Raw genomic sequence first — 72,089 nt, 5'->3', positions numbered from 1 at the left:
CCTCCCCGCTCAAAGTGTTAATAGCACCGCACAGGGAAAAAAAGTGTTATCCCTGCTGCGGTCTGCTTGTGAAGACTGTTAGATTAAAAGTGATGTGTGTGGGCGGAGCTTTGGGAATGCCGATTCCCACTTTTGATAATCAATCACAATTGCCAGATTAGACTAGACACACAACCAACCGGTATAAGCTTTCACAGTAGTGTTGTAAAAAAAAGAACATGAAGGCTGCGCTCACATTCACAAAAAAATGTTTACAGCCTGGGTGCGGGCTTCAGTAGAGAGTGGGGACCGCCTCAGTTTTAAGCAGTGCTAGCTTCAGCCTTCATGTTCTTTTTTTTACAACACTACTGTGAAAGCTTATACCCGTTGGTTGTGTGTCTTGTCTAATTTGGCAATTGTGATTGATTATCAAAAGTGGGAATCGGCATTCCCAAAACTCCGCCCACACACATCACTTTTAATCTAACAGTCTTCACAAGCAGACCGCAGCAGGGATAACACTTTTTTTCCCTGTGCGGTGCTATTAACACTTTGAGCCGGGGAGGAGAAGGGTTACATTACAAGGGTTTTTCTGCTATTATTAACGCGCATCCCTGGCTGCACACTTACCTCAGTCGCAGAAGCAGTTCTGGCGGCTAAAGTAACAAATTTAAGTTATAAGCAAAGCATCTAATAAAATGTATCGATTTCATGAGCAGCAGCCAATAATGTGAAAGTAAAAATGTGCCGGTTGCTATGCGCAATAATAATAATTAAAAAAAAAAAAAACTGTTGAAGAAAATGATGTGCTTAACAGAACTGGCCATTCTTTCTGCAGGCAGGCTCCACTTTCTGCGATATTATTGCAGATCGCACTATGTTCTGCCTTGGGGCATACATACAGAACATAGTTTATCTGAAGGCACAGACACGTTAAACAGGCTTAAACTTGTCAATAAAATACAAAAACCGTTTTAAAACAAAACCGTTACTGTCTCTTTAAATTTTAAACAGGGCACACTTTTTTACTGAATATGTGAAAAACTATGAAGGAATTGTTCAAATTTAACCAAATTTTCACCACAGTGTCTTAAAGCATTCAAAGCATTGCACCCCAAACTTCAAACCTTTAACCCTTAAAATGACGAAACCTGAGCCGTTTACAGTTTTAACCCCTCTACAGTCCCAGCTACAGCCTTTGCTGCGACTTTACCAAACCCAGGGGGGTATACGATACCAAATGAAGCCTTCTAGGAACCTTTTCAACTACTTCCAGATCCACACACATGCAGCTGCATGTCCTGCTCTCAAAAGTAACTGCGCAGTAATGGCGCGAAAATGAGGCTCTGCCTACTACATAGAAGGCCCTTCCTGACTGGGAAGGTGTCTAAACCAGTGCCTGACGTAAAAAAACGTTCCCCAAAGATATAAAGTGTGAATTTCAACATCAAGCTGTATAAAATGCCCAAATAAAGCAATCGATCTAGCCCATAAAAGCGTCTACCAGTTTTATAGCCCATATTAAGCCATTTATTCTGTTTGAGACTAAGAAAATGGCTTACCGGTCCCCATGAGGGGAAAATGACAGCCTTCCAGCATTACACAGTCTTGTTAGAAATATGGCTAGTCATACCTTAAGCAGAAAAGTCTGCCAACTGTTTCCCCCAACTGAAGTTATCTCATCTCAACAGTCCTATGTGGAAACAGCAAACGATTTTAGTTACTGCTGCTAAAATCATATTCCTCTCACAAACAGAACTTCATCTTTTTCTGTTTCAGAGTAAATAGTACATACCAGCACTATTTTAAAATAACAAACTCTTGATAGTAGAATAAAAAACTACAACTAAACACCACATACTCTTCACCATCTCCGTGGAGATGCTGCTTGTTCAGCGGCAAAGAGAATGACTGGGGTGGGCGGAGCCTAGGAGGGACTATATGGACAGCTTTTGCTGTGCTCTTTGCCATTTCCTGTTGGGGAAGAGAATATTCCCACAAGTAATGGATGACGCCGTGGACCGGACACACCAATGTTGGAAAAATCTTATATCTTGGCTAGTAAATTTAGGTTATACTTATCTAAGGCGGCCATGTCTTGTTTAAATGTAACAATTTCATTTTCGGCTATATTTAAATTCTCTTCGCATCTGCATGATGACCGAATATTATCGTTTAACTCCTGTAATTGCAATTTCTTCTCTATAGAGGTATAGCGACATTTCATCAATAATGCATATTACGAGGGGCCTCGTAATATTACGAGGGGCCTTAATTGCAAGCATATCCATATAATCATTTAAATCACCCGCAATATTACACCTCTTTTTAATGTGGCCTATAATGTCCATCTTAAGGACCTCCCCCTGAGTAAGGGGTAATCTTGGGGAACATATTTCAACACTATGTACATATTCAAATGATTCACTTCAAGCAACAGACATTATTATATTGGCTTAGTATTTAGTTAAATTAAAACGCTAATACAATTTTGACCAACAAGAGAAAAATTATATTATCAAAAATATTAATATTAATTTTGAAATATGAAAAATCAATTTATAAGAAAAAAAAATTATATTTCAAGATATTAATATTAATTTTCAAATATTTAATCAGAATTTTTTTTATTTATTTTTTTAAATAATTTCTAATTACTACAAATATATCATATCAATGTGATAAATATTAATAATATCTCATGCAGTGTGCCTCAAAATAATATGTCAGTATATTATCAGGTTATAATACAATATATTTAATAATTATTCTTTAAAACAAACCCCCAATAAAATGCATTTACGAAACAATTAAAATTAATATAACTTCCTAAATTCTTTATATTAGTTAAATGTATAAACACATTGAATTATAGTTATAGAAAACCATATATGAATCAAACTATACAAGTTTAAACTGTTACAATATTCTTTGCAAAGCAAACCAGATATACCTTTAGAATTCACAATTGAATTGCATTACATCACCACAATGAAATACCACAGTATGGGTCACTAACTTTCAGACCAGTATAACTAAACTACTTAGCCTACAATTGATCATATATAACACTAATTTAAAACATCAGAAATTATATATATATTACTTGTGCAAACAACCAATTCCTATGCCAATTTATCTGAGCTGAAATAAATTCTTAATTAACTACAATCAAGACCAATTCTAAAATATATGTATATACCTTTATATATATATATATATATATATATATATATATCAAATGCATTTATTCTTAATAATAATAAGCCTGCTTTAGAAATATGCTGCAGAAAGGGCCTTTATCTAGCAAACAATTAATTACTTAGCATACAAAAAAACTATCTTAAAACTACACAGGATTATGAATGCAAGCTAAAATACAAAGTGCCCTTTTAAAATTACTAACTGCAATTTAGTTATAGTTACCAAATACCTTTGATTTTAATATTATATATATATTTATCAATCGCGTATCCTTCACCAAAAATAACCAAATCGATATTTCAGCTTCCAGAACTTCCTGTTTCACCTCATATGAATAAGGGTATTGCAATATGGATAAGAAAAGGTAGCCCAATTTTGCTTATAGTGACTGGATCCCAATGCAGCAGTTTGTCAGTCAAAAGTTCAGCAAATAGTCAGCCAGCAGCCACAAGAGAAAAAAAGGTGAGTCGGGGCCACAGGTAAAAAGATAATACTTAGTTTTTATTGCCATACAAAATATAAAAACACTCTCAGTGCATAAAAACAAAAGAGCTAGGACAGCAGCGGTCTGACATGTTTCAGCTTCTCTGCCTTACTCATAGACCGTGCTGTGTACTGGCTCACAGCCTTCTTAAATCATGTAATTACACTGACATAAATCTGTTGCCACAGTTAACTCTTGCATTGCTGGAAACAAACAGTGCTTAATCTATTAGTTCAAACAAGTACATCACATGAATCATTCAATATAGAAATGTAAACAGTAATTCAGCAGTTCAACACATATTATACAGATCATATTAATGGGAAAAATGTAATACTGAGATTCTGTAGGGAAAAAAAGCGTATATTAAGTGTCAACTTTACATTAAGGACTACTATTTAAATACACTGTATTAGACTATACAAGAAATCTCTCACTAAGTCTATACCATACAACTATATGGAGCTCAAAATACAATCCCCAGATCATTTGGCAAAAAAAAAAAAAAAAAAAGTTTAACCTTGCTACATATCTGTATATACATGTATGCGAATATTCCTCTACTATTCAATACACCTTCTTAGACTATACAAGAAATCTCTCACTAAGCCTATACCATACTGCTATATGTGTTCAAAATACCACCCCAGATCAATTGGCCATAAACAAAGAAAGTTTAACCTTGCTACATATCTGTATATACATGTATGTATGTATTTCTCTAACCAGACAAAAGTTCTAGGAAAGAATAACCCAGCTACATATCTATATACTGTGACTTAGTGACTTCTGTTGCCACAGTTAACTCTTGTATTGCTGGAAACAAACAGTGCTTAATCTATTAGTTCAAACAAGTACATCACATGAATCATTCAATATGGAAGTGTAAACAGTAATTCAGCAGTTCAACACATATTATACAGATTATACAGTAATCAAGGAGCATATGTAAATATATCCAATGCACATAATCATCTCGTTGAGTCTAACTATGTACCTGTTGTAGCTCGTAGTGAGCAACAAGTTGCTGGGGCTGTAGGAGGAATTTTGAGGTCTAATGATCTTCCTTCTACAGGGAGTGCAGAATTATTAGGCAAATTAGTATTTTGACCACATCATCCTCTTTATGCATGTTGTCTTACTCCAAGCTGTATAGGCTCGAAAGCCTACTACCAATTAAGCATATTAGGTGATGTGCATCTCTGTAATGAGAAGGGGTGTGGTCTAATGACATCAACACCCTATATCAGGTGTGCATAATTATTAGGCAACTTCCTTTCCTTTGGCAAAATGGGTCAAAAGGAGGACTTGACGGGCTCAGAAAAGTAAAAAATAGTGAGATATCTTGCAGAGGGATGCAGCACTCTTAAAATTGCAAAGCTTCTGAAGCGTGATCATCGAACAATCAAGCGTTTCATTCAAAATAGTCAACAGGGTCGCAAGAAGCGTGTGGAAAAACCAAGGCGCAAAATAACTGCCCATGAACTGAGAAAAGTCAAGCGTGCAGCTGCCAAGATGCCACTTGCCACCAGTTTGGCCATATTTCAGAGCTGCAACATCACTGGAGTGCCCAAAAGCACAAGATGTGCAATACTCAGAGACATGGCCAAGGTAAGAAAGGCTGAAAGACGACCACCACTGAACAAGACACACAAGCTGAAACGTCAAGACTGGGCCAAGAAATATCTCAAGACTGATTTTTCTAAGGTTTTATGGACTGATGAAATGAGAGTGAGTCTTGATGGGCCAGATGGATGGGCCCGTGGCTGGATTGGTAAAGGGCAGAGAGCTCCAGTCCGACTCAGACGCCAGCAAGGTGGAGGTGGAGTACTGGTTTGGGCTGGTATCATCAAAGATGAGCTTGTGGGGCCTTTTCGGGTTGAGGATGGAGTCAAGCTCAACTCCCAGTCCTACTGCCAGTTTCTGGAAGACACCTTCTTCAAGCAGTGGTACAGGAAGAAGTCTGCATCCTTCAAGAAAAACATGATTTTCATGCAGGACAATGCTCCATCACACGCGTCCAAGTACTCCACAGCGTGGCTGGCAAGAAAGGGTATAAAAGAAGAAAATCTAATGACATGGCCTCCTTGTTCACCTGATCTGAACCCCATTGAGAACCTGTGGTCCATCATCAAATGTGAGATTTACAAGGAGGGAAAACAGTACACCTCTCTGAACAGTGTCTGGGAGGCTGTGGTTGCTGCTGCATGCAATGTTGATGGTGAACAGATCAAAACACTGACAGAATCCATGGATGGCAGGCTTTTGAGTGTCCTTGCAAAGAAAGGTGGCTATATTGGTCACTGATTTGTTTTTGTTTTGTTTTTGAATGTCAGAAATGTATATTTGTGAATGTTGAGATGTTATATTGGTTTCACTGGTAAAAATAAATAATTGAAATGGGTATATATTTGTTTTTTGTCAAGTTGCCTAATAATTATGCACAGTAATAGTCACCTGCACACACAGATATCCCCCTAAAATAGCTATAACTAAAAACTACTTCCAAAACTATTAAGCTTTGATATTAATGAGTTTTTTGGGTTCATTGAGAACATGGTTGTTGTTCAATAATAAAATTAATCCTCAAAAATACAACTTGCCTAATAATTCTGCACTCCCTGTATATCCAGGGTTAGTGAGAATAAGTATCTAGAATCGAATGTTAATACTTTGTATGCAGCTAGTACATCTACATATCAACAACAACCTTCTAATATTTTACATGCTAATAATACTGTTTTGGGAAAGCAGGTTTTTCAGAAAGATCAACAGAACCCAAAAGGGGGAGGCGGCCCCACAAAAGGGGAGGTAAACGTAGGAACCAGCAGATACACGTTGAGGCCCCAGACACAGCAACAGAAATACAAGAACAAGTACAAGATTTAACAATTTTAAATCTGTCTAGCATGGTATTGGATGAAGAGGAAGAGAGGGTTTTGAAATATGGATTAAGTTTTGTGCCCTCTACAAACTTTAATCTTTTTGAAACATTGCTTGATCTCAATAAATTTGTGAGGAATTTGACTCTCAGGAAATTTTTCAAAAATGATAAAATAATAATGTTTGTGTAACATCAGAGAGGGTTTTAGAGACAACTGATAAAAACTATGTTAGATTCGATGAGGCACTTGATTATTTAAGTTTATTAAATTTAGAAATGGAATCCCTCAAGGATGAGCAGGTAGATGTTAAATTTAAGCCTACCTCTGAATTTTATCCAACTAGAAAAAGGGGAGTGTATCTGGAATCCTTCCATAGAAGAGTGGAGGCTGAATTGCTTAAATTACAAGAAACACTTACAGTACAGCCTATTGGATACAATAATCTCACCAAGACAGAGTTAGAGGCTATTGAAAGACTTAAGGCAAGACAAGATATTGTCATACGCAAAAGTGATAAAGGTGGGAATATAGTTGTCCTAAATAAATGTGATTATATGCTTGAAGCAGAGAGGCAACTGAGTCAAACAGAAGTTTATACTAAACTGAGTTTTGATCCCACCAATGCATTTAAGCTTAGTCTTGAGCAGATATTGGATGATGGCCATGAACTGGGCATCATAGATGATGATACAAAAGCTTTCCTGTGGGTCAAAAATCCAAGGACACCCATCTTCCACCATCTACCCAAGACACACAAGGGCCTTGACAATGTTCAGGGACGTCCAATCGTCTCGGGCATTGGATCCTTGTTGGAACCCTTGGGGAGATGGATGGAAGATATTTTACAACCACTTGTTAGAATCCTTCCTTCATTTTTGAAGGATACTAAACATTTGTTGGTTCTGTTGGAAAACATCTCTTGGGAGAAAGGATTTTCCTGGCTGACCATTGATGTGGTCAGCCTATATTCGAGCATACCTTTGGATAAAGGCATGATTGCGATTGCTTTTTTCCTTGATAACTATACAGGCTACAGCAGTATTAATAAGGAGTTCATTCTGAGGGTTCTTTACTTCCTGTTAACACAGAATTACTTCTCCTTTGGTGGCAACTTCTATCTCCAGAAGAGAGGTACAGCCATGGGGGCCACTTTCGCCCCATCTTTTGCTAACTTATACATGGGTTGGTGGGAGCTAACCCATGTATATGGAGAGGAGTGCCACCAGAGGGGAAGTATTGTGATGTACAGGAGGCTCATTGACGACCTCCTACTTATTTGGCGAGGGTCAATACAGGAGAGTATTGATTTTGTGGATTATATTAACAACAATGATGTGGGTCTTAGCTTCACTAGTACTATCAATGAAGACAGTATTGAATACCTTGATCTTACCCTTTACAGTGAGGGGAGTCAAATTGCTACCAAGTTACATCGTAAGCCTATTGCAGGTAATAGTATTTTACATGCAAAGAGCATGCATCCAAAACATACGAGTCTTGGTATACTCAAAGGCGAATTCATTCGCTTAAGAAGGAATTGTTCTTCATTGTCAGAGTACCACGAAATAGCTAAAGATTTCAAAGAGAGATTTCTCAAAAGAGGTTTTCCTAGAAAACAGATCACTAAGGCCTATCATGTGGTATCAGCTATGAACAGAAGTGATATGTTACAAACTCACAGGGATACTAACAAAACAGATATGAAAAACAGTCCTATTTTTGTAACCAACTACAGTAAACAGTTTGATAAAATTGCAAATATCATTAAGGAATGTTTACCCATCTTAAAGGGGGATGAGGATCTCTTTGATGTGGTACAGAAAGGATGCAAATGCATCCCTAGGAAGGCTAAAACCTTAGGGAACATCTTAGCTCCCAGTGAGATAAAATCAGACACAGAAAAAGTCAGCAGTTGGCTGGAGTGCAAGGGCCACTACAGGTGTGGTGCAACCCGATGTAAGGCATGTACGTACACCATGACAGGTAAAACCTTTCAGTCATCAAACATGCAAAGGGTTTTTACCATTGATGCCTGTACTAACTGTCGCAGCACATATGTAGTGTACCTTGTTACATGTAATGATTGCCGTAAGCAGTACGTTGGCCTCACCACTAGGGAGGCCCGCAAGAGAATTAAAGAGCACATTTATGATATTAAATCGGATGATCCAGATTCACAGGTAGCACGACATCTCAAGTTCTGCCATGACGGGAACATTGATAACCTGAAGTGGCAGATCATTGAATGGGTGTGAGTACCAAAGAGAGGAGGAGATAGAGACAAAGTGCTACGCATGCGCGAGGCATTTTGGATCTTTAAACTTAAGACCAGAATACCTGAAGGTTTAAACATACAAACAGATTTAATTAACTGTTGGCGTTAAGCAGATATAGGACGCACATATAGTTTTGGTATACCTTTACCTCCAACCTAGGTATAAGTTCTTGCTTAATCAATATAACATCCATAATTTTGAAGTTACTAAGTCACAGTATATAGATATGTAATTGGGTTATTCTTTCCTTGAACTTTTGTCTGGTTAGAGAAATATTCACATACATGTATATACAGATATGTAGCAAGGTTAAACTTTCTTTGTTTATGGCCAATCGATCTGGGGAGGTATTTTGAACCCATATAGCAGTATGGTATAGGCTTAGTGAGAGATTTCTTGTATAGTCTAACAAGGTGTATTTAATAGTAGAGGAATATTTGCATACATGTATATACAGATATGTAGCAAGGTTAAACTTTTTTTTTTTTATATAGCCAAATGATCTGGGGATTGTATTCTGAGCTCCATATAGTTGTATGGTATAGGCTTAGTGAGAGATTTCTTGTATAATCTTATACAGTGTATTTAAATAGTAGTCCTTAATGTAAAGTTGACACTTAATATACGCTTTTTCCTTACAGAATCTCAGTATTATATTTTTCCCATTAATATGATCTGTATAATATGTGTTGAACTGCTGAATTACTGTTTACACTTCCATATTGAATGATTCATGTGATGTACTTGTTTGAACTAATAGATTAAGCACTGTTTGTTTCCAGCAATACAAGAGTTAACTGTGGCAACAGAAGTCACTAAGTCACAGTATATAGATATGTAGCTGGGTTATTCTTTCCTAGAACTTTTGTCTGGTTAGAGAAATATATACATACATGTATATACAGATATGTAGCAAGGTTAAACTTTCTTTGTTTATGGCCAATTGATCTGGGGTGGTATTTTGAACACATATAGCAGTATGGTATAGGCTTAGTGAGAGATTTCTTGTATAGTCTAACAAGGTGTATTGAATAGTAGAGGAATATTCGCATACATGTATATACAGATATGTAGCAAGGTTAAACTTTTTTTTTTTTTTTTTGCCAAATGATCTGGGGATTGTATTTTGAGCTCCATATAGTTGTATGGTATAGACTTAGTGAGAGATTTCTTGTAGAGTCTAATACAGTGTATTTAAATAGTAGTCCTTAATGTAAAGTTGACACTTAATATACGCTTTTTTCCCTACAGAATCTCAGTATTACATTTTTCCCATTAATATGATCTGTATAATATGTGTTGAACTTCTGAATTACTGTTTACATTTCCATATTGAATGATTCATGTGATGTACTTGTTTGAACTAATAGATTAAGCACTGTTTGTTTCCAGCAATGCAAGAGTTAACTGTGGCAACAGATTTATGTCAGTGTAATTACATGATTTAAGAAGGCTGTGAGCCAGTACACAGCACAGTCTATGAGTAAGGCAGAGAAGCTGAAACATGTCAGACCGCTGCTGTCCTAGCTCTTTTGTTTTTATGCACTGAGAGTGTTTTTATATTTTGTATGGCAATAAAAGCTAAGTATTATCTTTTTACCTGTGGCCCCGACTCGCCTTTTTTTCTCTTGTGGCTGCTGGTGATTTTGCAGACTTGCGGAGGTCTGCAGGCGGTTTGCGGGGAGCACCTCTGTGGTTGCTGTGTTTGGAGCCGTTACATTGGTCACTTTGGTAGTGACAAAGAAGCCAAGGGGAGGAGATTGTCACACTCACTTGGGAACTGATTGAGACCAGGAGGGTACAGAGAGAAGTTGCGGTTGGCGACTGGAGCCCCCAAGGTACTGTGTTACATCAGCATTCAGGATGTTTATACTGTGATACCCCCATTGTAGGCTTTTGACATTTTACGTTTGTGTCTGGCTAAATGAGCGCTGTCTCAGGACTTATCTGTATATAGAAATAGTCAGCCAGCCTCTTTTTTTTCTCTTGCCTGGGGTTATATCACGCAATATAGTCCCACCCCTTTTTATTCTAATCATTAGTGAAATAGGATAGGCCCTTCGTAAGCTTGTCTCTGATTCACCCTTGCGGAGCTTGTCTCTGATTTGCCTCTGGATCTGAACATCTCATAGGTTATTTTGGGAAACGCCTCCCTGAGCAGCCAAATGCCTCTTGGCTGCAATACCGCTTCTGATCTATAGGTGGCAGCAGATATCCAGGAATGCAGCCCATCATCAAATATTGCTTACAATCTAGTTATTTTTATAAAGTGATTATTTAACATACTATGACTTTTTGTATTAATAAACCTCTCTTGGCAGCATCTATATTTCATTTACCATAACAGAAAATGTACAATTTGACACCAAACACCAGTGTTTTATCAATTTCTATGTTAAAATAGAAAATATCCACATATATCCATGTTTATGGCTAATATTCATAGGACATCTTGCTGTCTGTAAAATAATGAAACAAATGTTTTTATTCTGAAATCTTTGGAGCATATTTTAAATTTACTGTATTTACTGAAATTCAGCATATATATCCCAATTTGTCCCTTAGATATCTGGCATTGTATTGTATCTCAATAGGCATGTAGTATATTTCATATTTCTAATACATTTTGAATGCATGAAACACCAGGTGCAGGTCTGAAATGAAAGAAATAATGTTGTTAAAAATGTCAAACATTTATACATCTATTTGCAGTTATAAATTTAATTTATTACAAAACTGGAATGCACCTCTCAGATCCATGGAGTTGTACATTTTTATGCAGTATTGAAAATTATCCCAGATGTATTTTAAAATGAATTTAACAGCCACAATTAGGGATGCACCGAAATTTCGGCCACCGAAATTTTCGGCCGAAAATGGGCCTATCCCATTTCGGCCGAAAGAGGGGAAAATCGGCCGAAAATTGCATCTTCTATGTAAAAGTAAATTAACCCTTATGCCCCACGAAATCATCCCCTGGCAGACAGATATTTATCCCCCAAAGTGTCCTCCCCCGTGCCTCACCGACCGCTATAACCAGTTGCAAGCTGATCCTAAATTTAGCCCCGTGTGGCTGGGTTATTTCCAGGCCATATTCAAATGAACTACATGCCCCAGAATGCCTCGCGGTTAGAGGGGGTGCGGCACTGTGGGCTGGGCTGTTCACTCCCTGTCTTGAAGCAGAGCAGAGCGGCATGAGAAGGAACTTGCCGTGTCAGGTGACTTTTATGATACTTGCCTGTAGAGCCGTATAGTTACTTGTGGATCCTCCGGTCAGTGAGTGTGTGAAAGGCTAATACGTATATTTACCCGTATCTGGCTCCCTGTCTAACTGTGATTTTATTTGAAAAAGCAGCTCATTGAGTCCTGCAGGATGAGCTGCTTTTTCAAATAAAGTCACGATTAGACAGGGAGCCAGATAAGGGTAAATATATGTATGAGCCTTTCACACATTCACTGACAGGACGATCCGTTACAAGTAACTATATGGCTCTGCAGGCAAGTGTCATAAATTTCACCTGACACGGCAAGATTAGGAGACTTCTGTGTAAACAGAGCGGGCTGCAGCGTGGAGTCATTACAAGCAGCTGTCCCCTCCTCCTCCTTAGAACTGCATAACGAGCTGTTTGCCAGATAAGAGTGAATATAAACATGTAGGAGCCGTTTGCACACTGACAGAACTGTAATTGTTTGGGCTACAATCCACAAGCAGTACACTTGTAATACCATCTCCTGCATTCCTCTGTGTGCCTCAGTCCCATGTCTTAATTCTTAACCCCATGCTGCCTGCTGATTTAGGATTGTGTCAAAATGTTCAAAAGTATGTGTATAATATATATATATATATATATATATATATACTGTGTGTGTGTGTATATATATATATATATATATATATATTATATATATATATATATATATATATATATATATATATATATATATATTATATATATATATATATTATATATATAATAAAAAGTCTTATATTAATAATAACATTATAGAAAAAAAACTTTTAAAATAATTTGGTGGAAAAAGTCATTTTCGGTTTCGGTTTTCGGCCAAGGGCATCCTGCATTTTCGGTTTCGGTTTCGGTCTAGAATTTTCATTTCGGTGCATCCCTAGCCACAATGCAATATATGTTTCTGCTTGGCAAAATTTTCATCTAGACGTAACGTCTAGAATTTGTGGATTCAACACAACAGGGACAATTTAACATGTAGATGGCAAAAGCTACATATCCTTGAACATGTTTGTAGATTCAACCATTCCCACAGATGGATCGTCTATTCCCCACAGGGGGGCCTGTGAGTTCATTACCCATCAAAGACAGGAAACTCCATATATAGACCTACACATCTGAGGGTTTCAAAATGCTAATATTTACTTTGAAGTGGCCCACTGGCCTTATCTTCTACAAAGCTCTAAACCTTTGTTATCTCCTGTGTAATTTTGAATATTGAGTGGTGAAGGATTGAATTGTGGTCAGCCAGGCATCTAAAGTCTCATGACCTCAGAATTTCAATACATAGAATGTGTCCAGTAATAAAATAAGTATTTTCAAATGTAATATTTGATAGATTGTATACTTATTTTATCATATATATATATATATATATATATATATATATATATATATATATATTTATATTATCTACTGACATGCACAGATACCCTGACAAAAGAGACCGAAAAATAAATATGGATGGTCATAAAAACTTTGCAAAAACAACAAATCTAATGGTGGTCTATGACTTTTGCACAGTACTGTATGTGTGTGTATATACAGTATATATATATATATATATATATATATACACACACACACGGTTTTAAATTTCCACTAGTTCACTAGTCATGCGACTAGCACTGCAGATTGGATCAACTGCAGTTTCTGCTTGGGACCAGCAGTGCTCTGCAAGTCCAGAGACGTATTTTTACTGTGTGTTTATCCCTTTTGCTGGAATTAAACACACAGTAGTTAAAATAAAAAGGCTCTAACGAATTAGAGCATGTAATTTTTGGATTATTATGGCCCTTTAAATATTGTGGGTGTAGGGCAGTTTAAAAGGAAAGAAAACACTGTAATTACAATTTTCTACAGTGAACTTTTTTTTTTATTATTATTGATGTGTATATATAATTGAATATATTGTTTATGTATCACAATTATATTAACAGTACCATGTATCTTGTTTAACAAATTTTTTTTTTAACATATTCATAAAAAAGATATGAAACCATTCGCTAGTCAGATTGGGATACCTACAGCACCAAGCCATAGTTCAAATGTGGAACAAGCACTGCTGATTGCTAGTCCCGAGTGGTACTTTTACTGTGTGTTTGACCCGTTGCAGGGGTTAAAAACTCAGTAGTGCCGAGGTTAAAAACACAGTAGTGCACGGTCGATATTAAAATTACATAATCTAATGAATAATTTTCAATTATTATAGCACTTTAATAATATAATATATTCTTTGGTGGAAGAGGTTAATTTCTCTGAATTTTTGTGTGTTTTAAAGAACTAATAAGTGTACTTATGCAATAGTCCTTTTAATTAATAGTGCAGCTATCCCACAGTGTCCATTTTAAAATGCTTCTGAATATTTCTATCCTAGAATACATTACTCCCTCTACCCACGTTTAAAAAAAAAAAAAGGAATTTATACTACTCCTTTCTTCCCATACACACATTGATGCTATGAAAAAAATGACATATTATAACGGTGATGTGAGTAATGCACATCAAATCTATACTGAATACCCTTCCCAACCATTTAGAGGTGAAGGCTTATGCAGAAACACGAATGTGATATAAATTCCTGACTACAAATTCCTGGACAGTAGTTTTTGGCGGGTCAGGAAAGTGAGAACTCCATAAGCAGCTTCATTGGATGTTATGAGAGGCCAAGGAAAATAGGTTCACTTTCACAGGTGTATAATATCTATAATATGACATAACTACTACATTGTAACCATCTAGTCTGTCTGTTTGTGTCGTTTCAAAGTTATATTACATCGGACACATGTACCGTCACGAACCTTGACTCGTATGTTTTAATAACTTCGATACACCAGTATATGATTAAGTCATTGACTCTTGTCAGAACATTGACATATGCTAATATTTTGGATTTACATCCCCTACAAACTCACTTGCCTGTGTGTTATTGTATGAACTGTCTGCCTTCTTACGGTTCATGGCCTGTTAAGTTATATGAGCATCGCCTCTATCTTAACATCCCCGCACCTCAAACCAACAACGATCATTGGTTCTTGGCAAGTGAGGAGAGATCGCGCGTTCCCTTCTTCTACTTACCTAGCGGCTTGTTACTATGGTAACTACATGACGAGTCACCTGTCCCAGTCAGCCATTGGATGATTTATCAGACCACTAGCATCCTAGTCCCATCTGGTTCCTCCCCCTGCTGAGCCTGTCAGTTTGCTAGTCGGATGACGTACGCTTTCACTCGCTCTGCGGCAATAGAGGAGAACAGAGCTCTCCTTACAACTGAGAGTTTCCCTCTGCCGCCGCCGGGCCTGTCACCGGATAGCTGCCTTTCTGAAGGTTAGTGTGTTTACCCTCACAAACAGGCCCACGCGAGGTGGTGGTGTTTTTTTCTGTCAGGCAATCTGTAAGACAGCTACGGGTGAGGGGTGTTAACTGGGTCCTTGGATCAGATCAGGCAGTTGATTCCTGTTTCTAAGTGTACCGAGTAGAAGTAAAAGTACCTGATCTCTTGGTTATTTTGCTTTTTTATCTGCTAATGCTGCATTATCGTGATTCGTAGGCAACAACATTTCTTGAATAGGCGAGTACGACCCATGTATACCACAAGCAGAGATAGAGGTGAACAAAAAAACCTAAAGCCAATAAACCTACGCTCCTAAAAATTCACTTCTAATGACCTTTGTGTTTTAATTGTAAATATGTAATGTATTGTAATGTACTACTGTATAACGTCACCTATATCTGAAATGTTTTTCATATATTTTGCCCATCTCTGTGTGTATATAATGTATCAAATCTTAGAATGTAGGGCACAGTAGGAAGGTATATGGTGGAGTATGCTGTCCAAAGCATAATATAGAATTAATTATAATTGATGTATTCATTAAAATATTTTAAATAAACTCAATAGTCAATTAGTTTGTTGGTACATTTATAAATAAATATTTTTAATTATAGAGTTTTTATAATCATTGTGATTCAAGTAGATGACAGCATTTCTTAGACATGTAGCTGATGAAACCAGTGCTGCTTTAGATGCGAACAATGACTATGCCTGAATCATGGCACATATTTATTGGCTTTCTTATTTATTTCTGACAACTTTTTTTTTTACAGTGTTTTAGTTTTATCATTTTTTTTTTTTTTTAAATTTGCAGTAATCACCCATATTTATAATTTCCTATACATTTTTATACGTTTTGCCATCTTACTGTTTAGCTTATTCCGTCTTTTATTAGTGGGTGGATTTAGACATCAGTCATAGATGTTTAACATGCATGTATTTTATTTATGAACTTTTAAAACCAATGAGGAAAAATTAGATAGACATTAATTTATAAAACTTAGGAGACACCTACTAAGTAGTTTTGGTTTATCACAAATTTATTTTTGTTCTTTTTAGTTATGGTTCCAGTATACAGTATTTGGAATACAGCGTATACTGTACAATATTCTATATCATGGTGTTTGATAAACTTGTATAACACTTTAGAGCTATCCAAATGTATCTTATGCATGACTAAGGGCCTGATGAACTAAAGCTCTCTAGTCTGGCGTGATTATCTACAAGGTCCTTCAAACAATTTTAGAAAGGCAAATGATACATTGAGAGCTGTTTATATCACTATACAGAGTTCTGAATGTGAAGAAACACCTGCATTACAATATGATTCTCAAAAAAGAACCCCAAAGTATTTGCATAATTTCCATGCTGGCCAGTTTTTGATCATCAGTTCCAAAGAGAGGATTTTATATGTAGACCCCAATAACAAATTCGGAAACCGTTTTACTAGCTTAAGAAGTTTGACAAACTTTGTCATAGACGATGTTGAAGTGAACTGTTTAATTTACAGCTTAATACAATTTTTTTTTCTCTCTAAACATATCAGTCTCTTCCTCATAAACTTCTATATATGTTGGGGTTATCCAATTTCGGTCCATGATGGCCACAAACAGCCCAAGATTTAAGGAACTTTCCACTTAAATAGACATTAAACCCAGGGCTTGACACATTTCTTCAAAATCTAGGAGCCAAAAACTTTTGAACTGATATATATATATATATATATATATATATATATATATATATATATATATATATATATATATATATATATATATATATATATATAATCTGGAAATATAACTTTTTCTATCACTCATATATGGGTGAGTAGCAGTTAAAATCTGAACTCAAAATAAAGTAATTTAAAATTCTGTTGAAACTACCAAGAAGTTCATGTTTATCTACAGCTAACACTGAAGGTTTAATTGCTCACTAGTTCACAAGGATGGCTCCAACAGTTGTATTGTATTGGTGGACAGTGACATGCATCCAAATTTAAGAGTATGCAAATCTATTGCAGCTAACCTCATTCAAAAAGTGAAATATTTCTTTCCTTTTGAAAACACCAAAGACACTGCTGCCCCTGGTACTTCCCAATGGCCAAATTTGTTCTTTCATTATTCAAATAGAGCATGCAATTTTAGGCAACTTTCTAATTTACTCCTATTGTCAATTTTTCTTCATTCTCTTGGTATCTCTATTTATTTGAAAAACGAATGTAAGCTTAGGAGCCAGCCCATTTTTGGTTCAGAACCCTGTGTAGCGCTTGCTGATTAGTGTCTACTTCTTCAAATTAAGATTCCAAAAGAACAAAGAAAAAATAATTGGAGTAAATTAGAAAGTTGCTTAAAACTGAATGCTCAATTTGAATCGTGAAAGAAAAAAATTGGGTTTCATATCCCTTTAAGTACCCTCAAATCTGTGCTGTGTTTGCTTCAGACACACCTAATGGAGTCCACATTTGAAGTAGTAGAAAGTGCCAGATGCTTTCAAAAGGATAAAAAATTGTATCTGCAGAAGGGTCATTTATGTTCTTTAAAGTATGAAGGCTCACTATCCTGACCCCTTTGCAACCTTATGGTCTGATGTTGGTTTGTGGGACATCTTCCTTTTGTGAGCATCTCCTGGTCTAATTATATTTTATCTGATTCACAATAAGTACAATTTTAATTCTTTACTGTGAGAGATTCAACAAAGTAGTGCTTATGTATGAGAGTGTAATGGGCATAACGGATTGCATCACCCTTCTAGTATTCTATGGTGCTCCTTTTTATACATATGATTTTTTAAGCAGTATCCTATCTCCAATACATACACTAAATTCCAAATCTTGAGGATTTTATTTTTTCCTACTTTAAACTGGTAGTTTTCTAAGTATTTGAAATATGTTCCTACCATATTATACTGTTTAAACTAATTTCATTTGCGTAGCAAAGTTACAGTGGTGTTTTACTATTTAGGATCAGATTTGAGTTAATATGTTTGAGTAATTAGTAGTGCAGAACATCGCTACCAAAGAAAATCTTTATAGAAAAAGGTATACGATTATTATGTGCTTTACATATTATTAAACTGGGAATTGTTAATATGCAGAGTTAGAGACAGTCTACTTCAGATGTTTTATTGTTTAAAAAGATAGATAATCCCTGTATTGCATAACCAACACAGTTATATTGATACACTTTTTACCTTTTGTGATCACCTTGTGTATAAGCCTCTGCAGACTGCCCCCTTATTTCCGCTTTTTTGACAGACTTGCATTTTAGCCGATCATTGCTGACTCCTAGGTAAATCCACGGGAGTAAGCACAACATTACCTATATGACATACATGAGCTAGTGCTGCCTAGCTGTGAAAAACTGTCCAAATTCACTGAGATAAGAGGCGGCCTTCAAGGGCTTAGAAATTAGCATATAACCCTACATAGATTTAGCTTTCAACAAAGAATACAGATAGAACAAAGCAAATTTGATGATAAAAGTAAATTGGAAGGTTGTTTAAAATTGCATGGCCTATTTAAATCATGATCCCAGAAGCAGAACTTTTTTTTCACTTTCTGCGATGAGATTTTTTTTAGTTAAAAATTTTCTGCAGGTCATTTTGAAATAGAAATCACTTCACTATGGTCTCTTCATGCATTACCCCCCTGCATATCAATATCACCCTGGTCTCTTCATGCATACCCCCCTGCACATCAATATCACCCTGGTCTCTTCATGCATACCCCCTTCATATCAATATCACCCTGGTCTCTTCATGCATACCCCCCTGCATATCAATATCACCCTGGTCTCTTCATGCATACCCCCCTGCACATCAATATCACCATGGTCTCTTCATGCATACCCCCTTCATATCAATATCACCATGGTCTCTTCATGCATACTCCCCTTCATATCAATATCACCATGGTCTCTTCATGCATACTCCCCTTCATATCAATATCACCCTGGTCTCTTCATGCATACCCCCTTCATATCAATATCACCCTGGTCTCTTCATGCATACTCCCCTTCATATCAATATCACCCTGGTCTCTTCATGCATACTCCCCTTCATATCAATATCACCATGGTCTCTTCATGCATACTCCCCTTCATATCAATATCACCATGGTCTCTTCATGCATACTCCCCTTCATATCAATATCACCATGGTCTCTTCATGCATACTCCCCTTCATATCAATATCACCATGGTCTCTTCATGCATACCCCCCTGCATATCAATATCACCATGGTCTCTTCATGCATACCCCCCTGCATATCAATATCACCATGGTCTCTTCATGCATACCCCCCTGCATATCAATATCACCATGGTCTCGTCATGCATACCCCCCTGCATATCAATATCACCCTGGTCTCTTCACGCATACCCCCCTGCATATCAATATCACCCTGGTCTCTTCATGCATACCCCCTTCATATCAATATCACCCTGGTCTCTTCATGCATACCCCCCTGCATATCAATATCACCCTGGTCTCTTCATGCATACTCCCCTTCATATCAATATCACCCTGGTCTCTTCATGCATACCCCCCTGCATATCAATATCACCCTGGTCTCTTCATGCATACCCCCCTGCATATCAATATCACCATGGTCTCTTCATGCATACCCCCCTGCATATCAATATCACCATGGTCTCTTCATGCATACCCCCCTGCATATCAATATCACCATGGTCTCGTCATGCATACCCCCCTGCATATCAATATCACCATGGTCTCTTCATGCATACCCCCCTGCATATCAATATCACCATGGTCTCGTCATGCATACCCCCCTGCATATCAATATCACCCTGGTCTCTTCATGCATACCCCCCTGCATATCAATATCACCCTGGTCTCTTCATGCATACCCCCTTCATATCAATATCACCCTGGTCTCTTCATGCATACCCCCCTGCATATCAATATCACCCTGGTCTCTTCATGCATACTCCCCTTCATATCAATATCACCCTGGTCTCTTCATGCATACCCCCCTGCATATCAATATCACCCTGGTCTCTTCATGCATACCCCCCTGCATATCAATATCACCATGGTCTCTTCATGCATACCCCCCTGCATATCAATATCACCATGGTCTCTTCATGCATACCCCCCTGCATATCAATATCACCATGGTCTCGTCATGCATACCCCCCTGCATATCAATATCACCCTGGTCTCTTCATGCATACCCCCCTGCATATCAATATCACCCTGGTCTCTTCATGCATACCCCCTTCATATCAATATCACCCTGGTCTCTTCATGCATACCCCCCTGCATATCAATATCAACCTGGTCTCTTCATGCATACCCCCCTGCATATCAATATCACCCTGGTCTCTTCATGCATACTCCCCTTCATATCAATATCACCCTGGTCTCTTCATGCATACCCCCCCCCCTGCATATCAATATCACCCTGGTCTCTTCATGCGTACCCCCCTGCATATCAATATCACCCTGGTCTCTTCATGCATACCCCCTGCATATCAATATCACCCTGGTCTACTCTCTTCATGCATACCCCCCTGCATATCAATATCACCCTGGTCTACTCTCTTCATGCATACCCCCCTAATATACCAGTGTTATACTTAACAATAATATAACTAAACTGCAATTTAAATATAGTCTGTTTCCGTTGATGCTTTGCTCTGACTTTGGCATCATTTCATTATAGTTGTATCATGTATGTTTTAACCTTTACAAACAGCCCCAGGGGGTATATAATACATCTGCTGCCTGTGACTTTATATGGTTTATGATATCACACAGAAAACATAGCACTCCAGTGTCGCGCTATGGAGGGAGGGGCGAGTGTCAGTGTGCAGGAGCAGAACACCAGTACGTGAGAGACATTTACAGATCCCCCCCCCCCCCCCCCCAGCTGCCTTTTCTGCAAACACTTGTAACCCTTCTCCTCCCCGGCTCAAAGTGTTAATAGCACCGCACAGGGAAAAAAAGTGTTATCCCTGCTGCGGTCTGCTTGTGAAGACTGTTAGATTAAAAGTGATGTGTGTGGACGGAGTTTTGGGAATGCCGATTCCCACTTTTGATAATCAATCACAATTGCCAAATTAGACAAGACACACAACCAACCGGTATAAGCTTTCACAGTAGTGTTGTAAAAAAAAGAACATGAAGGCTGAAGCTAGCACTGCTTAAAACTGAGGCGGTCCCCACCTCTCTACTGAAGCCCGCACCCAGGCTGTAAACATTTTTTTGTGAATGTGAGCGCAGCCTTCATGTTCTTTTTTTTTTACAACACTACTGTGAAAGCTTATACCGGTTGGTTGTGTGTCTTGTCTAATTTGGCAATTGTGATTGATTATCAAAAGTGGGAATCGGCAATTCCCAAAACTCCGCCCACACACATCACTTTTAATCTAACAGTCTTCACAAGCAGACCGCAGCAGGGATAACACTTTTTTTCCCTTTGCGGTGCTATTAACACTTTGAGCCGGGGAGGAGAAGGGTTACAAGTGTTTGCAGAAAAGGCAGCTGGGGGGGATCTGTAAATGTCTCTCACGTACTGGTGTTCTGCTCCTGCACACTGACACTCGCCCCTCCCTCCATAGCGCGACACTGGAGTGCTATGTTTTATGTGTGATATCATAAACCATATAAAGTCACAGGCAGCAGATGTATTATATACCCCCTGGGGCTGTTTGTAAAGGTTAAAACATACAAACAGCCCCAGGGGGTATATAATACATCTGCTGCCTGTGACTTTATATGCTTTATGATACCACACAGAAAACATAGCACTCCAGTGTCGCGCTATGGACAACCGCTGTAGTGTAACCCTTCTCCCCGCTCAAAGTGTTAATAGCACCGCACAGGGAAAAAAAGTGTTATCCCTGCTGCGGTCTGCTTGTGAAGACTGTTAGATTAAAAGTGATGTGTGTGGGCGGAGCTTTGGGAATGCCGATTCCCACTTTTGATAATCAATCACAATTGCCAGATTAGACTAGACACACAACCAACCGGTATAAGCTTTCACAGTAGTGTTGTAAAAAAAAGAACATGAAGGCTGCGCTCACATTCACAAAAAAATGTTTACAGCCTGGGTGCGGGCTTCAGTAGAGAGTGGGGACCGCCTCAGTTTTAAGCAGTGCTAGCTTCAGCCTTCATGTTCTTTTTTTTTTTTACAACACTACTGTGAAAGCTTATACCGGTTGGTTGTGTGTCTTGTCTAATTTGGCAATTGTGATTGATTATCAAAAGTGGGAATCGGCAATTCCCAAAACTCCGCCCACACACATCACTTTTAATCTAACAGTCTTCACAAGCAGACCGCAGCAGGGATAACACTTTTTTTTCACTGTGCGGTGCTATTAACACTTTGAGCCGGGGAGGAGAAGGGTTACACTACAAGGGTTTTTCTGCTATTATTAACGCGCATCCCTGGCTGCACACTTACCTCAGTCGCAGAAGCAGTTCTGGCGGCTAAAGTAATAAATTTAAGTTATAAGCAAAGCATCTAATAAAATGTATCAATTTCATGAGCAGCAGCCAATAATGTGAAAGTAAAAATGTGCCGGTTGCTATGCGCAATAATAATAATTAAAAAAAAAAAAAAAAAACTGTTGAAGAAAATGATGTGCTTAACAGAACTGGCCATTCTTTCTGCAGGCAGGCTCCACTTTCTGCGATATTATCGCAGATCGCACTATGTTCTGCCTTGGGGATCATGATAGTTACATTTTGACTTGACTGTCCCTTTTTAATTTCCTTGTAACTATTTATTTTAACATTTATTCAGCTACTCAAACATTATATATCTTTTAGACGGTTCATAAATTTATTTTAATACACAGCTTTATGCAAGTTTGGACTTGCTACATTTGTTTTTATTCTAATGGTATGATGAGCCCCCTGGTGATTACTTACTTATTCTCCCAGTGAGGACCTAAATTTGTCTCTAAATATAGCTAGCTTTCTTTACACACTTTTTTTTTTATATATTTTTTTTTTTCTTTCTTGTAATCGAACTAACAGCACACAAGTGGTCTTTGGAATATAGTCGTTCACAGGCTCTTAAAGGGACATTAAGAAAAGCTACAACAGTTCTAATAGTACAATGACAAGGTCCCATAAGAACAGAACTTTTTTTTTCCAGTGTCAGGAACATAACCATTTTAGGGGCGGAAAAACATATAGAATGTAATTCTTACTAGCAGTCCCTTATTTTAATTGCAACAAAAAATGTTACTTTAGTGTTCCTTTTAAAGGGACACTAAACCCATTTTTTTTCTTTCATGATTCAGACAGAGCATACAGTTTTAAGCAACTTTCTAATTTACTCATATTATCACATTTTCTTCGTTCTATTGCTATCTTTATTTAAAAAGCAGGGATATGATGCATAGGAGCCGGCCCATGTTTGTTTGAGAACCTGGGTTATGCTTGCTTATTGGTGGCAAAATGTCGGCCACTAATAAGCAAGCACTATCCATGGTGCTGAACCTAAAATGTTCTGGCTGCTAAGATTTACATTCCTGCTTTTTAAATAAAGATAGCACGAGAACAAAGAAATTGATAAGAGTAAATTAGAAAGTTGATTAAAATGTCATGCTCTATCTGAATCATGAAAGAAAAAATGTGGGTTTAGTATTCCTTTAAGCTCCACTTTAAAAAAAAAAACAAAAGAACACACTTAGATCCTTTTTTTTGCCTTCAGCCCTTATTCTATTTGACACCATCATCTGAGAGCCATGATACTCAGTGTCCAGTCAATTTACAGTCTAAACTATATATTTCTTAATAAGACTCTGCACACCATTTCTGAATGCTAATGTGTATATATTTATCATTTTCGATATATTATATCAATACTACCAAGAAAACACGCTATAAACCGTTTAGACCTTAGATTGATTAGGTCTATTCAAGAAACCTATTTAAACATGTGGTCAGGATGTCTGAATGGGTGTGAACTTAGATACGGTTCTTTGGGAAAGTCAATTCTGTGCATCTATAACAACTGAATGTTTTCCTACTACTGTTCATAAAAGCAATATGTTGTAGTAATTTATTTATGTATGATTTTTCAAAAACTAACATATTGAGAGATGCAAAATGTTAATGTTGTGAAGTAATCCTTTTTTTTATATAGATATATTATTGAACTACTTGATTGTAGTCACCCTTAAAGGACCAGTATGTATAGTAGTAGATTTGCATAATCAACAAATACAAGATAAACAAACAATGCATTAGCACTTAAATGGAGTAGTAGATTTCTTTTTCTGACAAATTTCAGTTGTCTATTTCCACTCCTCCTGTATAATGTGACAGCCATCAGTCAATCACTAATACATATACTTATATTCTCTGAATTCTTGCACATGATCAGTTGGAGCTGGTGATTCAAAAAGTGTAAATATAAATAGACTGCATTTTGTTAATGGAAGTAAATTGGAAAGTTGTCTAAAATTGCATACTCTATCTGAATCATGAAAGTTTAATTTTGACTTGAGTGTCCCTTTAACAAAATCTAGTCCACTAAAAATACAGTGAATTGTCTAAGGGTGTCACATATATCTAAAACTGTAGATGAAATGAGAATTTGTGATTATATAGTTTAAAAAATAAAATAAGCAAAATATTAAATAATGTGCATATAAACACTTTTCTTTTTTAAGACACGATGAGTCCACGGATCATCTTAATTACTAATGGGATATTCACCTCCTGGTCAGCAGGAGGAGGCAAAGAGCACCACAGCAGAGCTGTTAAATAGCTCCTCCCTACCCTCCCACTCCATTCATTCTCTTTGCCTACGTTAGTGATAGGAAGAGGTAAAGTGAGGTGTTAGATTAGATTCTTCAATCAAGAGTTTATTATTTTTAAAGTAGTGCCAGAGTGTGCTGCTTTGTTCTAGGGTGTAGCCGTAGTCCATTCCAGTCTCTACAGTAGAACTTTTGGTGGCTTTAGAGCAATGGGAACTGATGGGACATAATTCTCACTGCGCCTCCCATACTGATGCTGCCCTGACTAAGAAAACCTGAAGCATTTTACTCAGGACTTTCGTTTTCTTTCCAGGTCCATGGGAGGGAGAGGACCTCATAAACCTGGGAACTGCCTTACTGCCGGGCAGAACATGAGTTAAGTGCTAACCTTTTTTCTGGGGGTAGAGATCTCAGAGAAAGTTTGGGCACTTTCTTAAACTTGCATTTGAAAAAAAACCTAATTTAACTTGGATTCAGAGTCCCCTAGTTTTAGCAGGGGATATTTAGGCAGTTAGGACGCAGGCACTGGCTTGTCTTTCTTTCCCCTGGCTAATAATAAAGGCTGCTAGGGTGAAAGAGACAGTATATCTGCTTACATTTATATTTGGGCTTGCATTGCTTTTTACATGGACCCCTACACTGCTGGGCACAGATAAATAAACCGGACACTAAAGGACTGAGCAACTTAGTCACATGTTGCTGGTCAATTTGCTTGATCCCGGGGGTGACAATGGCGACCGGGAGATTACGTTTGCCTTTTATTCATATAGGCTACCAGTGTAGGTTCAGTGTGTGCGGTGTTGCCGCGTTAGAAGGGGTGTCGCATCTTTTCACTTAAGACTTAAGTTTTAGCCTTTTACTCCCGGCGCCTTTACTCAGAACAATGGTGACCGGGAGGTAAATTGGATGACGCCCACCAGGGGCGGAGTTGTTAAACTGCGCCAAGGCATTCTCTCCTCCCTCCTGACAGTTAGATATGTGCTAGGAGTGGAGGATGGCGCCGTACAGAGCGACACTTCCTTCTTGTCACTTCCGGTTATCTGAAGATGCAGAGAGAATTTTTGTCTAAATGATTGCTTTTCAGTCAGCGCTACAATAAGTTCAGCTTTGGTGTAGGCAGGTTGTCTGACTCTTCAGCTGGGTCAAACTGAGGGAATAGATGGAAAGTTCCTCATACATCTTCAATGTTTGACATAATAATGTTTCTTTTTAACATTTAAAGCGACAGTGCCACTTGCCATATGTTGATTTTATTTGCAATTGTGCATTGATTTTTCTCTCACATGCAGTGCCCTGCGGTTCCTTGCTATTTCCATCTGGAATTGCGGCACAAGACATTGTTTCCTTAATGTCATGGCGATGTCTATGGACAGCAATGTTGACATGCTAATTTGCTTGTTTCTGCACACAGAAATAAGAAATTACTTTTAAAATTTAAAGAGACGGTAATGTTTTTTTTATCTGTTAATTTTTATTAAAGGAATTTCAACTGTTAATTTGTTTAATTCATCCTTTGTGATAGGATGGAACAAGAGCACACACAATATAGTTACTTTTTCAATTTAAAGAGACAGTAACGTTTTTTTATGTGTCAATTTTTATTAAAAAAATGTCACACTTTTTCTGAACCTACTCCTTCTCTGGCGTTTGCTGTTTAGGTGTCTGTTGACAATGGTCAATCTATGCCACAAATTTCTCCTATAGTGTTTCACAAAATTTTTATGGCCCACATGCAGTGTCCTGCGTTTCCTCTCACACTCCACCCGGAGTTACTCTGCATTTCATGCATTATATGTTTTTCCCACATGGTAGAAAACATTACTAAAGGAATTATTTTCAATCATTTAGGGTTTCAGTAATTGCTATTCCGAATGGTTCTTCCCTGTTAACTGAAAGAGGAAGATACTTCGGGATTATCTGAGAGAGAATTCTCAGACTCAGATGAATAATATATCTATTTGATCCTGAGGTTGTTTTTCTTTCAGTATTTTAGCTTGGACTCCTCCATTTGTTACTTTAGGAGGTTTTAGCTACCCTGGGCGACTGACACTACTGTCGTAATCTATCCTAGTGTGTCCAGTAAGCATTCCTTATATTTAAAAACATGTTCCCCATAACCGACTCAGCTAAGGAGCCTGGGCAAATATTCCCTAGGGTGGAAGAAGTAGTTTCCAGCTTAGCTAAGATAACTACTATACCCTTAGAGGATAGTTGGGTTTTCAAAGGTCCTATGGACAAAAATTAAAAAAGGGATGTACACCAGGGCTTACAATGGCAACCAGCTGTGCACTTTGCTACCGTCACTAGTGCAACGGCATATTGGCCTGATTCTACCAAGTCAGAAACTTCCCTGAATAAAGTCCTGGATTGGTTAAAAGCAAATTGACTAATTCCTTTATTTCAAATTCTTCCCTTCAAGTTATCAAACTGGGAGCATAGGTTTCAGGTTTCTCTGTCCCAGCTCACAGAGCGTTCTGATTAGAGCCTTGTTCTATGGATGTATGCTCTAAGTCTAAGCTTTTAGCGAATTCCTTACAAGGGGAAGACCTTGTTGGGACCTGGCTTGACGTAAATAATCTCTTTTGAAATTTAAAGAACCATAATAGATTCCATATCAATGAAGATTTTTCTGACAGAAGTCAGGAATTCAAAGATTATCGATACTTGTCTTGTCCTTCAGTCCACTCCTCGGCCTTCATTGGCTCAGTGCAAGACCTCTGCAGTTAAGCATGCTCAGGCAATGGAACAGAGATTATACAGATTTGTCTCCTTGAATACTACTGGAGCAGGAGACAAGGGATTCTCTTAAATGGTAGTTGTCTCTGGATTATCTCTCCCAGGGAACCTGCTTTCTCAGACCATCTTGGGTGATTGTGACAACAGACACCAGCCTTCTAGGGGAGCAGTCTGGAGCTCCCTAAGGGTTCAGGGGGTTTGGACTCAGCCAGAGTCTGTTCTTCCTATACACATTCTGGAACTGAGAGCGATCTACAATGTTCTTCGGGCCTGGCCTCAGTTAGCCTCGCTCCAGTTTATCAGGTTCCAGTCTGACAAAATAACGTCAGTGGCTTACATCAATTATCAGGGAGGAACGAGGAGTTCCTTAGCGATGACAGAGCTATCCAAAATAATTCAGCGGGCGGAGGCCCATTCTTGCTGCTTGTCAGCGATCCACATCGCAGGGGTGGACAACTGGGAGGTGGATTTCCTGAGCAGGCAGACCTTTCATCTGGGGGAGTGGGAACTCCATCCGGAAGTGTTCTCCAGCTACTTCCTTCATTTGCTTTTCTTCCTCGGGTCATTGCTCGAATCAAGCAGGAGAGGGCATCGGTGATCCTCATAGCACCGGGTTAGCCTCGTAGGATTTGGTATGCAGATCTGGTGGACTTGTCATCACTGCCACCTTGGAGACTTCCGTTGAGGAAGGACCTTCTAGTTCAAGGGCTCCTCCTTCACCCAAATCTGGTTTCTCTGAAGCTGACTGCTTGGAGATTGAACGTTTCATATTATCCAAGCTGGGTTTTTCTGACTCGGTCATTGAGACCATGATTCAGGCTTGTAAGCCTGTCACTAGAAAAATTTATAAGATATGGATGGTGTGAATCCATGGACCACTCATGGAGTAGAGTTAGGATTCCTAGAATTTTGTCCTTTTATCCAAGAGGGTTTGGAGACAGGTTTATCGACAAGTTTCCTAAAGGGTCATATCTCTGCCTTTATCTATTTTGTTACACAAACGTCTGGCAGATGTCCCAGATGTACAATAATTTTGTCAGGCCTTGGTCAGGATCAGGCCTGTGTTACTCCTCCATGGAGTCTGAATTTAGTCCTCTGAGTTCTTCAAGGGGCTCTGTTTGAGCCTATGCGTTCCCTCAACATTAAGTTGTTATCTTGGAAAGTTTTATTTCTTGTTGCTATTTCTCTTGTAAGGTGTATCCAGTCCACGGATCATCCATTACTTGTGGGATATTCTCATTCCCAACAGGAAGTTGCAAGAGGACACCCACAGCAGAGCTGTAATATAGCTCCTCCCCTAACTGTCATAGCCAGTCATTCTCTTGCAACTCTCAACAAGCTAGGACGTTGTAGGAGAGAGTGGTTAAATATAGCTCGTTTATTTTCTTCAATCAAAAGTTTGTTATTTTTAAATGGTACCGGAGTTGTGCTATTTTATCTCAGGCAGTAAATAGAAGAATCTGCCTGAGGTTTCTATGATCTTAGCAGGTTGTAACTAAGATCCATTGCTATTCTCACATATGTCTGAGGGGATTACACAGATGAGGTAACTTCAGCGAGAGAATGGCGTGCAGTTTATTCTGCTATCAGGTATGTGCAGTTATAATTTTTTCTAGAGATGGAAAACACTAGAAAATGCTGCTGATACCGGATTAATGTAAGTTAAGCCTGAATACAGTGATTTAATAACGACTGGTATCATGCTTACTCCCAGGGGTAATACCCTTATGATATTTACAATATAAAACGTTTGCTGGCATGTTTAATCGTTTTTATATATGCTTTGGTGATAAAACTTTATTGGGGCCTAGTTTTTTCCACATGGCTGGCTTAAATTTTGACTAGAAACAATTTTCACTGTTGTAGTATAAAAGTTACAGTTGGTGCAGTTAAAATTACAAACTGTGACATCCAGCTTCCCTCAAAGGCCCTCTGAATGCTATAGGACATCTCTAAAGGGCCCAAAGGCTTTCCAAAGTCGTTTATTGGGGAAGGTAGGGCCACAGCTTGCTGTGGCAGTTGGTTGTGACTGTTAAAAAAACGTCTATTTCGTGGTTTTTTTAGCTGTTTTTTGAACTAAGGGGTTAATCATCCATTTGCAAGTGGGTGCAATGCTCTGTTAGCCTATTATACACACTGTAAAAATTTTGTTTGATTTACTGCATTTTTTCACTGTTTTTCAAATTCTGACAAAATTTGTTTCTCTTAAAGGCACAGTACCGTTTTTTTTTATATTTGCTTGTTAACTTGATTTAAAGTGTTTTCCAAGCTTGCTAGTCTCATTGCTATTCTGTATAAACATGTCTGACATAGAAGAAACTCCTTGTTTATTATGTTTAAAAGCCATGGTGGAACCCCCTCTTAGAATGTGTACCAAATGTACTGATTTCATTTTATGCAATAAAGATCATTTTCTGTCTTTAAAAAATGTATCACCAGAGGAATCTGACGAGGGGGAAGTTATGCCGACTAACTTTCCCCACGTGTCAGACCCTTTGACCCCCGCTTAAGGGACTCACGCTCAAATGGCGCCAAGTACATCTAGGGCGCCCATAGCGTTTACTTTACAAGACATGGCGGCAGTCATGGATAATACACTGTCAGCGGTATTAGCCAGACTACCTGAACTTAGAGGTAAGCGAGATAGCTCTGGGGTGAGACAAAATGCAGAGCATACTGACGCTTTAAGAACCATGTCTGATACTGCCTCACAATATGCAGAAGCTGAGGAAAGAGAGCTTCAGTCAGTGGGTGATGTTAATGACTCAGGAAAGATACCTGATTCTAATATTTCTACATTTAAATTTAAGCTTGAACACCTCCGCGTGTTGCTTAGGGAGGTTTTAGCTGCTCTGAATGACTGTGATACCATTGCAGTGCCAGAGAAATTGTGTAGACTGGATAAATACTTTGCAGTGCCGGTGTGTACTGATGTTTTTCCAAATACCTAAAAAGTTTACAGAAATTATTAATAAGGAATGGGATAGACCAGGTGTGCCGTTCTCTTCCCCTCCTATTTTTAGAAAAATGTTTCCAATAGATGCCACCACATGGGACTTATGGCAGACAGTCCCTAAGGTGGAGGGAGCAGTTTCTACTCTAGTAAAGCGTACTACTATCCCTGTCGAGGACAGTTGTGCTTTTTTTTTTTAGATCCAATGGATAAAAAAATAGAGGTTACCTTAAGAAAATATTTATTCAACAAGGTTTTATCCTACAGCCCCTTGCATGCATTGCCCCTGTCACTGCTGCTGCGGCGTACTGGTTTGAGTCTCTGGAAGAGGCTTTACAGGTAGCGACTCCATTGGATGACATACTTGGCAAACTTAGAGCACTTAAGCTAGCCAATTCTTTTATTATGATGCCATTGTTCATTTGACTAAACTAACGGCTAAGAATTCTGGTTTTGCTATACAGGCGCGCAGAGCGCTATGGCTTAGATCATCGTCAGCTGACGTGACTTCAAAATCTAAGCTATTTAACATTCCCTTCAAGGGGCAGACCCTATTCGGGCCTGGTTGAAGGAGATTATTGCTGATATCACTGGAGGAAAAGGTCATGCCCTTCCTCAGGACAGGTCCAAATCTAGGGCCAAACAGTCTAATTTTCGTGCCTTTCAAAACTTCAAGGTAGGTGCGGTATCAACTTTCTCTAATAATAAACAAGAGGGAACTTTTGCTCAATCCAAGACGGTCTGGAGACAAACCTGACATGGAAAAAAGGTAAGCAGGTAAAAAAAGCCTGCTGCTGCCTCTAAGACAGCATGAAGGAACGGCCCCCTATCCGGGAACGGATCTAGTAGGGGGCAGACTTTCACTCTTTGCCCAGGCGTGGGCAAGAGATGTTCAGGATCCCTGGGCGTTGGAAATTATATCCCAGGGATATCTTCTGGACTTCAAAGCTTCCCCCCAAAAGGGAAATTTCACCTTTCACAATCATCTGCACACCAGATAAAGAGAGAGGCATTCTTACACTGTGTACGAGTCCTCCTAGTTATGGAAGTGATCCATCCAGTTCCAAAGGAGGAACAGGGACAGGGTTTTTACTCAAATCTGTTTGTGGTTCCCAAAAAAGAGGGAACCTTCAGACCAATTTTGGATCTAAAGATCTTAAACAAATTCCTCAAAGTTCCGTCGTTCAAGATGGAAACTATTCGTACCATCCTACCACTGATCCAGGAGGGTCAATATATGACTACAGTGGATCTAAAGGATGCTTATCTTCACATTCTGATACACAAAGATCATCATCATCGGTTTCTCAGGTTTGCCTTTTAAGACCGGCATTACCAGTTGTAGCTCTTCCCTTGGGATTAGCTACAACCCCAAGAATCTTTACAAAGGTTCTAGGGTCACTTATGGCGGTCCTAAGGCCGCGGGGCATAGCAGTAGCCCCTTATTTGGACGACATCCTGATACAGGCGTCAAACTTCCAAATTGCCAAGTCTCATACGGACGTAGTGCTGGCATTTCTGTGGTCGCATGGGTGGAAAGTGAACGAGGAAAAGAGTTCTCTATCCCCACTCACAAGAGTTTCCTTTCTAGGGACTCTGATAGATTCTGTAGAAATGAAAATTCACCTGACGGAGTCCAGGTTATCAAAGCTTCTAAATTCCTGCCGGGTTCTTCATTCCATTCCGCGCCCTTCGGTGGTTCAGTGTATGGAAGTAATCGGCTTAATGGTAGCGGCAATGGACATAGTGCCGTTTGCACGCTTACATCTCAGACCGCTGCAACTATGCATGCTCAGTCAGTGGAGCGGGGATTACACAGATTTGTCCCCTCAACTGAATCTGGACCAAGAGACCAGGGATTCTCTTCTCTGGTGGCTATCTCGGGTCCATCTGTCCAAAGGTATGACCTTTCGCAGGCCAGATTGGACAATTGTTACGACAGATGCCCGCCTTCTAGGTTGGGGTGCAGTCTGGAACTCCCTGAAGGCTCAGGGATCGTGGACTCAGGAGGAGTCTCTACTTCCATTAAATATTCTGGAACTAAGAGCGATATTCAAGGCTCTTCAGGCTTGGCCTCAGTTAGCAACTCCTGAGGTACATCAGATTTCAGTCGGACAACATCACGACTGTAGCTTACATCAACCATCAAGGGGGAACGAGAAGTTCCCTAGAGATGTTAGAAGTTTCAAAAATAATTCGCTGGGCAGAGATTCACTCTTGCCACCTATCAGCTATCCATATCCCAGGTGTAGAGCACTGGGAGGCGGATTTTCTAAGTCATCAGACTTTTCATCCGGGAGAGTGGGAACTCCATCCGGAGGCATTTGCACAACTGATTCATTGTTGGGGCAAACCAGAACTGGATCTCATGGCGTCTCGCCAGAACGCCAAGCTTCCGTGTTACGGATCCAGGTCCAGGAATCCCAAGGCGACACTGATAGATGCTCTAGCAGCGCCCTGGTCTTTCAACCTGGCTTATGTGTTTCCACCGTTTCCTCTGCTCCCTCGACTGATTGCCAAGATCAAGCAGGAGAGAGCATCGGTGATTCTGATAGCACCTGCGTGGCCACGCAGGACCTGGTATGCAGATCTAGTGGACATGTCATCCTTTCCACCATGGTCTCTGCCTCTGAAACAGGACCTTCTACTTCAGGGTCCTTTCAACCATCCAAATCTAATTTCTCTGAGGCTGACTGCCTGGAGATTGAACGCTTGATTTTATCAAGCGTGGCAACTCTGAGTCAGTTATTGATACCTTAAGACAGGCACGAAAGCCTGTCACCAGGAAAATTTACCATAAGGTATGGCGTAGATATCTTTATTGGTGTGAATCCAAGGGTTACTCATGGAGTAAGGTCAGGATTGCTAGGATATTATCTTTTCTCCAAGAAGGTTTGGAAAAAGGATTGTCAGCTAGTTAAGCGTCTGGCAGATGTTCCAGACGTTCAGGCATTTTGTCAGGCTTTAGTTAGAATCAAGCCTGTGTTTAAACCTGTTGCTCCACCATGGAGCTTAAACTTGGTTCTTAAGGTTCTTCAAGGAGTTCCGTTTGAACCTCTTCTTTCCATAGATATCAAGCTTTTATCTTGGAAAGTTCTTTTCTTTTTTTGGTAGCTATTTCCTCGGCTCGTAGAGTCTCTGAGCTATCTGCCTTACAATGTGATTCTCCTTATCTGATTTTTCATACGGATAAGGTAGTCCTGCGTACCAAACCTGGGTTCTTACCTAAGGTGGTATCTAACAAGAATATCAATCAAGAGATTGTTGTTCCATCCTTGTGTTACACAATTTGGACGTGGTCCGTGCTTTAAAGTTTTACTTACAAGCTACTAAAGATTTTCGTCAAACATCTGCTTTGTTTGTTGTCTACTCTGGACAGAGGAGAGGTCAAAAGGCTTTGGCAACCTCTTTTTCTTTTGACTAAGAAGCTTAATCCACTTAGCCTATGAGACTGCTGGACAGCAACCTCCTGAAAGGATTACAGCTCATTCCACTAGAGCTGTGGCTTCCACTTGGGCCTTTAAAAATGAGGCTTCTTTTGATCAGATTTGCAAGGCGTCGACTTGGTCTTCGCTTCATATTTTTTCAAAATTTTACAAATTTGATACTTTTGCTTCTTCGGAGGCTATATTTGGGAGAAAGGTTTTACGGGCAGTGGTTCCTGCCTTGTCCCTCCCTTCATCCGTGTACTTTAGCTTTGGTATTGGTATCCCACAAGTAATGGATGATCCGTGGACTGGATACACCTTACAAGAGAAAACACAATTTATGCTTACCTGATAAATTTATTTCTCTTGTGGTGTATCCAGTCCACGGCCCGCCCTGTCATTTTAAGGCAGGTAATTTTTAAATTTAAACTACAGTAACCACTGCACCCTATGGTTCCTCCTTTCTCGGCTTGTTTTCGGTCGAATGACTGGCTATGACAGTTAGGGGAGGAGCTATATTACAGCTCTGCTGTGGGTGTCCTCTTGCAACTTCCTGTTGGGAATGAGAATATCCCACAAGTAATGGATGATCCGTGGACTGGATACACCACAAGAGAAATAAATTTATCAGGTAAGCATAAATTGTGTTTTCTTCTGTTCGGAGAGTGTCAGAGCTCTTGACAGTATGAGTTTCCTTATCTTTTTTTTCCATTCGGATAAGGTATTTTTACGTACTAAATTAGGATTTCTTCCTAAAGTAGTTTCTGATCGGAACATTATTCAGGATTGTTGTTCCTTCTTTGTGTCCTAATCCTTCTTCTCAGAAAGAAAGACTTCTGCACAATTTGGACGTGGTCCGTGCTTTAAGGTTTTATCAACAGGCGACTAAGGACTTTCGTCAGTCTTCTTCTTTGTTTGTCGTTTTCTCAGGAGACCGTAAGGGACAGAAAGCTATGGCTACTTCTTTCTTTTTGGCTGAAGAGTATCATACGTTTTACATATGAGACTGCTGGACAGCAGCCTCCCGAGAGAGTTACAGCTGATTCCAGGGCTGTTGCTTTCTCATGGGCGTTCAAAAATGAAGCTTCTGTGGAAGTTCTACAAATTTGACACTTAGGTTCTTCAAGCAGTGGTGCCTTCCGTTTAGGTTCCCTGTCTTGTCCCTACTGTATCTTTCTGTGTACTCTAGCTTGGGTATTGAATCCCATTAGTAATTAAGATGATCCGTGGACTCATCGTGTCTTAAAAAAAAAAAAATTATGCTTACCTGATAAATGTATTTCTTTTTTGACACAATGAGTCCACGGCCCGCCGTGTTCTTTTAGACAGCTTGTGGGTTATTGTAAACTTCAGACACCTCTGCACCTTGGCTTTTCCTTTCTCTTCCTAACTTCGGTCGAATGACTGGAGTGGGAGGGAAGGGAGTAGCTATTTAACAGCTCTGCTGTGATGCTCTTTGCCTCCTTCTGCTGACCAGGAGGTTAATATCTTATTAGTAATTAAGATGATCCGTGGACTCATCGTGTCAAAAATAAATACATTTATCAGGTAAGCATACATTTTCTTTTTTTTTTCTATATTAAGTGACCTAACTCTGGCATTACTTCTCATTTAATGTACAGTAGAAAACAATCTAGGGTCTCAGCTTAGTAGTAAAATTGAAGGTGTCATAATTGGTTCTAAGACCCTTATGGGTGCCCCCAATTTCCCCACCAGCCACACAAAAAATGTAGCTTGTTAAGACTGGATCCCTTCTAGGCTTGCAGCTGTGAAATTCAAATCCTGCTGTTATACTTTATATAATAATAGTATAATACAATATGTGTGCATACACACATACTCACACGTTCTGTGTGTGTATATACATGTTGTTGTTGTTGTTGTTTTATCATCTCATAAAGATGAACAAGAGATTCAGGCCTCTTGATTTTGAACAAATTAGTTTAGATATTCTTAATTTATAATGGGTGTCAAACAAAAAAAAAAGTGCTGTACAATGTAAGTGTTAATAATATTAGAAGCCATAAATCAAGAAAGTAATAAAAAAAAATATATATATATATAACACTGTTCACCATCCCCAAAAATTTCCATTAATTCAAAGATCCTGTATAATAAATAGAGATCTTTGTATATCACAGAAGGTAAACCTCCAAGCCAAAAGCTTGCTTAAAAGGACACTAAACACTATGAGATGGCAGTATAAAATGATACATTTTATGTGTGTATGTATATATAAATTTTTACTTTTGGCCCTTAACTCCCATAAAGGCTTATGCAAACTCATAATATTTGCTCCTCTATATTGCTGTTAGTTTCTAAATGTCTAATGCATCTGTCAAACATCTCCTAGAACCATTTCAAGAATGTTAATATTCCTGAAAATCATAAAGAAATCTCATTTGTTATTTTTTTTTCTTGGTAAAATTCCAAAAAAAAAGTATTTATTTTTTTAAAGACTTCCCATAGTCATCTGAATTTTATGAAAATTCAGTACGTTTTCTTATCCTTGAGAAAACCAGATTTGAGGCTATGCTTTGGCACTGCAATACTTTGTTTTAGTAGTTGCTTTTTAATAGAACCGTTAAACACTATAACTAGAATAAGTGATTTTATTTGTTGTTTCATGTTTTTTATCGTCAAGCCCTCTATATGTAATAAAACAAATTTTAGATTTAGTTTTCCTACTTAGAAATAGTGATTTCTGTTAGCTGGTATCTTTTTATGAACCAAACATGCTGGGGGGTTTTGCCTTTTTCCTAAAATATTTCAAGATCTGCCTGTAATAGAAATAAAGATCAGTAAAAAAAAAAAAAAAAAAACCTGTCAGGAAGTGGTTACATTGACTGAGATGACGTAGTCCTTTTGCACTAGGAATCATGCGGAATGTGTTGCTTTAACAGTTTTAAATTCAAGCTGCAACTTCTTAATTACTGAAAGGAGGCCAACAGAATTTCATGAGCTCATTTTAAAAAGTCTTTTATTGCAAAGAGCATGATTGTTTGAAAAGAGAAAGTGATACTAAACTTTAGTTGGGAAAACCCACTGATGATCTGGGATTGCTTGCAGTTTTAGCAAGGATACAGGCAAGGAAGGTTATACATTTGCTACAGATCATATTATCTGTATTAAAGAAAACCTCCCACTTCAGGTAATATCTGGATGTATTGTTCGTTTATCTCTCTTTCTAAATTACTTTCCTAGAGTTTGTAGTAATAAAGCATTGAAAATATCACTAGTAGATGTGTTGCTAATGATTAGACTTATACATACTTTTGTCTGTGTGCTTTTACAGGTTACCACCAAAAGTGTGAAGATGCTTTCCAGGTTATTCCGCATGCATGGGCAGTTTGTGGCCTCTCACCCATGGGAGGTCATTGTGGGGACTGTGACTGTCACCCTCTGTATGATGTCAATGAATATGTTTACAGGGAATGACAAGATATGTGGCTGGAACTATGAATGCCCAAAGTTTGAAGACGTAAGTTGATGCATAGTATAGGTCTGGAGTGATCAACCTTGGCTCTCCAGAGGAACTACATTTCCCATGATGCTCATACACTTGAAGCTGGCTAAGCATCATGGGGAATATAGTTTCAAAACCTCTGGAGAGCCAAGGTTGATAAGCCCTGGTTTATGTGATTTATCCTCTGAAACTTTGTTTGTTTTTTTTTTCATCCAAAAATTGATATTTGTATTTTTTTACAGGATGTTTTAAGTAGTGACATCATCATTTTAACCATTACAAGATGCATTGCGATTCTCTACATATACTTCCAGTTTCAGAACCTCAGGCAACTGGGCTCCAAGTACATCTTAGGTAAATGTGCTCTACTCTCTTGTTTAATTTCTTTTGTGTTGTGTGTTTCAAAAGTCCATGACACAAGGTATTGTTATACTGTAATCCAGTATTTTCTAGTTTTTCTTCTTTTACACTTTAGTTATTGTTTGTCTCTCCTTTTTTTTTTTTTTTTTTTTTTTTTTTTTTATTGTGCTTTTCTTAGGTATTGCTGGTCTTTTTACAATCTTCTCAAGCTTTGTGTTCAGTACAGTCGTCATACATTTTTTGGACAAAGAACTAACAGGCTTAAAGTAAGTAATAAATGTTCACTGTTACAATAATTTTATTTATTTTAGGCACATGTTAAGTTACTATGTTTTTGTATATTTTTCTCTTTTACAGTGAAGCTCTTCCATTTTTTCTTCTTCTGATTGATCTTTCAAAGGCTAGTGCATTAGCCAAATTTGCTCTAAGTTCAAATTCTCAGGTGAGCTAAGCTAGATTTGCAGTCCTTAAATTTTACAATAGTTGGGGAGGTCTAAATACTGACTCTAATAATGTTGGTTAACTTTTTATTGTAGGTGTCTTTCTGAATAACATTGTGCTCACTTCCTTACTATTCTGAATATTTAGTATAAAATGTAAAGCAGACTATCCACCATAGTGTCTGATTCCTATAAGTCAGTACCCACAATAGTTAACATCTAGTGATTCATAAAATTATTAAAAGTAGAGTGATTTAGACTTTATAAATTTAAATTGAAAAAAAAACTAAAGCTAGCAGAGGGATTATTAAAGGGACACTGAACCCAAATTTTTTCTTTCGTGATTCAGATAGAGCATGCAATTTTAAGCAACTTTCTAATTTACTCCTATTATCAAATTTTCTTCATTCTCTTGGTATCTTTATTTGAAATGCAAGAATGTAAGTTTAGATGCCGGTCCGTTTTTTGTGAACAACCTGGTTTGTCCTTGCTGATTGGTGGATATATTCATCCACCAATAAAAAAAGTGCTGTCCAGAGTATGAATCCCAAAAAAACTTAGATGCCTTCTTTTTCAAATAAAAATAGCAAGAGAATGAAGAAAAATTGATAATAGGAGTAAATTAGAAAGTTGCTTAAAATTGCATGCTCTATCTGAATCACAAAGAAAAAAATTGGGTTCAGTGTCCCTTTAAGTATAATATCTCAATATCTCTGCTATTTTGAGATTGTTGTAATATACTTCTGTTTCAGGATGAAGTAAGAGATAACATTGCCCGTGGTATGGCAATACTTGGACCTACATTTACTCTTGACGCTCTTGTAGAATGCCTTGTGATTGGAGTGGGGACCATGTCAGGTAAGTTATTATTGCACATAGGAGTGTGTGTGTGTGTAGGTCTATGTATATGTACACTTTTATACTCCAGAGAGTCCAAAAATGTATTAGTTTGTTATGATGAGAGGTGTTGCTTTTTTTTTTTTTTTTTTTTAAATAAATTTAGTCTATTGGAAGAACATTTCATAAGTAGCTATTCCCCCATGTTTGTAACCCTTTCACATTATCTTTGTGTACATAAAAAAAAATTGGACAAATCAGTTGGCACATGTATTTTAAACATAATTACTGAGGAGCAATTAAAATTATTTGGAGATGTTGAATTTATGTAGTTTAAAATAGAATCACAATGAAGCTGATTATAGATATGATTCTTGTTGCTGTGTTTTTTTTTTTTTGTTTTTTTTTAAATTTATATATATATATATATATATATATATATATATATATATATAATTTATTTTTTTTTAACTGCAGGTGTGCGGCAGCTGGAAATAATGTGCTGTTTCGGATGCATGTCTGTTCTGGCAAACTATTTTGTCTTTATGACCTTCTTCCCAGCTTGTGTCTCCTTAGTATTAGAGGTAAAAATTAAAATCATACTAAATTGTTTAGTATTTAATTCTGTTTATAGTAAGGTGAAAAAAAATAATCAAACAGTACATGTAATAGCTTTGAGGGGCATTAGTAATAAAAAAAAAAAAATACACTGCAATATATTAGCAGTTTGCTTATTTTTACAAATTCTTTTTTGTCTTTGTGCATAACCATTTATGAAAGGTTAAACACATAGTTAAAATATGTAAGTGGCCTATTCCTAAGCCACTTACACACTTTATCTGTATCTTCATCTGCGGTGGCATGGGAGTGCATAGTTTTGACTTGAAGACACTTATGAAATAGAGCAGTTTGTTTCACCAGAATGTGCCTTCCATACTTATTATTTTGAAATTAAACGTTAGCACATTTTCTGAGTGTACTGTGGCCTACAAGAGCATTGTTGCCTCCGACTTAAAACTCTCTTCACTCACCTTTTGCAAGTTTCATTTGCTGTGGTACAAGAGAGACAGCACCAGCTATTTTATAGCTCCTGTGAAGTTGTCCCTATCGGCCAGTAAATAATAGATACCTAGGTTGTATACATATAGGCATTACCTGTTAGTTTCACATTAAAAATGAAACCGCTTTTACTTAACCTTTATTTATACTAATATATATTCAGCATGTTTAATTGCTGCTCTTTCATATACACAGCAGAAAAAATGATTTGAGTAGCAGGTTTCTTTAAAAGTGTAGCAATTTTTTGGTGGTTTCTGTTGATGTATACATAAAACAAACATTGTAATAGCATTAATGACTGTATTTGTAAGTGAAAGCTGAAAAAACAATAAAATCCCATTTAGAGTAACACAGTGGTATGTCTTTTGTGGGACATTATGGATTGTAATCTTCCTGTCCTCTTTGATATTTGCATGGATTAAGAGATTTTTGGTTATTCAGCTTTCCAGGGAGAGCCGTGAGGGACGTCCCATATGGCAGCTCAGCCAGTTCGCTAGTGCATTAGAAGAAGAGGAAGATAATAAGCCAAATCCTGTCACCCAGAGGGTGAAGATGATTATGGTAAGGACCATTTCTTTACTTTTCTCCAGTCACTGAGCAGCAATATTTTTTTTCTCATTGTGCTTATTATAAAACAAGATGAGATTTGGAAACCATGTCGTCCACCCCTCTCTTGCAGCCATTGGGTAAATATGTGCACTAAAGTTTTTAATATTGTCATTGTAAAAAATATGTACCTGCTTTGTGCTCTTATCCTATATACTAAAAGGCCAGGTATGTTTGTCCGACGCAGTCATGCTCAGTAGAGACTGCGCAAGACAAACATACCTGGCCTTAATTGGTACGTGTACACAGGCTTTAACAATAGTTTGTAATATGTTATTATTTTATAATTTTCTGTAAAGAAATTGCATTGAATTTTTAAGAAACCTTTTTATGTATTTGTTTAAAACTATGAATGACTTTGAATATTATATATTATAACATTCTAGATTCATTGGGTTGTGTAAATAATTACTGTTTTATAGTTTGTAAATTGTACTACATTAATTAAAAAAAAATCAGATTTAGATCTGCCAGAACCACTGCACAGATGTCTTGTAAATGAACCCAAATAATTTTTTGTCTTGTTCTCTTCAGTCCCTAGGTCTGGTCCTTGTCCATGCTCACAGTCGTTGGATAAGTGAACCATCATCTCAAAATAATACTTCAATTGAAAGCAATAAGGTTTCCATTGTACTTGGCGATAATATACCAAAGAGAATTGAACCTAACATGCCTCTTTGGCAGTTCTATCTTTCAAGGTAGGTGTGACAGCTGGTTTTGTTGAAAGCAGAAGTCACAAAGAGAAATATAACAAAACCATGCACAAATGAGAGGCCCACAGATAACATCAATAGCTTACACATAGTACAAAACTTCCCCAAAGTCTGCTTATAAGCAAACAATGATAACATTAAAATATGTTATTTGGAAAAAAAAAAAACTCATCATCATCACAGGAATTTAATAGCAAACCATAAAAACTGGTTATGGAAAGAGTTCCGTTTTAAAAGAAAGGAAGAAAAAAAAAAAAGGAATGAGGTATTGGTTAATGCTTTAGGTTTTTCTCTGCATCATAATACTGCCAAACAGAATACAAAACTTTTTTGTCTCAACCAAGGAATTCTGCAGATTTTTTTTTTTAAATAAAATGTAAATTATTGGTAAATGACCTTGTGCACATATCTGGTTGTAAGATGTTCCCCTTGATCTAAATTCTTTCTTTTCTCTTGTTAAGTGTAGTCAGTCCACGGGTCATCCATTACTTATGGAATATATCTCTTCCTAACAGGAAGTTGCAAGAGGATCACCCAAGTAGAGCTGCTATATAGCTCCTCCCCTCACATGTCATATTCAGTCATTCTCTTGCAGCCTAACTAAAGATAGGTTGTTGTGAGAGGTCTGTGGTGTTTTTTTAACTTAGTTTATTTCTTCAATCAAAAGTTTGTTATTTTAAATGGCACCGGAGTGTGCTGTTTGTTCTCAGGCAGCATTAGAAGAAGAATCTGCCTGCGTTTTCTATGATCTTAGCAGACGTAACTAAGATCCACTGGCTGTTCTCATCTGAGGAGTGAGGTAACTTCAGAAAAGGGGAATAGCATACAGGGCCCCCCTGCAAACGAGGTATGTGCAGTAAATTATTTTTCTGAGGAATGGAATTGACTGAGAAAATACTGCTGATACCAATGTAACGTAAGTTCAGCCTTAAATGCAGTGATAGCGACTGGTATTAGGCTGATGAGTGTGTGTACACTGAATGTATTTTTCTAAGGAATGGAATTGACTCTGAAAATACTGTTAATACTGAAATAATGTATGAGCCTTAACTGCAGTAAAAGCGACTGGTAGCAGGCTTATTAATAACACTTCATAACTTTTAAAATGTATGTTCAAAACGTTTACTGGCATGTTAATCGTTTTTTGTGAGGTACTTGGTGATAAAACTTATTGGGGCATGATTTTTACCACATGGCCATCTTTGTTTTCTGCATAGAAACAGTTTCTGAGCTTCCCCACTGTTGTAATATGAGTGGGAGGGGCCTATTTTAGCGCTTTTTTTGCGCAGTAAAAATTCAGTCACAATCTGTCTACTTCATCCTCCATGATCCAGATCGTCTCTAGAGAGCTCAGGGGTCTTCAAAATTCATTTTGAGGGAGGTAATCAGTCACAGCAGACCTGTGACAGTGTGTTTTGACTGTGTTAAAAACGTTAATTATTAAATTGTTATCCGTTTTTGGGTATTAAGGGGTTAATCATCCATTTGCTGGTGGGTGCAATCGTTTGCTAACTTAATACATTTACTGTGAAAAATTGGTTGCTATAACTATTTTGGTTCATTGTTATTTCAACTGTGACAGCTTTTTGTGCTTCTTAAAGGCACAGTAGCGTTTTTTATATTGCTTGTAAATTTATTTAGAAAAGTATTTCCAAGCTTGCTAGTCTCATTGCTAGTCTTTTTAAACATGTCTGACTCAGATGAATCTCTTTGTTCACTATGTTTAAAGGCCAATGTGGAGCCCAATAGAAATTTGTGTACTTATTGCATTGATGCTACTTTAAATAAAAGTCAATCTTTACATGTAAAGAAATTATCACCAGACAACGAGGGGGAAGTTATGCCGACTAACTCTCCTCACGTGTCAGTACCTTCGCCTCCCGCTCAGGAGGTGCGTGATTTTGTGGCGCCAAGTACATCAGGGAGGCCCTTACAAATCACTTTGCAAGACATGGCTACTGTTATGACAGAAGTATTATCTAAATTGCCAGAATTAAGAGGCAAGCGCGATAGCTCTGGGTTAAGGACAGAGCGCGCGGATGAGGTGAGAGCCATGTCAGATACTGCGTCACAGTTTGCAGAACATGAAGACGGAGAGCTTCATTCTGTGGGTGACGGATCTGATCCAGGGAGACTGGATTCAGTGATTTCTAATTTTAAATTTAAGCTTGAGAACCTCTGCATATTGCTAGGGGAGGTATTAGCGGCTCTGAATGATTGTAACACGGTTGCAATTCCAGAAAAATTATGTAGGTTGGATAGATACTATGTGGTACCGGTGTGTACTGACGTGTTTCCTATACCTAAAAGGCTTACAGAGATTATTAGCAAGGAGTGGGATAGACCTGGTGTGCCTTTTTCCCCTCCTCCCATATTTAGGAAAATGTTTCCTATAGACGCCACCACACGAGACTTATGGCAGACGGTCCCTAAGGTGGAGGGAGCAGTTTCTACTTTAGCTAAGCGTACCACTATCCCGGTGGAGGATAGTTGTGCCTTTTCAGATCCAATGGATAAGAAATTAGAGGGTTACCTTAAGAAAATGTTTGTTAAACAAGGTTTTATCTTACAGCCCCTTGCATGCATTGCGCCTGTCACTGCTGCGGCGGCATTCTGGTTTGAGTCTCTGGAAGAGGCCATTCGCACAGCTCCATTGGATGAAATTATGAACAAGCTTAAAGCACTTAAGCTAGCTAACGCATTTGTTTCTGATGCCGTCGTACATTTAACCAAACTTACGGCTAAGAACTCCGGATTCGCCATCCAAGCGCGCAGAGCGCTATGGCTTAAATCCTGGTCAGCTGACGTGACTTCTAAATCTAAATTGCTTAATATTCCTTTCAAAGGGCAGACCTTATTCGGGCCCGGCTTGAAAGAAATTATAGCTGACATTACGGGAGGTAAGGGCCATGCTCTACCTCAGGACAGGGCCAAATCAAAGGCCAAACAGTCTAATTTTCGTGCCTTTCGTAACTTCAAGGCAGGAGCAGCATCAACTTCCTCCGCTCCAAAACAGGAAGGAGCTGTTGCTCGTTACAGACAGGGCTGGAAAGTTAACCAGTCCTGGAACAAGGGCAAGCAGGCCAAGAAACCTGCTGCTGCCCCTAAGACAGCATGAAGAGAGGGCCCCTATCCGGAAACGGATCTAGTGGGGGGGCAGACTTTCTCTCTTCGCCCAGGCTTGGGCAAGAGATGTCCAGGATCCCTGGGCATTGGAGATCATATCTCAGGGATATCTCCTGGACTTCAAAACTTCTCCTCCACGAGGGAGATTTCATCTTTCAAGGTTATCAGCAAACCAAATAAAGAAAGAGGCGTTTCTACGCTGTGTACAAGACCTCTTACTAATGGGGGTGATCCACCCAGTTTCGCGGACGGAAAACGGGCAAGGATTCTATTCAAATCTATTTGTGGTTCCCAAGAAAGAGGGAACCTTCAGACCAATCTTGGACTTAAAAATCCTAAACAAATTCCTAAGAGTTCCATCATTCAAAATGGAAACTATTCGAACCATCCTTCCCATGATCCAAGAGGGTCAGTACATGACCACAGTGGACTTAAAGGATGCCTACCTTCACATACCGATTCACAAGGATCATTATCGGTACCTAAGATTTGCCTTCCTAGACAGGCATTACCAGTTTGTAGCTCTTCCCTTCGGATTAGCTACGGCTCCAAGAATCTTTACAAAAGTTCTGGGCTCACTTCTGGCGGTACTAAGACCGCGAGGCATAGCGGTGACTCCGTACCTAGACGACATTCTGATACAAGCGTCAAGTTTTCAAACTGCCAAGTCTCATACAGAGATAGTTCTGGCATTTCTGAGGTCGCATGGGTGGAAGGTGAACGTGGAAAAGAGTTCTCTATTACCACTTACAAGGGTTCCCTTTCTAGGGACTCTTATAGATTCTGTAGAGATGAAAATTTACCTGACGGAGGCCAGGTTATCAAAACTTCTAAATGCTTGCCGTGTCCTTCATTCCATTCCACACCCGTCAGTAGCTCAGTGCATGGAAGTAATCGGCTTAATGGTAGCGGCAATGGACATAGTACCATTTGCGCGCCTGCATCTCAGACCGCTGCAATTGTGCATGCTAAGTCAGTGGAATGGGGATTACTCAGATTTGTCCCCCCTGCTAAATCTGGATCAAGAGACCAGAGATTCTCTTCTATGGTGGCTTTCTCGGCCACATCTGTCCAAGGGGATGACCTTTCGCAGGCCAGATTGGACGATTGTAACAACAGACGCCAGCCTTCTAGGTTGGGGCGCAGTCTGGAACTCCCTGAAGGCTCAGGGACTATGGACTCAGGAGGAGAAACTCCTCCCAATAAATATTCTGGAATTAAGAGCAATATTCAATGCTCTCCTAGCTTGGCCTCAGTTAGCAACTCTGAGGTTCATCAGATTTCAGTCGGACAACATCACGACTGTGGCTTACATCAACCATCAAGGGGGAACCAGAAGTTCCCTAGCGATGTTGGAAGTCTCAAAGATAATTCGCTGGGCAGAGTCTCACTCTTGCCACCTGTCAGCGATTTACATCCCAGGCGTGGAGAACTGGGAGGCGGATTTTCTAAGTCGCCAGACTTTTCATCCGGGGGAGTGGGAACTTCATCCGGAGGTCTTCGCTCAACTGATTCATCGTTGGGGCAAACCAGATCTGGATCTCATGGCGTCTCGCCAGAACGCCAAGCTTCCTTGTTACGGATCCAGGGACCCGGGAGCGGTGCTGATAGATGCTCTGACAGCCCCTTGGGTCTTCAACATGGCTTATGTGTTTCCACCATTTCCGATGCTTCCTCGTTTGATTGCCAAGATCAAACAGGAGAGAGCTTCGGTGATTCTGATAGCGCCTGCGTGGCCACGCAGGACCTGGTATGCAGACCTAGTGGACATGTCGTCCTGTCCACCGTGGTCTCTGCCTCTGAGACAGGACCTTCTAATTCATGGTCCTTTCAACCATCCAAATCTAATTTCTCTGAGGCTGACTGCATGGAGATTGAACGCTTGATTCTATCAAAGCGTGGCTTCTCGGAGTCGGTTATTGATACCTTAATACAGGCTAGGAAGCCTGTTACCAGAAGAATTTACCATAAGATATGGCGTAAATATTTATATTGGTGCGAATCCAAGAGTTACTCATGGAGTAAGGTTAGGATTCCTAGGATATTGTCTTTTCTACAAGAGGGTTTAGAAAAGGGCTTTCTGCTAGTTCGTTAAAGGGACAGATTTCTGCTCTGTCTATTCTTCTACACAAACGTCTGGCAGAAGTTCCAGACGTTCAGGCTTTTTGTCAGGCTTTAGCCAGGATTAAGCCTGTGTTTAAGACTGTTGCTCCGCCGTGGAGCTTAAACTTAGTTCTTAACGTTCTTCAAGGCGTTCCATTTGAACCCCTTCATTCCATTGATATCAAGCTGTTATCCTGGAAGGTTCTGTTTTTGATGGCTATTTCCTTGGCTCAAAGAGTCTGAGTTATCTGCCTTACATTGTGATTCTCCTTATCTGATTTTTCATTCAGACAAGGTAGTTCTGCGTACTTAACCTGGGTTCTTACCTAAGGTAGTTACTAACAGGAATATCAATCAAGAGATTGTTGTTCCATCACTGTGTCCTAACCCTTCTTCAAAGAAGGAACGACTTTTGCATAATCTGGACGTAGTCCGTGCCCTGAAGTTCTATTTGCAGGCAACTAAAGATTTTCGTCAAACTTCTTCCCTGTTTGTCGTTTACTCTGGACAGAGAAGAGGTCAAAAGGCTTCGGCTACCTCTCTCTCTTTTTGGCTTCGTAGCATAATACGTTTAGCCTATGAGACTGCTGGACAGCAGCCTCCTGAAAGGATTACAGCTCATTCTACTAGAGCTGTGGCTTCCACCTGGGCCTTTAAAAATGAGGCCTCTGTTGAACAGATTTGCAAGGCTGCAACTTGGTCTTCACTTCACACTTTTTCAAAATTTTACAAATTTGACACTTTTGCTTCTTCGGAGGCTATTTTTGGGAGAAAGGTGCTTCAGGCAGTGGTTCCTTCTGTTTAAGGTTCCTGCCTTGTCCCTCCCTTCATCCGTGTACTTTAGCTTTGGTATTGGTATTCCATAAGTAATGGATGACCCGTGGACTGACTACACTTAACAAGAGAAAACATAATTTATGCTTACCTGATAAATTTATTTCTCTTGTGGTGTAGTCAGTCCACAGCCTGCCCTGTCTTTAAGGCAGATCTAAATTTTAATTAAACTCCAGTCACCACTGCACCCTATGGTTTCTCCTTTCTCGTCTGGTTTTGGTCGAAGCTATATAGCAGCTCTGCTTGGGTGATCCTCTTGCAACTTCCTGTTAGGAAGAGATATATTCCATAAGTAATGGATGACCCGTGGACTGACTACACTACAAGAGAAATAAATTTATCAGGTAAGTATAAATTATGTTTTCTTTTATGTAAAAAAGGATAATTGTTTTGTCTCTGAATAATAAGTAAGACTCTCAAATAATGCAATATAGTGTAAGATTATTATTTTTTTTTATATATTTTACTGAGGTTTAAGCAATAACATATCAAGTAGTTAAGTTCGATGCACAGAAATATCATCTCCTGGGTATTGCAATGTCACAAACATAGGCAGTAAGGTTATATAAACATTTGTGTTACATGAATAAAAGAAGAAGAAAAAAGGACAAGCCCCATGGCTATTGCTAAGTTTATATCATGAAAATAATATCTAAAACAGATTAACTTCTTTTATTACACAGGATGGTGACTATGGACATTGAACAGGTCATTACACTTAGTCTGGCTCTTCTTCTTGCCGTCAAGTACATCTTCTTTGAACAAACTGAGACTGAGTCTACCCTGTCTCTAAAGAATCCCATAACCTCTGCTGTAACTGTTCCAAAGAAACAAATCGATAGCTGCTGCAGAAAAGAGCCGGAGCAGGATAAACCAGCTAAAGTCAATGCTGTGGAAGAACCATCATCAAAAGCTGATAAAGGTAAAAAAAGACACTTTTTTGTTATTTAATTTCATAATTTAATATTTTACTATTAACTAAATGTGCCTCTGTAGAGAGTAAACTTTCAACATTTTTGTTAGTAATGAGTTTTTTTAAGTTATTTTCAGCGTTCACTTGATCATTGTTAGTTGTTGTAATAACCACTATTGTACCAATATCTTTTTACAACGATTTATATCTATATATCATGAAACAAATTGTTTTCCATTTCAGAGGCGGTTATAAAGCCATTGCCACTTGAGGCTTTACCTGTAGCTTCATTTGTTTTGGGTGATTCACCATTTGAGGAGGATAAGGAGAACTCATTTGAGCTACCAGAGGAGCCTCGTACAATTGATGAATGTGTTCAGATCCTCAAAAATCCAGATGTAAGGAGAATTGATCTTGATATTTAGAGTTAACGTTTTAAGACAACTGATAATACAAGATGGCTGCATAATGTTAAGGCCACTTCCATATCTTATCAAATTAAACTGTGAAAACTTAAAGGGACACTGAACCCAATTTTTTTCTTTCATGATTCAGATAGAGCATGACATTTTAAGCAACTTTCTAATTTACGCCTATTATCAAATTTTCTTCATTCTCTTGGTATCTTTATTTGAACTGCAAGAATGTAAGTTTAGATGCCTGCCCATTTTAGTGAACAACCTGGGTTGTCCTTGCTGATTGGAGGATAAATTCATCCACCAATAAAAAAGTGCTGTCCACAGTTCTGAAATAAACAAAAACTTAGATGCCTTCTTTTTCAAATGAAGATAGCACGAGAACAAAGAAAAAATGATAATAGGAGTACATTAGAAAGTTGCTTAAAATGGCATGCTCTATCTGAATCACAAAAGAAAACATTTGGGTTCAGTGTCCCTTTAAATATCCTGTTGGACATAGGTAAAATATATGTGGCCATTACTTTAATGGAATTGCACATTAAACTTTTATTCCCGATTTAATCTGTGGTAGCCCACAAAATATTATAATTGCATCTACTTAAGATGCTTAGTTTTGGCTATTATTTATTCATAAAATCCAACAAGCAAAAAAGGGTGGGAATCGCTTGTATGAGTAGTAAGAAATATGACTGCCAAAACCACTATAAAATGTTTGTGTTCTTTACAGAAAGGTGCTAAGTATCTGAGTGATGCCGAGGTCATCAAGTTAGTAAATGCAAAATACATCCCTGCCTACAAGCTGGAAACCATGATGGAAACCCCTGAGAGAGGAGTGGCAATTCGCAGACTAATGTTAGCTTTCAAATTGCCACAATCTTCAGCCCTACAAAATCTGCCTTACAAGAACTATAACTACCATTTGGTAAGTTCTGTGTAAGATTCTGCTTCAAAATATATGAAAGTCCAACCAATTTGTTGCTAAGGTTCAGATTTCTCTAACCTGATTACTGTTTTTCCTTGTAAAAGGCACAATATTTTTACGTCTGTGAATCTCTCAAATTTGATACTGTACTATACAAAGGTATTGAAATATTGACACTGATCCATCATGTTGCAACATAAACATCTGAAATTAAAATTTCAATAATGTTAAATTGATTTAAGGTATCCTACAGTGACTTGCTGTGGAATGTTCTCCCTAGACCAACTTGCAATTGGTATTAATCATGTGTAAATATACACAATGCTAAAGCATGTTGAAGCACAGATCTTTTTTGCCAGGAATTAATTTCTTATTTGTGGTGTTCTAGGAATGTAGAACAATATACATTATTTGTAAAGAGACCATACACATGTTTTATATACATCTTGGTTTTTTTTTCCGTCTAGGTAATGGGTGCTTGCTGTGAGAATGTCATTGGGTACATGCCAATTCCTGTTGGTGTTGCTGGACCCTTGCTCCTAAATAACAAAGAGTTTCAAGTGCCAATGGCAACTACAGAAGGCTGCCTTGTTGCAAGCACTAACAGAGGCTGCAGAGCCATATTGGTGAGTTTCACTCTAGAACTACATTTTATGTCACCATTTTAAAATAATTTAATATCCTCCTTCGGTATAGAATAAATTTAGTTTGAAATACACTTAAATTGGCAGCATTGCCATAATATGTATCATCATGACATAATAATAATATTGCCTGTAAAATGTAAACTTCTAATAAGAAATGTGACTATTTCAGCTGGGAGGAGGAGCACACAGTCGTGTTCTGGCTGATGGGATGACTCGTGGACCAGTTGTTAGGTTGCCATCTGCTTGTGAAGCTGCTGAAGTAAAGGCTTGGCTAGATAGCCCAGAAGGCTTTAAAGTAATCAAAGAAGTGTTTGATAGCACCAGTAGGTAAGCTATAAGAAACTTTGTCCTCAATTCTAATTTTATAAGGGTTTCATGCTAAACAAATTGTGGGTTACTGAGGTTATTTTTTAGCGTTCTTTAAAAGCCATTCAAATCTATTAGAATAGCTTTAAAAAAGAAGCTAAAAACCCTTGAATCATACCTGAAATGACTTGCACTATAGTTTTAGCAATCTATGTATTATTTAAACCTTTAAGGGGAATTCATTTTTTTTAATAATTTCATATTGAAAACCATAATCCACAAGGGTCATCCTTTTCTCATCTATGGTCTTATCAAGTGCTTGTATTATTATAGTGGTTTTAACATCCACATCAGGTTATTTCTGTAGGGTTCCTGTCCCCAAACAGTATTTGTGTTCCTAGAAGCTGAGCGATATTTGTGTTTTGTTTTAGATTTGCTCGACTTGGTCGGCTTCAGTCTTGTATTGCTGGACGGAACTTGTATATTCGTTTTCAATCCAGCACAGGAGATGCTATGGGAATGAACATGATTTCAAAGGTAAACTAAGGTCAAGATAAAAGCCACTGCAACTTTTCTTGTGATTGTTGCCAAAGATTTTACTAACCTAACATAATTGCTAATTAAACATGCACTTTGTTTTTCTAGTTGTAATCAGGGTGGACTTGATTTTAAATCATGGTTTTCAGATTATTTTTCCAGTTATATAAGAAAATATATACCATTAGAAATATAGTATTACCATAGTACCATTAGAAATAAATATTTCATAATTATCTATCTTCAGTTCAATAGGTTATTTATTTATATTTGATCAACTTTTCAGCCGTACTTTTTTTGGAAGGAGAAAAATAACTGTCTCTTAAATTAAGGGTGGGGTCGTGGACTCTCCATATCTGGAAAGAAATAGATTTATCAGGTAAGCATAAATCTTGTTTTCTTTCCTAAGATTTGGAGAGTCCACAACGTCATCAATTACTAGCACTGCGGAACCTGTTGGCGCTGTGGAACCTGTTGGCGCTCTACAAATACCTGATAATAAAAAAATAAATAGTGGGAACCAATACCCAAGCTAGAGGACACAGATGACTAGGGAGGGATAACAAGAGAGGCAGACCTAAACAGAAGGCACCACCGCTTGAAGAACCTTTCTCCCAAAGGAAACCTCGGTCGAGGCAAAAGTATCAAATTTGTAAAAAGTATGCAGAGAGGACCAAGTTGCAGCCTTGCAAATCTGTTGCACAGAAGCTTCATTTTTAAAAGCCCAAGAAGAGGAAACAGTCCTTGTGGGATGAGCTGTAATTCTCTCAGGAGGCTGCTGATCAGCAGTCTGATAAGCAAAACGAATTGCACTTCTCAACCAGAGGGAAAGCGAAGTAGCAGTAGCCTTCTGACCCTTACGCTTACCTGAGAAACAAACAGGGCAGAGGACTGGCGAAAATCCTTAGTCGCCTGCTGATAAAATTTCAAAGCATGCACAACATCCAAGTTGTGCAACAAACGTTCCTTATGAGAAGAGGATTAGGACATAGAGAAGGAACAACAGTTTCCTGATTTAATATTTCTATCTGAAACTACTTTAGGAAGAAAACCCAACTTAGTACGAAGAACCGCCTTATCAGCATGAAAAATAAGATAAGGCGAATCACACTGTAAAGCTGAGAGTTCCGAATCTCTCCACGCAGAAGAGATAGCAATAAGAAACAAAACCTTCCAAGATTACAACTTAATATCTAAGGAATGCAATGACTCAAATGGAGCCTGCTGCAAAACTTTAGGAACAAGGTTAAGGCTCCAAGGAGGAGCAACAGGTTTAACCACAGGCCCGATTCTGACCAGGGCCTGAAAAAAAAACATTGAACATCTGGTAAATCCGCCAGACGCTTGTGGAACAAAATGGATAACACAGAAATCTGGCCCTTCAGAGTACTGACTGACAAACCCTTCTCCAAACCATTCTGGAGAAAAGACAAAATTCTAGGAATCCTGACCCTACTCCAAGAGTAGCCCTTGGATTCACACTAAGAAGGTATTTACGCCATACCTTTATGGTAAATCCTTCTAGTAACAGGTTTACGAGCCTGAATCATGGTCTCAATGACCTACTCAGAAAAACCATGCTTAGACAGAACTAAGCGTTCAATCTCCAAACAGTCAGCTTCAGAGAAACGAGATTTGGATGCAGGAATGGACCCTGAGTTAGAAGGTCCTTAGAAGAAACCTCCAAGGTGGCAGAGATGACATCTTCACTAAGTCTGCCTACCAGAACCTGCGAGGCCATGCCGGAGCTTTTAGAATTACTGATGCTCTCTTGAGTTTGATACAAGCAATGACTCGTGGAAAGAGAGCAAGCGGAGGAAACGGATATGCCAGACTGAAATCCCAAGGAACCGCTGGAACATCTATTTGGGCAGATCTCCTGACCTTTAACCGTACCTGGGAAGCTTGGAGTTCTTCCGAGATGGCATCCCTCACTTAAGGGATAATCTGAAGAACACCTCCGGATGCAGTGCCCACTCCCCGGAAAGAAATGTCTGTCTACTCAGGAAGTCTGTTTTCCAGATGTTCACCCCTGAAATGTGGATGGCAGACAGCAGTTGTGAGCTTCCGCCCACAAAACTATACGAGCCACCTCCTTCATGGCTAAGTAACTCCGGCTTCCTCCCTGGTGGTTCATGTAAGCCAATTGTCCGACTGGACCCTGAAAACCAGAGCTAAGGACAACTGAGGCTAAACCATCAGAGCATTGTAAACCGCCCTTAACTCCAAGATGAGTATGGGGAGAGCAGACTTCTCCCAAGTCCATAGTCACTGTGCCTTTAACAAGTCCCAAACTGCTCTCAACAGGCTGACGTCCGTGGTCACAATCACCCGGGAAGGACTCCAGGAGCATGTGCCCTGTGACAGATGCTCCTGAGAAAGCCACCATGGAAGAGTGTCTCATGATGACTGATCCATATCTGTCCTCAGAACCATTGCAAAGAGAGCCCCCAGAACTTTTCAAAAACTTCTGGGAACTGTGGCAAGGTCTAGAATGAGTTAAAAATTCCCTCTTTTTTTGGGAACCACAAACTGATTTGAATAGAATCCCAGGCCCTGTTCCTTTACAGGAACTAGAACTATCACTCCCAAGGAGGAAAGATCCTGAACAAATTTTAAGAATGCCTCTCTTTTTATCTGGTCTGCAGATAATCTTGAGAGGAAGAACCTGTCCCTGGAAGGAAAGGTCTTGAATTCTATTTTGTAACCCTGAGAAAGCAAGAGAGAGTCTGCCCCCCACTTGATCCGATCCCGGATCAGGGGCAAATCCTTCATGCTGACTTAGGCTCAGCTGCAGGTTTCTTTGATTGCTTCCCTTTGTTCCAAGACTGATTGGTTTCCAAGAAGACTTGGGCTGCTCCTGCTTGGAAGAGGAAGACTTTCCTTCGTCGTTACGAAAGGAACAAAATTTACTTTGACCTCCTTTCGGTCTATTCTTCTTGTCTGGAGGTAGAAAAGACACTTCTCCACCCGTAATATCAGAAATTATTTCTGCCAGACCAGGTCTCCAAACAAGGTCTTACCCTTGTAAGGAAGTGGCAGAAGCTTGGACTTGGAGGAAACATCAGCTGACCATGATTTTACACAGCAAAACCAGAAATCTTGGCTCCCAGTTTAATAACTTGCCTGGTAGCATCAGCAATAAAGGAATTGGTTAGCTTGAGAGCCTTAATCCTGTCTTGAATCTCCTCCAAAGGAGTCTCTACTTGAAGAGAATCAAACAAGGCGTCATACCAAAAAGATGCTGCACTTGACACTGTTTCATTGCAAACTGCAGGTTGCCATTGAAGACCTTGATGAACATACATCTTCAAATAAGCCTCCAACTTCTTGTCCATTGGATCCTTAAAGGAGCTGCTATACTCTATAGGAATAGTAGTTCTCTTAGCCAGAGTAGAAATAGTCCCTTCTACTTTAGGCACCGTGCTCCATGAATTCTTAATGGAGCCAGCAACAGGAAGCACAGGGGACGGGGAAAAGGGAATCCCTTGCTTCTCCCATTCCTGTGCAATAATCTCGGTAGCACGGTCTGGAACAGGAAAAACTTCCACAGAGGAAGGAACATCATAGTTTTTATTAGTTAAGCTTACTAGATTTCCTAGGGTTGACGACAGGCGGGTCAGAGTCATCCAAAGTAGCATAAATCTCCTTTAACAGTACACAAAGGTGTTCAAGCTTAGATCTGAAGGTTACTTCTTCAGCCTCAGATGAACGAATTATACTGTCCAAATCTGAGATTTCACCCTCAGAGGCTACCGACAAATCCTCCTCATCAGACTTATGAGAGCGAGCAACCTGTGTAGCCACAGATGGATCAGAAACCTTACTATCTGAATGCTTGAGTTTCCTCTTGCATTTTCCCTGTAGTATAGGAAAAGCAGATAATACCGCAGAGGATACCTGTGCAGCAATTTCTGCAGGCAAATATGCGCCTCCATGAGGCTGAGAGGAACAGCAGGGCACTGCATGTGACACCATAGAGGCCAGGGAAGTAGTAGGAAGAGGCTGCGTCATTGCCTGAAAAGCATCATCCTGAGAAACATATTGGGCAAAAATCTATCTTTATACTCTTAGCGCTCTAGCTTAGCATGAGTCACAAAATTGCAATTTGGGCTTCTAGGCATAACATTTATTGGAAGGAATATCTTCAGACTCCATGGTAGTTTATTATGCAAAAATTAACACAGAAAAAAATTGTTTGAACAAGTACTGTCTCTTAAAGTACCTGCTAATTCATAATAATGGAGTCAGCTTCCGTTAAATGTATTATACAAATTAACCCCCAAACTACTACAGGCACTCTGCACCTCAGGTTTACTGAAGAGCCTTACCACCCGTCACAGAGAAAAGTTGAGGCACTCAGATGAGTAGCTGCCGCATCAAGTTGACACAGATGACAAATAGTGCCGTTCCTCTCGCATCAAGGAAGGCGTGTCACGTGATTGGCAAACCCGGCTGAGCAGGAACTGCGCAGTAAAAACTAAAACACGCGTTCAGTATCCCAACGTCCTTGAGGTAGCTCAGCCCAACTGCCCGTATAAGCGGCACAACAGACAGCCGCATAGTAAAATGATTGCCCAATAAACACAGCGCAACTATGAGACATACACACTGACTATAAAAAGAGCCCTGATATATCACATGCTAAGTGCCTGCACCTGCCATGAGAATCCTGACCCCCAAGGATTTATAAGTCACAGATAATGTGCAGAGTGACCTATAATAGGACTGACCCCACTGTATCGATGTCACCAGAAGTGCAGTCTTCCCACCTTAGAAGACAAAAATGTACTTACCTGCGTCTAGTCATCCGGCAGGAGGATGACCTACAAAGTGTGAAAGGACACATATTCCTTACATATACTGTACCTGTAGAAAAAAGAACAGAGTAAACCTACTCTGGCTTTCTATATTAGGGCAGCAAGTCCCACCTTACAAGTTCCTAACTGCTTTTAAAGCCACTACTCTACTGAAGAGATTACCGTGGACTACGTTTAAACCAAAAAAAAAAATCTTTCTTTTAGCAAAGGAAAATCCAATTTTCTTCAGACACCAAAACTTCACCTCCTCCATTGACAGAGGCAAAGAGAATGACTGGGGATTGTGAGTAGGGGAGTGACACTTAACAGCTTTGCTGTGGTTCTTTTTGCCGCCTCCTGCTGGTCAGGAGTGATATTCCCACTAGTAATTGATGACGCCGTGGACTCTCCATATCCGGAAAGAAATAGATTTATCAGGTAAGCATACATCTTGTTTTTTTTTTTTTCTCCTTCCAATAAGGTACGGCTGAAAAGTTGATCAAATATGAATGAATAACCTATTAAACTGAAGATAGATAATTATGAACTATATTTTTAATGGTATATAATTTTTTTATATAACTGGAAAAATAATCTGAACAGTTGTTCTAAAAAACCTTTATGTAGAAAACCATGATTTAAATCAAGTCCACCCTGATTGCAACTAGGAAAGAAATAATCATTACCTTAATAGAAATTTAAATAGTTTTAATTAATGAAACCACTAATAAATATATATTCTTTACAGTCAACACTGACAGACACTGCATCATCAGAGCAAACCTTCAGTTTCTGGAATGCATCACTTCCATATTCCTTTATAGATATATTAAGTTAATGTTTAATAAGCAGCATTTCCACCTCATATATAGAATGCAGATCTTTATTACCTTCATTTGTTTTATTGTAATAGGGTACTGAGCAGGCTCTTGCCAGGCTACAAGAAGAATTCCCAGAGCTTTATGTTTTGGCAGTTAGTGGCAACTACTGTACTGACAAGAAACCTGCAGCTATCAACTGGATCGAGGGCAGAGGCAAATCTGTGGTATGTGAAGCAATCATACCAGCTAAAGTAGTCAGAGAGGTAAGTGTGTATTCGTCATTTCTCCTTTCCATTTTAACTGTTTTTAATGCCTTGTTGTCCACCAGAAGATGTTTTGCTATATAATCATGTGAGCTTATACAATTTTATTTATTTTTTAATCCTGTTAAAATACATTCAAATTGCACTAAGCATATTTTATCGTAACTATTGCAGACTGTACATTTTAAAAATAATTTTAGTAACATAGCACATAGATTTTCACAAAATTGCCACACCCTGCCCTTGGTTAATCTGTCACTATTGTTATTACGTATGCTTAGATGGGCCCTGTTTATATATATATATATATATATATATCCTACGTAATATGTTCTAAAGATTAGAGCTGGGAGCTAATGCTGTATAATAATTGTCCACAAATTTGTATTTGACTCTGTGTATATATACAATGTATGTGTAGGTGCTGAAGTCATCAACACAAGCTTTGGTGGAGGTGAATATAAACAAGAATTTGGTTGGTTCTGCCATGGCTGGAAGCATTGGAGGCTTCAATGCACATGCAGCAAATATTGTGACTGCAATTTACATCGCTTGTGGACAGGTTAGTTGACCGAACAATCAAAGTAATAAAATAAACTTTAGAAAAATTTGTTGTGGTTTTCCCAACATATATTTTAAAGATCCTGTTTTAACTTGTGTGTAATGCTTCTTTGGAGGACTGAAAATAAGAATTTTGCTTTCTGTGACAATATTTAAAGCAACATGAAACCCAAAAATTTTCTTTCATGATTCAGATAGAGAATACAATTTTAAACAACTTTCCAATGTACTTCTATTATTTAATTTGCTTCCTTCTCTTGTTATCATGAGCTGCAGAGAAACTAGGTTCTAGCTGTTGATTGGTGGCTGCATATATATATATATATTGAATGTGATTGGCTCACCCATGTGTTCAGTTAGAAACCAGTAGTGCATTGCTGCTCCTTCAACAAGTGATACCAAGAGAATGAAACAGATTAGATAATAGAAGTACATTAGAAAGTTGTTTAAAATTGTATTCTCTATCTGAATCATGACAGAACATTTTTGGGTTTCATGTACCTTTTTAATGGCTTACATTTAATTTACTTTTTTTTTTATATTTAATATCTATATTTGAATCAAAGACTATCCTGATTGTCTTGTCTGATTTCGAGCAGGAGACTCTCACATTTTTTCTTCTGTGGTATCTGGAGAGAAAAGTTTGCAATAGATTTTTCAGTCAGTCTACCACATTCTGTATTTTTTATTTTTCCTTCTAATAATATTCAAATCATATATTTGAACAGGTACTTTTTGTAATTTTGGAAGAGCTTACACCAAAATTACAATAACATTGGTTTTATGTTTTGTGCTTTCTTTAGATATTAAATCACCTTTTGCAGATACTTATTATATTATAAGTGGCTATTTAGCAGTTTTCCTAAGAATAACAAAAATTATTAGCTTTCTTAAAGCAAAGCAGGTTTTTGTTTTTTCTTAGCAAGTATAACAAGGAAGCACCATACCAAAAAGTACCGCTGCTAATTGGCTCAACAGTTTCCACTCAAGACCAGCAGTTCTCTTTAGCTCCCAATTGGTTCTTTAATTATTTGTTCAACCCCTTTGCAGGAGTTAAACACGGAGTTTCAGGGTTAGTATTGCTAAAATAACATTCTTTTAAAAAAAATTAGAGGAAGTCATTTTTTTCTGTCAAATGTGCATTATTAACAAAAAATGACTACAGTTGCAAAATGTAACAGTTCTTCAGAAAAGCCATAATATTCAATGATAAGGGGGGTTAACAGATCATTTCTCAGTTAATACCACAATCTATGCAATGTTTCTGTGCTGTTTTAGTTTTGTTAGGTTTAAAGCATGTTAAGAGTGTCATTATTGCATGAATGACATTTCTTGTCTGTCTTTGATTCTATAGAGTCACCTTATGTCTCTTGGATGAAAATGCCAGGCTACTTGTTTACATGGTGTTGAACTGCAAGATAACGGGAACTTGATACATATGTATAAGTGTCCTATTTTATATAGATATCAATGTTTTGTTGTAGATTAAATTTGAGCAGTTCTACATTAGTAACTATTGAGCAGTTCTACATTAGTAACAAGTTTTAGCATTTTTGCTTTATGCAGTTATATCATTAATGGATGAGAAGTGTATTGGAAGATATGTTATCATCTTGAGGTAACTGTTGATCTCACTTTAGGATGCTGCGCAGAACGTAGGGAGCTCTAATTGCATTACGCTCATGGAGCCAACAGGACCCATGCATGATGATCTGTACATCAGCTGCACAATGCCTTCTATAGAGATTGGCACAGTCGGGGGTGGTACAAATCTGGCTCCTCAGCAAGCATGCTTACGGGTAGGTACACATACAGTATTCTATATAAAACAGTGCTCCCTTTCTTCAAAGGATGTGGGGTCTGTTGATTGTATCTATTATCATTATTGTTGATTTCATTTCCTGGATTTCAAAGTCAGAGCTGATTTGAATAGTTACTAGGCTTCCACTGTGTTGTGTAAATGCATAGGTAGTACAAAGGTAAGCTATAAGTCAAAATCATTTTTCTCTACCTTTTGTTAATAGATGCTTGGGGTCCAAGGAGCAAGCACAGACAGCCCTGGTAAAAATGCCCAACAACTTGCTCAGATAGTCTGTGGCACAGTAATGGCAGGAGAGCTTTCCCTCATGGCAGCTCTGGCCGCTGGGCATTTAGTCAAAAGCCACATGATCCACAACAGGTAAGATGTCAGTGTGTGTGTGTGTTCCAGCCAGTGTTCTATGTGCAGCTACTGCATTTCGTATCATACTTGCATTAAGAACAATAAATACAATCCTAGTTTTAATTTGGTTGTGATAGGGTATATGTTGTTACTCCTCATAATTCCTCTTTTTAATGGTAGTGGCCATTGTTTTAATGGGTTAGCCAAGGTATCTTCATCAAAAACAAAATGTAATAATAATTATTACTGTTGCTAATAATATGAACAATTATTTATAAAATAGTTTACAAATAGTGGTTATGAATTCATCCTTAGTATTGTAAGATGGTTTTGAATTTAAAACCTATGGCATTGCTTTATATTTTATAAAGACAAAGAGAGATTTAAACAAAGTGCTGAGCCTAAAGTTACAACTTGCCACTCCTAAACCACCTCCCTAAAAGTGGAACATGGAGAAAATTACAAAAAGGAATAAACAAGAGGGCGCTAAAAAGCTAGAAGTAACAAACACATTTATTCTTTGGACATCTAGTCAACATGTATATAATAAATGTAAGAAGATTACTTGCAAAAATAAAATTCCTAATATTCAAATGTTTATCTGATCATATAATTTTTAATATAAGGGACGTCTCCCTATGTTCTAAAATACAAATTACAGAATATACATACATAAAATATACAAAAACAAGCGTAGTAAATATAAAAAATTAGTAAGTAAAAATATAGAAAAAATGTTTTCAAAATTATTAAAAATACATTATAAATTATACCATCTTAAGATAAAAATATATGGCAAAAATAGATGAATATTCCAAAAATACTTTCTGTAATGAACGTGTCCACAACTTTTGTTCCAAGGAGACAATTAAGCTTCCAAATCAAAAATGTCAGTAAACTCATGCAGGAGATATTATCACAAATATCAAGAATATTAGTATAGCCACAATGTAGAAGATATTCCGCTGAGTATAGATAACTTCCAAAACAAAAAATGTCTAACTTTAGACGAGATATTGCCACAAATATCATTAGTGTGTTAAAATGGCCACAAGGTAGCAAATACTCAGCTGAGTGAAGATTGTATTGTATGCTCCTAGTTTTACGTGATACAGAATAACTCCGTTAGGGAGATAAATATATCCTTCTTGAGTCTTTTATATTAGACCACACCGGATCCAAGTGCTCTCCGGTTAGCAACCTGATAGAAATTGGAACACTGCTCGCTTTCTGGAGACAGTTGGAGCAATCTCACTCACCCCTCTTCCGCCAAGTAGCGGCTTCTGTTTCTAGGTTGAAATTCACAGTTCCGGTGCATGTAATTGCTGAAAGAGGACCCGGCAGCTATAATGTTTGCAGTCCAATACTTGATAAAACGAAACAGCCCGCTCTTAGCGTGTGTTGAAGTAATTTTTATTTAGTTTTTCACAAATGGGTTAAACAAAAATCAAACATTCCATCGTTACACAGTCAAATACTTGTCTTCAAGTACTCTTCAGCAATACATATCACATCAGTGTATAACATACAATAGACATTCTGCGTTTCCCTCAACACTGTACTCTATTAAATTTCCACTGATCTGTAGACTCATGGACCCCTTGCACTCTTAGGGCTTGACTTAGTTAGCCAACAAACTCCTTCTCAAGGAGGCCTCTTGGTGCATAATATATGGCTCCCATTGTAATAAGAAGCCCTCTCTGTTCAAGAATTCTGCTGCTGCACTCACCATGTTATAGTGGTGTGAGATCTTTTGTTGTATTAGTTTAAAACTAGGTGGTGTTCCTTTCCAGAATTAGGCGATACCTAGTCTAACTATCGTACAAATCAACATAGCTAATTTGTTATTTTGTTTAGTGAGCCCCAGGATCGTGAAATGTAACGATGCTTGTTCCATTGTCAATGTAACTCTCTTTTTGAATATTGCACTCAGTAGGTTTATATGTGTGTTCCCAGGTCTCCCTAACTTTTCTACACTCCCACCACTTGTGTGGGTATGTTCCGTTCTGTTCTCACCACATCCTCCATCTCCCCCTCCACCAGATCTTGTTGAAATTTTCCTTAAGTGTTGCATTTTGTGAGAAGGTTAAACCATTAGCAAGATTTTTTTTGTCCAAGTCTCAATTGACCTTGCTTTACCATTGTCGTGCTCCCATTTTGTCATAAGTTGAGATTTGCTTTCTATTGGAGATCGATTGAAAATAGTGTATAGAATAGATATCACTCCCTGAGTATGGCGATCAGAGAGACATAGCGTTTCTAGTTTGGGGAGGTTATCTCATTACCTAAGATTTCCTGTGCTCTAGATCTTAATTGCAAGTAGTGATACCAAATGTTCCTATCTTCACTGTCTAATGCTTGATATTGCTCATATGATATTATTTTGCCCTCCTTGTAAATGTCTGCTATTCTGTAGAGTCCCTTGTTGAACCATTTCTGCTGTATTTTTTTATCAATAGCGGAGGTGTGAGTTATCAAAGGAGTTATCCTAGATCTCTTTTGAATTAGGGGAAACTTAGAGTTTTGCCTTTTCCATAAGTGTAGAGTGTGTTGGATTGCAATGTAGTTGCATTTCCGGGGGATTGTGGAAGTGTCTGGAGACCATAGCAAGTTAGATAATGGTATAGTGTCCACGACACTGGATTCAATATGAACCCATTGCGATGTGCTGTTAACTTTAAACCACTGAAGGGTTTGTGCTATTCAGGCCGAGTAATAATATGGAATTAGATTCGGAAGACAGACTCCCCCTTCCCTTCTGCTAGTGCACATGAGCTTTTTATTGATTCTGGCTCTTTTTTTTGCCCTGCCATATACATTTTAGATTATCTCTTTGGAGTTTGTGTAAGCATTATTATGTGTGCATTTAGTGCTTTGATATCAAGAGAAAAAAGGCCATCTCAGAGTACAGAGTTCAATCCTCTGACATTGTGTGAATTTTCTTTTATAGACATAGTATATCTGGAGAGAAAATCTTGCCAATACGGTACTTTATCTTTAGGCAAAGCCATTCCTTCTTCTAAGGTAGAGCAAACCTAATTACTATTCTGGTGGGTGTAGGCTAACTTGAAGGGAAAGTTCCACCTATATTTTATGTGTACTTTGGTAAGTGCTGTGAATATTTGGATGATGTGACCTTCATACTCAATGGTTTTCTTAGCTCTGGCAGCTTTCAGTATCAGTTCTTTAACGTGGTAGTAGTGAAGTTTAGTGATGATATCTCTATTAGAATTTTGTTGTGGCCTTGTGAGGGCTCTATGTACCTGGTCCAATAGCAGAAGGTTGTGTTCAATTTCTGTAACTAATTGGTGGAAGAGGTCAGAGATGGTTTCTTCTAAGTTTTTGAAGGATTCTGGGAGGTTTCTGATTAGCAAGTTAGATCTGTGCGATCTATTTTCCAGATCCTCAATCTGGTCCTCCAGTTTGCTAATATAAGCTGTGTTGTCTTGAATAGAATTTCGGAGTAGGGGAATTTCTTCTGTCACATTATTTAATTTCTCTTCGATTTCTGCTATCCTTCCCCCTATTTCTCTGATGTCCTGACGTATCTCTGACACGGCTGATTTAAATTCCTCTTGAAATAAGGATTTTATTTGGGTCAGAAGTTCCTTGTTAGAACTGTCTGGGTTGGCACCCCTGGAGTCATCAGAGGAGTCTGCCAAGGGGCTTGCCATGGTGGGTGGGCAGCTTTTATCTTGGCCGTTTTGATTGAGACCTTGACAGGCACTCTTTAACAGTTTTGAGATTTATTTTTAATTTTGTCCTGTCTAGCAGGTCACAGGGGTTAAGCTCTTAATGTGACCCTGTCTGAATATCAGGATACTGGCGTATACTGTTTGTTGCTCATGGGTGTTTCTCAGGATCTGGTTGGTGGTGAGGGGAGGTTGTTTAATGAATATTGTTCATGTCTGGTGCTCCTCACATAGCTGTTCGTTGTGGTCTGCCTTTTAGTTCCCCCTTATGCTGACATCAGATCCATTTTTATTCCCTATTGGGGAAGTGTATGACTTAGAGGAGAGAATTGAGGATTGTTGTCTGCCAATCTGTGCTCAAAGTTACCTTCGTCTAGTGACTTGTAGACACTTTATGGAGTTTCCCTAAGCACTCCTGTACCGCTGCTACAAAGCTGAACTGTCCAGGAAGGAAACAAAACTCCTCTCTTGTGGAGGTCTAGAAAGGAAACTTTATCTTGTTAGTGACCTATTGACATGAATGGCTTTGAACTTCCTGTGGGATCTTGGAAAGTGGGCATCAAGCCCCTGCTCATATGTTGAGCTTATATGTTATAGGTCTCACTTATGCTATCGGCAATGCAAAGAAAAATGGCGCCTTTTTCCCGCCTTGCAGAAATATATTGTTAAGGGCACCGTTCGTTATTGCAGGATTTGTGTAGGTAAATTCTTGTTGCCTCTGGCTCTAGAGTATAATTGAGCCTTATGTGTTTCAGTGACCAGATTATGAGGAGAGGTACTCTAGGTTTAGAAGGCAGAGGGTAAATCTGTTATTACTTTTACCAAGTATATGATATGATCCTGCTCCAATGTGAGTTATGTAGCCCCAGGAGCTATTTAATACAGAGGGAGTAAGGCTCTAGCAGTGCAGATACGGCAGGGTGCAGAGTGATTATACAGGTCCCAGTGTCCAATTTTCACACCACTCCTTGTATCTGAGCTGTGGTTATCAAAGGTAGTGTATGCTTAATATATTGGCCCACTGCCCCAAAAACATGTACTCACAGGGAGGTGCTATGAGTTTGGTAGCTTAGAGAGAAACTTCTTTGGGTGGGGGGGGGGGGCAGACTTCGTGGCACACCCTTCTTGGGATAGCTTGTCTGTATGCTCTGTGCCTTATTAATTCAGCTGCCCCTTCCCACCTCACCAGGTAAGGGCAGATCTCTCTCTCTCGTTCTCTCTCTCTCTCTCGTCCTCTCTCTCTCGTCCTCACTGCTGCTGCTAGACGTGGAGCCCCGACCCTTCAGTGTGCAGGTGGTGGTGGTCAGTCACGGAGTTTAAGTCAAGAATGGATGGTGGGCAAGCCTTGTCAGTCAGTAAGCCCTGCAATTCAAACTCCCGCTCGTCGGCTACCTCCAAGTTCTTCACTTATCATGACCCAGCTGGTATAGTCTCTTGACCGGTCTAGTAATTTGGCCACTGAAGTGTGTTTTTTAGCCTCTTTATATTAGTTTATATTTAGTTGGCAGGAGCTCCAAGCAAATGTGACCGTACAGTTCAGAAGCTGGCTCCGCCTCCCTATAATGTATTTTTAATCATTTTGAAAACATTTTTTCTATATTTTTATTAATTTACTAATTTTTTTATATTTGCTACACTTGTTTTTGTATATTTTGTGTATGTATATTCTGTAATTTGTATTTTAGAACATAGGGAGACGTCCCTTATATTAAATATTGTATGATCAGATAAACATTTGAATATTAGGCATTTTATTTTTGCAAGTAATCTTCTTACATTTAATATATACATGTTGACTAGATGTCCAAAGAATAAATGTGTTTGTTACTTCTAGTTTTTTAGCGCCCTTTTGTTTATTCCTTTTTGTAATTGCTTTATATTTATTTGTATGCTGCATAAAAAAGGAGTGAATTTCTGTGAAGTCATTATTCCCTAGGGCAGTGATGGCCAACTTCCATCCTAACACATAGGGGCCACAGATCAGTATTTTAAAAACTTTAGAAAGGGCAGCGTATCAATATTTCACAAGGCTCTAGGGGTCACAAATAAATTTATGGCTAAACACAAATTAATCAAATATTTTCTAAAAATGTCCAGTGGCACAGACCCTGATTTAGGTAAGGTTGCAGGATACGTCTTGCTGTTCTCTCCTTTACAGGGCTCTTTTGGGTTTGCCCATCAGCAGAATTCCCCAAAATGCACATTTTTAGTTTGTCTTTTAGGGGCCACAAAAATGATTGCACCGATTTTTTTTTTAGTTTTGCTTTCCCCTTAACTAGTGCAGAGGGCCACCACTTGGTCATCCCTGGATTAGGGCAGTGGTGGGATTCAGCCTGTTCTCTCCAGTTCTTAAAGGACCAGTCAACATAGTAGATTTGCGTAATCAACAAATGCAAGATAACAAGACAATGCAATAGCACTTAGTCTGAACTTCAAATGTGTAGTAGATTTTTTTTTTTTCTGACAATTTTAAAAGTTATGTCTTTTTCCACTCCCCCTGTACCATGTGACAGCCATCAGCCATTCACAAATGCATACACACTTATTCTTGCACATACTCAGTAGGAGTTGGTGACTCAAAAAGTTTAAATATTAAAAGACTGTGCACATTTTGTTAATGGAAGTAAATTGGAAAGTTGTATAAAATAGCATGCTCTATCTGAATAATTAAAGTTTAATTTTGATTGAGTGTCCCTTTAAGTGTTAAAGGTTTTGTATTTTAGGGAAGTAGCTTACATTTCGGAATCTCAACACTGCCCAGGGGGTTAGGATGTGTGAAGATATAATTAAGTCATGATAGTTTGTAAATAAAGCATTAGTTTAATGATAAACTGCAATTTAATACAAAAATATGATTTCCTTTTCCAGCAAGAAAGTATTTGTAAAATGTATCATTTTATTACATTTGTTTCTTATTCAGGTCAAAAATTAACCTCCAGGACATGCCAGGCACATGCACAAAAAAAGCAGCTTGATCATATAAAAGTCTCTTGATTTATTTTTAATCAAGAACATAACGGAAATAATCTTTAAATGGAAACACAATCTCCAGAAGAATGTGGTGTTTAACTGTGGAAACAATGGAAATTGACAACAGCACCTGTTTGAGAGATTGACCTTCACTCTACAGGAACGTGATACGCAATCCGTGAAGGCCTACAGAATGCGCCTGCCTGCCTTGCCATGTTAACCTTACAGTTATTATCGTCTATTGGTTTCAGTAATCTATGGTTGGCAAAATATGTTGGTAGCAGTTTAAAAGGTTGAGTAGGATAAAATCTATCATTTTTTGCTTACTTTTTTTTTTTTTTTTAAATTAAAACTATTTTGGATAAATGTTTCAACCAGCTACAGTTTTAAAGCTATTTTGCAAGTTCATTCAAAGAATGTTTTTGTATTTTTTAATTTAATCATATTGCAAATTGTAATATACAATTTATAATTTATTTCTTTATGATGTAATTTGTTCCAGTTTTGTGGAATAGCAAGTTTTAATATAAACCCTGTTGTGCTTCTTCATGTAAGCATAACTGTTTTATGGTTTACTATGTTTCTAGCTTCATTGTTTTTCCTATATATGCACTTTTAGCAATCAAATTCTTCATGTCACATTTTTTAAGACTTGCTACTTCATGAGATTTTTTTTTTCCTAGTCACCTTGCTCCAAATCCCTTTTTAAAGTAGGCATTTTAAGATATTCTAGAAAGTGTGCCATAGAGCAAATTTGTAGCTTGCAAAGTTAGTCTGAGACCCCTTTAACAGACTCATTTAATCATTTTACTTTTCAGTAGATAATATTCATTAAATGTGTTAAACTTTGCCAAGCCTACCACCCAATTACATTTTAAAGAACTTTATAAGAAAATATATATATATATATATATATATATATATATATATATATATATATATATATATATATATATATATATATATACCATTTTGTTCTAATGAAATGTTTATTATTTTTGACTGTAAAATTCTCAGTATACATAAGTATTAGTCCAGTCAGATGTTGACTATTTTGAAAGAATGTTTGAAACTACTGGAGATGGTGCCTGTGTCACCTTCATGCACTGGGAAAGAGTTTGAAGTCATCCTAAATAAAGCATCTATTTCCGTTTTCCCCACTCTGGTATTTATTTTAAATAAACAAATGTAAATTATTTCTGTCATTTCAAAGCTTAAAATTTATTTTAGCTTTAAAAAAAATTGGTTCTGAAGTGCAGGAACCCTGTTTTAAATAATACCTTTACCCACTGGAATAAAGTATACATATTTTTCTAACTTTGTGCCATTTTGTTTGCTGCTCCTGCTGCTTTTCTTAATAAGTTTGAACTTCTAAAATCTGTGTCACAGAAAATAAGTGATTAGTATACATGAATTCAACAACTTTTTGTGGTAGGATTTTATGACTATTCAGTTCCTGTTTATAAGCTTTATATTTGAGATGTTTGCAAATAGTCATCTTTTTGAGACACACTACAATGTTAAAAATGTTATTTGATTCATTAATTTTAAGCTGCATTTATAATATAAAAACACTACTAAACACTGATTTTATCAGTATCTTTTTCTGGGATTCTGATGCTTTAAATGTAAAAGAAGGTGTCAGGCCTTGACAAATCTCTTTAGCCTTAGCAGCTTGAAGTAAAACTTGTTTGTCCACTATCAATATATAAACATTCTCTGTCTCCTAAAAAGAAAAAAAAATGGGTTGCTGGATTCAAAATTATATAAATTATATTTCTTTTACAAGATATACCGAGTCCACGGGTTTCATCCTTACTTGTGGGATATAATCCTCCTGTTAACAGGAAGTGGCAAAGAGCACCACAGCAGAGCTGCTATATAGCTCCTCCCTTAACTCCTCCCCCCAGTCATTCTCTTTGCCTGTGCTAGTAATAGGAAGGGTAAAGTTTAAGTGGTGATAAAATGATAGTTTTTTTTTTTTTTTTTAGTTTCTTCAATCAAGAGTTTTTTATTATAAATGGTACCGGAGAGTACTGTTTTCCTCAGGCAGGACATGGAAGAAGAATTCTGCCTTGAGTTTGATGATCTCAGCAGTTGTAACTGAGATCCATGTTGTTTTTCCCACAAGATTGGCTGAGATGTACAAGAAATCTTCAGTGTGGGGAACGTTTCCTGCTGCAAGCAGCATTGAGGTATGTGCAGTCATTTATATTCTGAGGAGACTTGGTGGATCAGAATTAGCTGTCATATTTCCTAAATTGGAAAAGGGGTAAACAGTAGTCCGGGTAGGGTGGTACTGTACTCCTGTGTATATTGATCCTTGTGAGAGACTTCAGCAAGGGACACTTTAGGGCTATGGTTAGACACTGGGGCAGCCTAGAAACCGCTATTTTTATTAGAGGATTATCAGGGCTGATATGTTTATGTTTTTGGGGGTTCACATGGCACATCATTTTTAGGCATGGTCTTTTTTGCTCAAGACCGCTTCCCATGCGGCTGGCTGTGTTAGTTTCACATCGGACATGATGGGCGGGGCCTAATTTTCGCGCCTCAGTGCGCAGTTAGAGCCGAAGAGAGCAGCAGCCATTTACTCTGGTTGGGACCAGACTGTGAGGTTGTTTTGTGGAGCAAGGATCGTTTGAAGAGCTGTGGCGAAGTGCAGAGGCGGTTTGAACTATTTTTTCAGCATAACGTTGTGTTTGTGGGTTAAACAATCGATTTAAAGGGTTAAATCTCATCTCTTGTGGTGCAATATCCGATTGCACATTAGGTGCTTTCAGTGCCAAAATGATCTAATTTGCATAACATTTTAGCACTTTTGGAAGATCTGTGTTCACTTTTTACTCTTAAAGGCGCAGTAACGTTTTTTTTCCTGAATTGGTTTTTCTTATATAATAAAGATTGTTAACGACTTTTGCTGTTATTACTAGTCTGTTCAACATGTCTGACATTGAAGAAGCCATTGTGGAACCCCCTCTTACATTGTGTCCTCCTTGTACTGAAAGGGCCCTACACTGTAAAGAACATATTTTAGGAAATGAAAGTGTGCCTAAGTATGATTCTCAGTCTGAAGAGAATCAGGATATGCCATCTAATTCTCCCCAAGTGTCACAACCTTTAACGCCCACTCAAGCGACGCCAAGTACTTCTAGTGCGTCTACTTCTTTTACTTTGCAAGATATGGCTGCAGTGATGTCTACTACTCTTACAGAGGTACTATCTAAACTGCCAGGTTTGCAGGGTAAACGCAGTAGGTCAGGTATTAATGTAAATACTGAACCCTCTGATGCCTTAGTGGCTAATTCCGATGCACCCTCGCTCTGATTTGGGGGTTAGGGATTTTATGTCTGAGGGAGAACTTTCAGAGTCAGGGAATTTATTACCTCAGACAGATTCGGATGTCACATCCTTTAAATTTAAACTGGAACACCTCCGCCTGTTGCTCAGGCAGGTTTTGGCGACTCTGGATGATTGTGACCCTATCACAATTACCCCAGAAAAATTGTGTAAAATGGACAAATATTTAGAAGTACCTACTTACACGGATGTTTTTCCAGTTCCTAAGAGAATTTCGGAAATTAAGAGGGAATGGGATAGACCAGGTATACCGTTTTCTCCCCCTCCTAACTTTAAGAAAATGTTTCCTATATCTGACACCATACGGGACTCCTGGCAATTGGTCCCTAAGGTGGAGGGAGCTATATCTACTCTAGCTAAGCGTACAACTATACCCTTTGAAGACAGTTGTGCTTTTAAAGACCCTATGGATAAAAAATTAGAGGGCCTTCTAAAGAAACCATTTGTTCACCAGGGTTTTCTCTTACAGCCTGCATTGTTCCAGTAACTACTGCAGCTGCCTTTTGGTTTGACGCCCTGGAAGATTCTCTGAAGGTAGAGACACCTTTAGAGGACATTTTAGACAGAATAAAGGCTCTTAAATTAGCCAATTAATTTATTACTGATGCTGCTTTTCAAATTGCAAAATTAGCAGCGAAAAACGCAGGCTTTGCCATTCTGGCGCGCAGAGCGTTATGGCTAAAGTCGTGGTCTGCTGACGTATCGTCTAAATCTAAGCTGTTATCTATTCCCTTCAAAGGTAAGACCCTATTCGGGCCTGAGCTGAAGGAAATAATCTCTGACATTACTGGAGGTAAGGGTCACGCCCTACCTCAGGACAAGTCCCTCAAGATGAGGGGTAAACAAAATAATTTTCGTTCCTTTCGAAATTTTAAAGGAGTATCCTCTGCTTCCTCTTCCTCCACTAAGCAGGAAGGGAACTTTGCTCAATCCAAGTCGGTCTGGAGACCTAACCAGGCCTGGAATAAAGGTAAACAAGCCAAGAAGCCCGCTGCTGCTACCAAGACAGCATGAAGGGGCGGCCCCCGATCCGGGACCGGATCTATTAGGGGGCAGACTCTCTTTCTTTGCTCAGGCTTGGGCATGGGATGTACAGGATCCCTGGGCATTTGAAATTGTGACCCAGGGGTACCAGCTGGAATTCAAAGATTTTCTCCCAAGGGGGAGATTTCATCTTTCATGTTTGCCTGTAACCAGACAAAAAGAGAGGCGTTCTTACGCAGTGTAAAAGACCTCTATACAATGGGTGTAATTTGCCCAGTTCCAGAACTGGGGCAGGGGTTCTACTCAAATCTATTCGTGGTTCCCAAAAAAGAGGGACCCTTCAGACCAATTTTAGATCTCAAGTGTCTAAACAAGTTTCTCAGAGTCCCATCGTTCAAGATGGAGACCATTCGTACAATTTTTTGCCAATGATCCAGGAGGGTCAATATATGACCAATGTGGACCTGAAGGATGCGTATCTTCACATTCCTATCCACAAGGCTCATCATCAATTCCTAAGATTTGCCTTTCAGGACAAACCTTATCAGTTTGTGGCTCTTCCCTTCGGGTTGGCCACGGCTCCCAGGATCTTCACAAAGGTTCTAGGGTCCCTTCTAGCGGTTCTCGGGCCGCGAGGCATAGCGGTGGCGCCCTATCTGGACGATATCTTGATCCAGGCGTCGGCTTATCATCTGTCCAAATCTCACACGGACATCGTGTTGTCATTTCTAAGAACTCGCGGTTGGAAAGTGAACGTAGAAAAGAGTTCACTAGTTCCAAAAACAAGAGTTCCATTCCTGGGAACTCTGATAGACTCGGTAAACATGAAAATACTTCTGACAGAGGTCAGAAAATCAAAGATTCTAAATACTTGCCGAGCTCTGCAGTCCATTCTTCGGCCATCAGTGGCTTAGTGTATGGAA

General features: G+C 38.5%; 1 protein-coding gene across 2 annotated transcripts; it reads left to right on the top strand.

Annotated features, from left to right (window-relative positions):
* Window positions 1-15,248: 15,248 nt before the first annotated feature.
* Window positions 15,249-67,978, top strand: HMGCR (3-hydroxy-3-methylglutaryl-CoA reductase). Of its 2 annotated transcripts, none has more exons than XM_053701402.1 (20): window positions 15,249-15,400; window positions 37,563-37,748; window positions 37,976-38,087; window positions 38,272-38,359; window positions 38,451-38,535; window positions 39,286-39,391; window positions 39,848-39,954; window positions 40,871-40,990; window positions 41,570-41,733; window positions 48,495-48,733; window positions 48,968-49,122; window positions 49,871-50,065; window positions 50,533-50,691; window positions 50,882-51,039; window positions 51,450-51,555; window positions 57,268-57,438; window positions 57,860-58,000; window positions 59,640-59,798; window positions 60,024-60,178; window positions 66,773-67,978. In XM_053701402.1, the coding sequence occupies exons 2-20, from the start codon at window positions 37,584-37,586 to the stop codon at window positions 66,825-66,827; spliced, it is 2,640 nt and encodes an 879-aa protein (XP_053557377.1). In that variant the 5' UTR covers window positions 15,249-15,400; window positions 37,563-37,583; the 3' UTR covers window positions 66,828-67,978. The 2 variants fall into 2 exon arrangements, with proteins under 2 accessions (XP_053557377.1, XP_053557378.1); XM_053701403.1 differs by lacking the exon at window positions 15,249-15,400 and adding an exon at window positions 15,537-15,682.
* Window positions 67,979-72,089: the final 4,111 nt, after the last annotated feature.

This window comes from Bombina bombina, chromosome 2 (assembly GCF_027579735.1).
Source record: "Bombina bombina isolate aBomBom1 chromosome 2, aBomBom1.pri, whole genome shotgun sequence".
In the NCBI taxonomy this organism is placed as follows: domain Eukaryota; kingdom Metazoa; phylum Chordata; class Amphibia; order Anura; family Bombinatoridae; genus Bombina; species Bombina bombina.
This window is presented reverse-complemented; position numbering and strand designations above follow the sequence as displayed.

Bases quoted from the DNA above. Each gene is read 5' to 3' on its own strand.
- HMGCR (XM_053701402.1), top strand. From the start codon at position 37,584: ATGCTTTCCAGGTTATTCCGCATGCATGGGCAGTTTGTGGCCTCTCAC. The intron at 38,360-38,450 runs GTAAGTAATAAA...TCTCTTTTACAG, and splicing joins AAAGAACTAACAGGCTTAAA to TGAAGCTCTTCCATTTTTTC. The intron at 48,734-48,967 runs GTAAAAAAAGAC...TTTCCATTTCAG, and splicing joins ATCATCAAAAGCTGATAAAG to AGGCGGTTATAAAGCCATTG.